The sequence below is a fragment of the Mesoplodon bidens genome, assembly GCF_964165515.1.
Source record: "Mesoplodon bidens genome assembly, chromosome: 5".
Classification (NCBI taxonomy): domain Eukaryota; kingdom Metazoa; phylum Chordata; class Mammalia; order Artiodactyla; family Ziphiidae; genus Mesoplodon; species Mesoplodon bidens.
In genome coordinates this window covers 128,970,099-129,042,187 of record NC_138161.1, presented here as the reverse complement: position 1 = coordinate 129,042,187, position 72,089 = coordinate 128,970,099, and the positions used below count along the sequence as shown (strand labels likewise).

General features: G+C 38.5%; 1 protein-coding gene across 1 annotated transcript; it reads left to right on the top strand.

Annotated features, from left to right (window-relative positions):
• Positions 1-36,538: 36,538 nt before the first annotated feature.
• Positions 36,539-63,062, top strand: SUCNR1 (succinate receptor 1; the record flags this gene model as incomplete). Its single annotated transcript, XM_081235208.1, is given in 3 exon segments — positions 36,539-36,613; positions 36,617-36,655; positions 62,121-63,062. Coding segments are annotated over 3 exon segments (1,056 nt in total).
• Between the last annotated feature and the right edge of the window lie 9,027 nt (positions 63,063-72,089).

The window sequence follows — 72,089 nt, the reverse complement described above, 5'->3', positions numbered from 1 at the left end:
CACAACAAGAGAAGCCACCGCAATGAGAAGCCCGTGCACCGCAACAAAGAATAGCCCCACCTCACCGCAACTAGAGAAAGCCCACGTACAGCAACGAAGACCCAACGCAGCCAAAAATAGATAAATAAATAAATAAATTTTTTTAAAAAGTAAACTTCAGATTACATCATAAATAGTAAACCAATATCACCTTTCATGAATGTAATGAACATAAAATACAAATAAATACTATCTGAATACTCTTGCCTGTCAATGCTCTGAGCCTGACACCTCATAGCGCCCCCTGTAAAAAGGGCAGTAGTAAGTGTTAAAGAATTGTTTAAAAACTTAATATTCTTTAAAATATCAAAATCAGGCTTTCTTCTTGATGTATTCCCAAAGGTTGAAAAGGGACTGAATCTTTCTCAGTATGTGAGCAGATGTCATGGTAACCCGTACAATCATGTGGTGTCTTGCCATCAGTAAGAGGACCATACTTGGGAAACAAAGGGTGAGAACGGAGTGTAAGGCCAAGAATGGTGATAGTTCAGACCCTTCATACAGAAAAATGTGAATTTCATATCAAGCTCCGAGATGACTCAGCTTAGACCATTAGGCCTCCCAAGATTGGTGTGGAGTGTATTCAGTACTTACTGCATGAGGCACAACAGATCTGATCCTCCAAAGACTCTGTGCTCTGCACCTGTCCTTATCATTCCTTTTTCCTGATATGCTGTTGTCTCACCGTGTTCGCTCCAAGTCAATTGGCTGTTAATGTACACAAGCTATTAGACTCAGAGCAACTTAAGGATATAAGTTAAACACAAAATTTGGCAAAACTGTGCAGTTTGGAATTTCCTGTTGTTTCCAAGTTTACTAAAATCTAACAGGAATAGCCTGAAGTCAGATCCATGTTCAGTTTGCTTGTTTTATCTTGTTTTATCAATCATTGAGTGTTTAAGATCCATTTTTTGTTTGCCTCCAAAGTCTACCACTGATCAATATATAATTCCATTTCCAGAAACAAATGATAAAACTTGATAAAATAAGTTATGCCCAAAGTCTCTGGTCACTTAACACCACTTGGCTGAAGGTCATCCATTTCATTTTCCAAGGCTCAATTCAAAATTGTATCCTCTTCCTTTAATTCTCCAATAAGAACTTTACTTACTTATTTGCAGTGACAATTTCATCCTCCTTTTCCTTGGTAGTAGTTCACCCAGTTTTCATTTCTGTATTCCTCTCTGGTGCCATCACAGGGTTTTGTACTTAAAAACTAAATAAATACTTCCTGAATCAGTTCATGGAATGAGAAAATATGAAGTGATTATATTCAAACAAGTCTATATTACAGTCTTCACAAATAATATGTCGATTTTGTTTTTTTCTTTGTTTTTTTTTTTGTTTTTTTTGTGGTGCGCAGGCCTCTGCCTGTTGTGGCTTCTCCCGTTGAGGAGCACAGGCTCTGGAAGCGCAGGCCCAGTGGCCATGGCTCACGGGCCCAGCCACTCTGCGGCATGTGGGATCTTCTCGGACTGGGGCACGAACCCATGTCCCCTGCATCGGCAGGCGGACTCAACCACTGCGCCACCAGGGAAGCCCAATATGTCGAATTTTATGAAGAGAATATCCATTGTTTTTTGCATAACAATATACTAACTCTGTAATAAAAATGAGCTCTGAAAATACGATATTTAAGAGGTTAAGTTTGTATTTTAAAATCCAATGTGCAGAATTTTTACATAGGTAACAGAGTTGTGTATACAAAGGTTCTCCCCTTGCTGTTAAGAAGAATGGAAAAAGTCATAATTTTATCCTTATTTCATTTAATAGAATATATATCTGCCCTCAGATAATTTATTTCACCAAATATTTTATTTTTTATAAATTGAAACTGCCATAACTATGTCATATAATTGCAACTTGTATTCAGATGTAGAGTCTAAAGCTTTTAGAGTTGTTTCATAAAAGCAGAATTAACAAACTTTTTAAAAAATGTTTTTTTGGGGGCCTAGCTATAATTTATTACTGAATAAGATATAAATCAAAGTTAATCATTCTCCATATCTTTATCATTTTAAAAACATGTCTGAAATGGTGGATTATTTCCTCATTGGAATTTTAATCAATACAGATGTTCTATCTTATAATTTATTTATTTATTCAGCAAATATTTAATCTGCTCTTATGTGTCAGGCACTTCAAGTATATAATAATTAATTTTTGTTCATTCTTTTTTTTTTAAACCATTGAATTGTACTCTTTCTTTCTTTCATCCTTTCTTTTTGGCCACGCTGAAACAGGAGGGAAGGAGGCAGGGCACAACCTTTGAAAGAATGACATAGCCCGAGGACATGACATAAACTGGTTAGAACCAAATGGGTCCAAGATGGCGAACAAGTCAAATTCCACTAGATCTTGAGCCTCAGTATACGCTCACTGTAACACATCAGCAAGCTAAATGACACACCCACAGGCACCATGACAGTTCCAAGACAGACCATAAGGATCAAAAAGTAGGCAGTGGCCCAATTCCTGGAAATCCCCATCCCTTCCTAAAATAGCTGGAATACTCTTCCCACTCATGAGCCTGTGAAATTACCCACCACTATAAAAACTGACAACCCCATACCCTGGTGCTTTCTCACCTCTGAGATGGCCCACACTCTGTCTGTGGAGTGTGTTTCTCTCTAAATAAATCCACTTCTTACCTAGCACTTTGTGTCTCACTGAATTCTTTCTGCAATGAGACATCAAGAACTGAGCTTCATTAAGTCCTGAAAGCAGGTGTGTGATCTCAGTTGGAAGATTGTGGGTTTTGGCTGGGTTCGAGTACCAGCCTCATGGGTTCGAGTCCCAGCCTCATGGTTTCAAGTCCCAATCTGGGTTTTGGCCCAGTTTGAGTCCTGGCACATGGGTCCAAGTCCTAATCTGAGGTGCACGGTTTCAGCACCACATGGCTTGCAGGATCTTAGTTCCCCCACCAGGGATCGAACCCGTGGCCCTGCAGTGGAAGCATGGAGTCCTAACCACTGGACCACCAGGAATTCCCTAATTCTTATCCGTTCTGTTTAGTTGGGGCTCCATTGGTTTAAAGTAAAAGAAACACACTCGGGCTTCCCTGGTGGCGCAGTGGTTGAGAGTCCGCCTGCCGATGCAGGGGACATGGGTTCATGCACCGGTCCGGGAAGATCCCACATGCCGTGGAGTGGCTGGGCCCGTGAGCCATGGCTGCTGAGCCTGCGCGTCCGGAGCCTGTGCTCCACAACGGGAGAAGCCACAACAATGAGAGGCCCGCGTACCGCAAAAAAAAAAAAAAAAGAAAAGAAACACACTCAAGCCTGCTAAATAATAGAGCAGTAAGTGGAGAAGAAATGGGGGAGAGAAAGTACAAAGAATGTCTCATAGAAAGCCAAGGGCAAGAAATGTACAGAGCAAGAAATCATGGAAATATGAAGGTAACAGCAACTGGGGACACAGTCTCTCTCTCTCTCCCAGAGAGGGTTCCTCTTCTTGTTCTGGACTGATTTAAAATTGAATGAATGACATTCATTAACGGCCTTAACTTCATAGAAAATCTTGATATATGTGTTGGCTTCTGCTCTTGAGGCTGCCTCATTTTCTGATTGTTGTGCTTACTTTTGAAACCAGGCCATTTAAACCAAAGGTCAAACCACAAACAGCTGCCCCTTAACAAAACTTCAGAATAAGGACTTACTTGCTCAGCAGGTGAGCAGAATTTCTTAAGTGTGTGAGTGGGCTTTTTCACACATTGCCCTCCAAAAGTTTATGATTTTGTTGAGGTAGATAGCACATTATCCAAAGCCTTCTTTGCATGTTCAGAGGTAGAACCTAATTTTACTTACTACTTTTTTTCTTTTTTTCAAATAATATGTTGACTTAATATATTTTTTCCTAAGTCACTTTCCAAGTGAAATTTTTAACAGGTTAGAAACTAAATTCTATTTTCTAAGATATTTTTCAGTACTTAATTTTTTTAAATTTCAAACTATTCCCTAAGATTTAATTTCAGCTTTATCTATCTATCTTCATAATACACTAGTGCTAATATTTTCCTTTCAGTTTTGCTCTTGTCAAAACTGGGAAGAAACTCTTTTGCAAGGAGCCCGCGAGGGGGGTTGGCGCGCGATAAACGGGAGAAGCACTGGTTTGAGAAAAGCATGGGTCGCAAGTACACATTGGGACCCTGCCATTAATGGAGGGGAAAAGCGGGGAGACGCCAGCAGATTCCATCCTGTAAGCTGGTAGGAAGCCTGAAGGCTTGATGGGATTCCAGTGTGATAGGAGGCAAGGACATGCTTCAGGACCCCGGAGGAAGATGGCGGAAGAGTAAGACGCGGAGATCACCTTCCTCCCCACAGATACATCAGAAATTCATCTACACGTGGAACAACTCCTACAGAACACCTACTGAACGCTGACAGAAGACCTCAGACCCCCCAAAAGGCAAGAAGCTCCCCACATACCTGGGTAGGGCAAAAGAAAAAAAGAATAAACAGAGACAATAGGATAGGGACGGGACCTGCACCAGTGGGAGGGAGCCGTGAAGGGGGGAAGGTTTCTACACACTACAAGCCCCTTCGCGGGCGGAGACTGCAGGTGGCGGAGGGGGAAAGCTTCGGAGTAGCGGAGGAGAGCACAGCAACAGGGGTGCGGAGGGCAAAGCGGAGAGATTCTGGCACAGAGGACCGGTGCCCTCAGGCACACACCAGCCCGAGAGGCTTGTCTGCTCGGCCGCCGTGGCGGGCGGGGCTGGGAGCTGAGGCTCGGGTATCGGCTTTCAGTCGGAGCGCAGGGAGAGGACTGGGGCTGGCGGCAGGAAGAGAGCCTGAAGGGGTTAGTGCACCACGGCTAGCCCGGAGGGAGTCCGGGGAAAGGGTCTGGAGCTGCTGAAGAGGCAAGAGACTTTTTTCCCTTTTGTTTCCTGGTGCGCGAGGAGAGGGCATTAAGAGGGCTGCTTGGGGAAGCGCCGGAGACAGGCACGAGCCGCGGGTAAGGCACGGACCTCGGAGACGGGCGTGGGCCGCCGCCGCCGCCGCCGCCCGCCGCCGCGGCCCGCCGCCGCCGCCGCCGCGGGGCCTGTGTGCGAGCACGGGTCACTGTCCGCCCCGCCTTCCGGGGGGCCTGTGCACCCCGCCACTGCCGGGGTCCCCGAGACCCGGGGACGGCTTTCCCGGGAAAGCGCACGGAGCGCCACGGGCTGCTGCAACGTCACGCCGGCCTCTGCCGCCGCAGGCCCGCCCCACACTGCGCGCCCCTCCCTCCCCTCTGCCTGAGTGAGCCAGAGCCCCCGAATCAGCGGCTCCTTTAAACCCGTCCTGTCTGAGCGAAGAACGGACGCCCTCCGGCGACCTACGCGCAGAGGCGGGGCCAGGTCCAAGGCTGAGACCCGGGAGCTGTGAGAGCAGAGGCAGGGAAATCTCTCTGTGCAGCCTCGGAGGCAGCGGATTAAAGCTCCACGGTCCATTTGATGTGCCCTGCGTCTGTGGAGTGCATGAATGGACAGCGAATCATCCCAAATTGAGGAAGTGGACTTTGAGGACAAGATTTAAGACTTTCCCCCCTTTTCCTCTTTTTACAACGAATTATTCCAAATTAAGGAGGTGGACTTAGAGCAAGATTTCAGACTTCTCGCCCTTTTCCTCTTTTTACAACGAATTATCCCAAATTGAGGAGGTGGACTTGGAGAGCAAGATTTTTGATTTTTCCCCCTGCTCTCTTTTTGTGAATGTGTATGTGTAATCTTCTGTGTAAGATTCTCTCTGTATAGCTTTGCTTCCACCATATGTCTCAGGGTTCTATCGGTCCGGTTTTTTTTTTTTTTTTCAATAATTACTTTCTAATTTTAATAACGCTACTATATTTCATACTTTATTCTATTTTACTTTACCTGCTCTTTCTTTTTTTCCTACTCTCCCTTCCTCCCTCCCTCCCTCCGCTCCTCCTTTCCTTCTTTCTTTTTCTTTCCTCCCTCCCACCCTTCTTCTTTCCACTTTCTTTTTCTTTCCTTCCTCCCTCCCTCCTGTCTTTCTTCCTTTCCTTCCTCCCTCCCTCCCTCCTTTCTTTCCTTCTTTCTTTCCATCCTTCCTCCCTCCCTCCCTCCTTTCTTTCTTCCTTCCTTCCTTCCTTCCTTTCTTCCCTTCTTCCTTTCTTTCCCTCTCTCTTTCTTTCTTCTACTAATTCTTTCTTTCTACTTTTTCTCCCTGTTACTCTGAGCCGGGTGGATGAAAGGCTCTTGGTGCTGCAGCCAGGAGCCAGTGCTGTGCCTCTGAAGTGGGAGAGCCAACTTCAGGACACGGGTCCACAAGAGACCTCCCAGCTCCACATAATATCAAGCAGCGAAAATCTCCCAGAGATCTCCATCCCAACACCAGCACCCAGCTTCAGTCAACGACCAGCAAGCTACAGTGCAGGTCACCCTATGCCAAGCAACTAGCAAGGCAGGAACACAACCCCACCCATTAGCAGAGAGGCTACCTAAAAACATAATAAGGCCATAGGCACCCCAAAACACACCACCAGACGTGGACCTGTCCACCAGAAAGACAAGATCGAGCCTCAACCACCAGAGCACAGGAATTAGTCCCCCCCACCAGGAAGCCTACACAACCTACTGAAACAACCTTAGCCACTGGGGTCAGACACCAAAAACAACGGGAACTACGAATCTGCAGCCGGCAAAAAGGAGACCCCAAACACAGTAACATAAGCAAAATGAGAAGGCAGAAAAACACACAGCAGGTGAAGGAGCAAGATAAACACCTACCAGACCTAACAAATGAAGAGGTAATAGGCAGTCTACCTGAAAAAGAATTCAGAATAATGATAGTAAAGCTGATCCAAGATTCTATTTCCATGATCCATAATCTTGGAAATAGAATAGACAACATGCAAGAAACAGTTAACAAGGACCTAGAAGAACTAAAGATGAATCAAGCATCGATTAAAAACACAATAAATGAAATGAAAAATACTCTAGATGGGATCAATAGCAGAATAACTGAGGCAGAAGAACGGATAAGTGAGGTGGAAGATAAAATAGTGGAAATAACTGATGCAGAGCAAAATAAAGAAAAAAGAATGAAAAGAACAGAGGAGAGTCTCAGAGATCTCTGGGACAACGTTAAACGCACCAACATTCGAATTATAGGGGTTCCAGAAGAAGAAGAGAAAAAGAAAGGGACTGAGAAAATATTTGAAGAGATTATAGTTGAAAACTTCCCTAATTTGGGAAAGGAAATAGTTAATCAAGTCCAGGAGGCACAGAGAGTCCCATACAGAATAAATCCAAGGAGAAATACACCAAGACACATATTAATCAAACTGTCAAAAATTAAACACAAAGAAATCATATTAAAAGCAGCAAGGCAAAAACAACAAATAACACACAAGGGAATCCCCATAAGGTTAACAGCTGATCTCTCAGCAGAAACCCTACAAGCCAGAAGGGAGTGGCAGGACATAATTAAAGTGATGAAGGAGAGAAACCTGCAACCTAGATTACTGTACCCAGCAAGGATCTCATTCAGATTTGATGGAGAAATTAAAACCTTTACAGACAAGCAAAAGCTGAGAGAGTTCAGCACCACCAAACCAGCTTTACAACAAATGCTAAAGGAACTTCTCTAGGCAAGAAACACAACAGAAGGAATATACCTACAATAACGAACCCAAAGCAATTAAGGAAATGGGAATAGGAACATACATATCAATAATTACCTTAAATGTAAATGGACTAAATGCTCCCACCAAAAGACACAGAGTGGCTGAATGGATACAAAAACAAGACCCATATATATGCTGTCTACAAGAGACCCACTTCAGACCTAGAGACACATACAGATTGAAAGTAAAGGGATGGAAAAAGATATTCCATGCAAATGGAAATCAAAAGAAAGCTGGAGTAGCAATTCTTATATCAGACAAAATAGACTTTAAAATAAAGACTATTAGAAGAGACAAGGAAGGACACTACATAACGATAAAGGGATCGATCCAAGAAGAAGATATAACAATTGTAAATATTTATGCACCCAACATAGGAGCACCTCAATACATAAGGCAAATACTAACAGCCATAAAAGGGGAAATCGACAGTAACACACTCATAGTAGGGGACTTTAACACCCCACTTTCACCAATGGACAGATCATCCAAAATGAAAATAAATAAGGAAACACAAGCTTTAAATGATACATTAAACGAGATGGACTTAGTTGATATTTATAGGACATTCCATCCAAAAACAACAGAATACACATTTTTCTCAAGTGCTCATGGAACATTCTCCAGGATAGATCATATCTTGGGTCACAAATCAAGCCTCGGTAATTTTAAGAAAATTGAAATTGTATCAAGTATCTTCTCCGACCACAATGCTATGAGACTAGACATCAATTACAGGAAAAGATGTGTAAAAAATACAAACACATGGAGGCTAAACAATACACTACTCAATAACGAAGTGATCACTGAAGAAATCAAAGAGGAAATAAAAAAATACCTAGAAACAAATGACAATGGAGACACGACGACCCAAAACCTATGGGACGCAGCAAAAGCAGTTCTAAGGGGGAAGTTTATAGCAATACAATCCCACCTTAAGAAACAGGAAGCATTTCGAGTAAACAACCTGACCCTGCACCTAAAGCAATTAGAGAAAGAAGAACAAAAATACCCCAAAGCTAGCAGAAGGAAAGAAATCATAAAGATCAGATCAGAAATAAATGAAAAAGAAATGAAGGAAACGATAGCAAAGATCAACCAAACTAAAAGCTGGTTCTTTGAGAAGATAAACAAAATTGACAAACCATTAGCCAGACTCATCAAGAAAAAAAGGGAGAAGACTCAAATCAATAGAATTAGAAATGAAAAAGGAGAAGTAACAACTGACACTGCAGAAATACAAAAGATTATGAGAGATTACTATAAGCAACTCTATTCCAATAAAATGGACAACCTGGAAGAAATGGACACATTCTTAGAAATGCACAACCTGCCAAGACTGACTCAGGAAGAAATAGAAAATATGAATAGACCAATCACAAGCACTGAAATTGAAACTGTGATTAAAAATCTTCCAACAAACAAAAGCCCAGGACCAGATGGCTTCACAGGTGAATTCTATCAAACATTTAGAGAAGAGCTAACACCTATCCTTCTCAAACTCTTCCAAAATATAGCAGAGGGAGGAACACTCCCAAACTCATTCTACGAGGCCGACATCACCTTGATACCAAAACCAGGCAAGGATGTCACAAAGAAAGAAAACTACAGGCCAATATCACTGATGAACATAGATGCAAAAATCCTCAACAAAATACTAGCAAACAGAATCCAAGAGCACATTAAAAGGATCATACACCATGATCAAGTGGGGTTTATCCCAGGAATGCAAGGATTCTTCAATATACGCAAATCAATCAATGTAATACACCATATTAACAAGTTGAAGGAGAAAAACCATATGATCATCTCAATAGATGCAGAGAAAGCTTTCGACAAAATTCAACACCCATTTATGATAAAAACCCTGCAGAAAGTAGGTATAGAGGGATCTTTCCTCAACATAATAAAGGCCATATATGACAAACCCACAGCCAACATTGTCCTCAATGGTGAAAAACTGAAACCATTTCCACTAAGATCAGGAACAAGACAAGGCTGCCCACTCTCACCACTCTTATTCAACATAGTTTTGGAAGTTTTAGCCACAGCAATCAGAGAAGAAAAGGAAATAAAAGGAATCCAAATTGGAAAAGAAGAAGTAAAGCTGTCACTGTTTGCAGATGACATGATACTATACATAGAGAATCCTAAAGATGCTACCGAAAAACTACTAGAGCTAATCAATGAATTTGGTAAAGTAGCAGGATATAAAATTAATGTACAGAAATCTCTGGCATTCCTGTACACTAATGATGAAAAATCTGAAAATGAAATCAAGAAAACACTCCCATTTACCATCGCAACAAAAAGAATAAAATATCTAGGAATAAACCTACCTAAGGAGACAAAAGACCTGTATGCAGAAAACTATAAGACACTGATGAAAGAAATTAAAGATGATACAAATAGATGGAGAGATATACCATGCTCCTGGATTGGAAGAATCAATATTGTGAAAATGACTCTACTACCGAAAGCAATCTACAGATTCAATGCAATCCCTATCAAACTACCAATGGCATTTTTCACAGAACTAGAACAAAAAATTTCAAAATTTGTTTGGAAAAACAAAAGGCCCCGAATAGCTAAAGCAATCTTGAGAACGAAAAACGGAGCTGGAGGAATCAGGCTCCCTGACTTCAGACTATACTACAAAGCTACAGTAATTAAGACAGTCTGGTACTGGCATAAAAACAGAAAGATAGATCAGTGGATCAGGATAGAAAGCCCAGAGATAAACCCACGCACATATGGTCAACTTATCTTTGATAAAGGAGGCAGGAATGTACAGTGGAGAAAGGACAGCCTCTTCAATAAGTGGTGCTGGGAAAACTGGACAGGGACATGTAAAAGTTTGAGATTAGATCATTCCCTAGCACCACACACAAAAATAAGCTCAAAATGGATTAAAGACTTAAATGTAAGGCCAGAAACTATCAAACTCTTAGAGGAAATCATAGGTAGAACACTCTATGACATAAATCACAGCAAGATCCTTTTGGACCCACCTCCTAGAGAAATGGAAATAAAAACAAAGATAAACAAATGGGACCTAATGAAACTTCAAAGCTTTTGCACAGCAAAGGAAACCATAAAGAAGACCAAAAGACAACCCTCAGAATGGGAGAAAATATTTGCAAATGAAGCAACTGACAAAGGATTAATCTCCAAAATTTATAAGCAGCTCATGCAGCTCAATAGCAAAAAAACAGACAACCCAATCCAAAAATGGGCAGAAGACTTAAATAGGCATTTCTCCAAAGAAGATATACAGACTGCCAACAAACACATGAAAGAATGCTCAACATCATTAATCATTAGAGAAATGCAAATCAAAACTACAATGAGATATCATCTCACACCAGTCAGAATGGCCATCATCAAGGAATCTAGAAACAATAAATGCTGGAGAGGGTGTGGAGAAAAGGGAACACTCTTGCACTGCTGGTGGGAATGTGAATTGGTACAGCCACTATGGAGAACGGTATGGAGGTTCCTTAAAAAACTACAAATAGAACTACCATATGACCCAGCAATCCCACTACTGGGCATATACCCTGAGAAAACCATAATTCAAAAAGAGACATGTACCAAAATGTTCATTGCAGCTCTATTCACAATAGCCCGGAGCTGGAAACAACCTAAGTGTCCATCATCGGATGAATGGATAAAGAAGATGTGGCACATATATACAATGGAATATTACTCAGCCATAAAAAGAAACGAAACTGAGCTATTTGTAATGAGGTGGATAGACCTAGAGTCTGTCATACAGAGTGAAGTTAGTCAGAAAGAGAAAGACAAATACCGTATGCTAACACATATATACGGAATTTAAAAAAAAAATGTCATGAAGAACCTAGGGGCAAAACGGGAATGAAGACGCAGACCTACTTGAGAATGGACTTGAGGATATGGGGAGGGGGAAGGGTGGGCTGTGACAAGGCGAAAGAGAGGCATGGACGTGTATACACTACCAAACGTAAGGTAGATAGATAGTGGGAAGCAGCCGCAGAGCACAGGGAGATCAGCTCGGTGCTTTGTGACCGCCTGGAGGGGTGGGATGGGGAGGGTGGGAGGGAGGGAGATGCATGAGGGAAGGGATGTGGGAACAGATGTATATGTATGACTGATTCACTTTGTTATAAAGCAGAAACTAATTTAAAAAATAAATAAATAAACTTAAAAAAAAAAAAAAAAAACTGGGAAGAAAAACCATATTTTTAAGTTCTTGATATAAGAAACCAGACAATAAACCATGCTTTTTATATTTTAAGAAATATCAGTAGCATAAAAATTATTCATCACTAGAAAATTTTGAAAAATTCCATGTAGTTTAGTTTTGAAGTTATTTCCTTTTTCCTCATTAATTCCTTTTTTATTGTTCCTGTCATAGTCTCTATTTGATATTATCAGAGATATTTGATATCATTTTTGCCATTTTGTATTTTTAAGTATAAAAGTTTTCCATTTCCAGTTGGAAATTTTAAAAATTTGTATTATTGAAATATAATATATTATTTCAGCTGAGAATGTATAAACAACCCTTCTCTATTAATGACAAATCATATCTTGTCTTCATTAATTAGGCTATACCTTGTCTATTTGAAAATTCAAATAACTTCATTTCCTTTGCTTTCAATTTTGTCTAGTTTTGCTCTTTTAATATATTTCCTCTTTCTGGGTTTCTTTAGTGGGAGACTGAGTGGTAGTAGTTACATTGTATATGCTTTACAAATATAGACATTTAGGTCAATACATTACCCCTTAAGGAAGAGCAGGAGACAAGGCATACCTTCTGTGAAATGGTATGTTTTTATTTTTATCTTTTCGTCCTTTCTTTTTCAACATTTAATGTAAAAATTTTCACATGTACAGGAAAGGTGAAAAAATTTTATAGTGAATACTTATATATCCACCCCTAGGTTTGACAACAAATATCTCATTACATCTGCTTCAATAGCTCACTATTCATCTATCCATTCTCTATCAACTCCATCAATCCAATTTTTTTTTAATGCATGTCAAAGTTGCAGATGTCAGTACATTCCACCCCTAAACATTTTAGCATACATTTCACTAACCAGAGTACAGTAGTTATTTTTGTTTTTGCTTTCTTTGAGATATATATATATAATATATATATATATATATATATTATATATATATAATGAAATGCACAAATCTTAAAAATATTATCCACTGAGTCCTGACAAATGTGTATACCTACACAAATCCTAACAGGATAGAGAGCATTGCTAGCACCCCTCAAAAAGTTTCCTTATGCTCCTTCTTCAGTGATTCCTATCCTATAGCCACAGATGTAAACTTTGTTATGATTTTTTTTCCACAGTAGACTTGTATTTGTGGTTGTAAGAAATCTTCTAACATGCCTTACTTTTTATCATTTACGTTTTATCAATCAAAACATTATTTGATAACATGCTAAAAAATTTCAGTTATAAGAACAATGTTACAGTATCTTATTGTCTAAAAGTATTTCAACTGTATTATGACATCTGATTTGACACTCTAGCAACCTTATTTTACATATTAAGAATCTCAGGCTGTTAGAGGTGAAAAACCCACTTCAGTGCAGTAAAGACTCAGTCCCAGATTTACAAACTCCAGAGCCAATGCTTTTTCCCATTATTTAATAATGTGTGGTTGTTCTGATTTCATTGTACTGTGGAATGAGAATACACAGATTGGCCATAAAGTCTGGAAACATAGATAATGTTCAATTGTTGTAAACAGAATGAAACTACTTATTTTGTCTCTGGAATATGCTAAAAATGAAGTTTTATTCAGTGAAAATGGGAGACACATCATATGAGGTAGCACATCACAGATGCACCTGTATGGTTTAGGGAAATGCTTTGCGTTCACTATAATTTTGCACAGCATCTTGAACTCTGTATTGCTAATAATAACAACACATTGAACGTACCATGTGATGTCACTGAACACTGCAATGCGATATCAATAATGTTTTATGTATCTTTGCATTTGTTTCCAAATTTCATAGAAACTCTGTAGCATTTAGAATTCTGCCTATTAAGAGTATACAAAAGGAAACATTTCTTGCTAGAATATGAATAATGTTTACTAACGATTTTAATGAATGAAAAGAAAATGATTGTGCTTTATTAGCATCAAGCTGTTTTCCTGTGTTGGTCCATTCAATTTATTAAATGATCAGAGTAATATTTTGATCTATTGTTTACATGACCTTCAGTATTCTGGAAGTGGAATGCTAAACAAACTATTATATTTCTATTTTTCTGTCTTTTAGTTATCTCATTGTATACTTGATTTCTATGGTGTTTAAAACAAAACTATAGTATCAAATTGTAAAGTTATAATTTTACCATTTTCACCATTTTTATGTTGAGGGGGGTTGGGTTGCACTCCAAAGGCCTGCAAGCCCTGTACTTACCCAGCCTTGAGATGGAAGAAAGAGCTTGGAGTCAGTGGCAGAGGCATCAATGGTTTAGTAGATAGTGGGATCTTACATGTCTGAAGCAAGGTCCATGGAGTGACACCCTACTTTGTGCAGCAGGTGGATAGGTGGGCAGGATATGGCAGCAGTCTTCACTACGGGGGCAAGGGGAGGAGAGGTTACTAGTTATAGGGGGAATTGATGTCAGGTTGGCTCATCAGCTACCAGGGAAACCAGCAGAGGAGCACAACCATCACTGCCCCTTTGATAAGCTATCATGGTGGAGATGTTCTGAGCTAAAGATTAGAACAATTACTAGTTGGGGCTGGAAGCAAGTATGTAGGCGTTTACTGATTAGGCTCCATGATGAAGAGGGAAGGTCAGTCAGGTTGAGTAGGGTGTAGGTGAAGCAGGGACTGATCGAGCAAGGTGATGTACTGAGAGCAAGAGAACAGCAATTGTGAATGACCTGATCATACCGGGAGAAAAGAAATTTTCCTCTACACTTATTGGTTCTTCTGGCTGGTCTACGAATTAAATTGACATGAGACAGATAACAGGTGAAAATCAAACAAAAGTTTAATAACACGTATTCACGGGAGATACCCAGAAACACTGAGTCATTAGCCAAACTGTCCAAAGCCCTTACCTTAAATACTATCCTCAGCTACAGACAAAAGAGGATGTTGAGGGTGGAGAGAGTCAGTTATGGGAGGTTACCAAGAAAAGCACAGTAAACAAGGAGGATTGTGATGCAGATTGACATCCTTGCCTTCTCCGTTGATAAGAATTTCTAGATTTTGTCATCTTTCTCTTCCAGATACAGAGAGGGAGACACCCTTACAAATGGAGATTTCCTTTACAAATGTAAATTTTTCTTACAAAAGAGAAACCCCTGTTTGGTTTTTCAGAGCCCTTCCCATGTCTGCTGTTTCTCAGAAAAGAAAGTAGAAAAAACAACTTAAAACAATCAATATGCCAGAGAGAAGTACTTTAGCATGGGAAATTCGGCTCCTGTATATCATAAACTCCATTGTATCATTCAATCTATTCCTTATCAGTTCTCATAAATTAAATTACTATACTGAATTGTTCTATAACCACAGAAATTTAAGCTTATTAAATAATATGTGTGTGTCCTTTGGTTTCTGGTGTGTATCTTTAAGAGTTTTTAAATGAACTTTATTAAATATTTTATAAGATTAATCAATTCATAATTTGTATTATTCTTTATTTTTCTGAAAGTTTGGCTTTGAGGTAGGCTTTATGATCTTTAATGTTACCTTTCTGAAATTGAATGATTCCTTCTTCAGATTATAGACCAAATATGGTATTAAGGAGAAATTCTAAATGCAGTGAATGAGAATATAATTTCAATATAAAATTTTTTATTTATTTAGGTCTAGAAAAATAAAAATTAGGGTGAAAATAAATGCTAAATTTATCCTAAAAGTAAATTTAGTAAACTGATTTTCATTCAAACAGGATTTGGATGAGGTGACAAACTTTCCCTAAGAATCTGTGTTGTTTCTCCTTAAACAGAGTATTGAACAAATACAATTCCTCTGCCTGCTCATGAAACACCACTAAAATGAGATGAGGGAATTGCATCATGTAAATTCATAAGAAAAAGATCACAGAAATGGAGAAAACAGAGCTCTATAAATTTTTGGAAGATAAAAAGAGTTGAAAAAGCTGAAGTAGGGAATTCCCTGGCAGTCTAGGGGTTAGGACTCTACTCTTTCACTGCTGAGGGCACGGGTTTGATCCCTGGTTGGGAAACTAGGATCCTGCACGCTGCACAGTGCAGCCAAAAAGAAAAGAAAAAAGAAAAAGCTGAAGTAGTGATGCCAAAAACTTGACCTCTGTACACTGGTGCCAAATTGAATCTCAGAGACAGGGTTTTGGGTAAAGTAGAAAAGAATAGCTTTATTGCTTTGCCAGGCAAAGGGGGACACAGTGAGCTAATGGCCTCAAAACTATGTGTCCCCGGGGCTTCCCTGGTGGCGCAGTGGTTGAGAGTCCGCCTGCCAATGCAGGGGACGCGGGTTCGTGCCCCGGTCCGGGAAGATCCCACATGCCGCGGAGCGGCTGGGCCCATGAGCCATGGCCGCTGAGCCTGTGCGTCCAGAGCCTGTGCTTCGCAACGGGAGAGGCCACAACAGTGAGAGGCCCACGTACCACAAAAACAAAAAACAAAAAACAAACTATGTGTCCCAACCCAGGGGGATTTGGTGAGGAGTTTTACAGCAATGGTTCAATGGTGGGGTTGCTGATAAGGATCAGGGTGTATGCAAGGCCTGTACTCCTTTAATCTGGCCTCAGGTGGTTCTCGAAGTTATCAAACTGTGACTGTCTCTGAGATGAAGAACGCTTTATCAAGTAGTTAACACCTTCCTTTTGGTGGGGCTTTTTACTTCTGTAGAAGTGCTCAGATATACTGTTATGTGTATACCTTGAGGTGGAACCAGAACCCTACCCCAAGGCTTCCCTATTGTTTCTTGACGGCTCCTCCCTTGTCTCTGCATCCCCTCCCTTCCCTGATTAACAACTGCTTGAACCTGCCATTTGGAACTCAGGGAAGGTCATAGAGGCTGAAGTCTAAATAAGAAATGGAGGACACAGAAAGTTTTCCATGCCTAGGAGCCCCACAGGGTCCTGCTGGGTTTCAGTAGCAGATCTCATGAGAAGCAAGCTGATTCTGGCCATAGAAAATGAGGTAAGCTTGGAGTTTGAGACACAAGGTGTTTTGAAAGTCAGTGGTTAGATGAGGGATTAAAACATAGAGAAATTCTCCAAAGTGTTAATGCTAGGCTCCAATTCCTCTCCATTTATCCTCTCTTATATCACTGCAATCTGTGTTTTACCTCATAACTACACCAAAATACTCTTGGAAACATCACCAATGACTCCACACTGCTAAATGTAATAGTTAATTCTCAATCAACCATATTTTCTCATCTTATCAGCATATGTCCCTTGGAACTCCTAATGAATATATCCAAGAGTTTAATACTAAAACTTAGAGAAAAAAGGAAAATACTTTAATAAATATGAAACAGAAAAAGAAACATGATTCAATCAGTGTAATAGAGCTTCCTTTTATTTCAGGTGATATTTATTGACGATAGAGAGAGCATATAATTATCTTCTCTCTCTGAGGGGTCTCTAGAACTTCAACAATGGGAATAATAAAGTAACTTTATACAGCAAAATGTGTTATATGCTCTAACAAAGTTATTAAAAAATGATAAGGGAAAGCTGAATTTTCAATTGGCTAGAGGGAAGGAAGTTTAAAAGCACAGTACAAAATAGTGGTCAATAAGGCAAAGTACATTTTCTCTATAAAATAAATAACAGATCATAAATCAAGGTCCTGTAATGTTGAAGGGAAAACATTTTGTGTATACAATCCCAACTGTCTCTGTAAACATATTGCTGTAAAATCAGTCAGAAAGTGGGACATTATAAAATGGTTTATAGATTTCCGTATAAGTCTAAGAATTAACATCAAGTAAATCATAGCTTTGGCTATCAATGTCATAAGAACAAATATGCAACAATTAGATGCTTATTATTCAGGTGAAGTTAGCAGGAACCCTACTCTAGTTACACAATTTATACTCTTTGCCACCACACACTCAATTACACAAACATATGCATGAAGACTTGGGGCACACAATTATCATAAACAATTATTTGTAAAGAATTGACTGTTCTATTCTAAATATTTAGGCAAAGATGGCAATGTTTAATCAAATCTGAAATAGGGACCAAGTTGGATAAAGAAAAAAAACAAACTGAAATAATAAAAATAATATTATAGAAATAATAATATAATAGATTCAATTCCCTGCCCCAATCTGAAATTCCTTTAAATGATGGGAAAGAGTAATAAACTGTGCCTTTCTCTTCATATTTTATTTTTAGGCAGAAGTACTCATGAGTTTGCTTAACTAAGGTTAGATTGTATTTAAAGTTGTCCTTTCAATAATTCACAAAGTGGAGATCCAAGCATTGAACCGAGCCAGGCATTCCGGGTACCAGGATGGTAAGGAATTCTGGCCGGAAAAAGAAATGGAGGCAGGAAATGATACAGACATAAGCACCAAGTAGTCATAATTTTATCACCGTCCAACTTGTTTCCTTGCAGTTGATTAAGGTAGGAATTAATCAGTAACTTGCCCAATATAAGGTTAACATTAGAAGTAAAATAACTGCAACAAGTTCAAGTTTTCCTGACTCTCTTGTTTACAAGTACTCCAGTCTCCTGTCAGGCTAGGCAAGGGACTACTTACTGCAGCGATATTTCTAGAGTCAGAGTGCTAGGATTAAAAACTCCGTTCTGCCTGTTGCTATGCAGGTCACTTTGAGTAAGTTGGTTAATTGCTCTAAATGTTTGTTTCCTCACCTATAAAATCTGGGTACTGTTTTAAATTTGTACTTTTTTTTTGAAATTGAAATGAAATAGTATATATAAAGTTCCAGTAAGTGAATGGCATTAATGTCATAAAATCAGAGAATCATCAGCCTTCAAGAGCTGATTGGATATGTGGAGATAAGGAAGAAAAATCAATCGTGTCTTCCATCCTTTTTGATTGGATAACTAGATTGGATAACTAGATGAACCATTCATGAAGATAGGGATACAAAGAAGATGAGTATGGTGTGGATATAGATTAGGAAGGATGTGAAGAAGAGAAAGATGATTCTAGTTTTAGGCATGTTATGATTAAGATGCCTGTTTATAAGAGGTGCTTTTCACTGCCTACTCCATCCATATCCCTTTCTAAAGAAAACTACATTCAACATGTACCACTTGACCCCATGCCTTGCCTATTCCTTACTTATGACCCCAGCTGAAGAAGGTGAACTTAGGAAGTTAGACCTCTCATTCAAAAATTGGGAAAGAGGTCATTAGGTTAAGGAAGTTGTGCTGAAGGAATATGCAGCCTTAGTGGCTAAGATGACCGTTTGAAGCCATAGAGAAAGAGAAGATGATGGGGTAAATAATGAGAGATAATAGATGATAGTGATGATAGATAGATAGATGATAGATAGATGACATATGGACAGATAGATATAGGTAAATAGAGAGAAGAGCAGATAGACAGATTAGCTTCCATTTATTAATTGCTGACTTCTAAATTTCCAGGTTCTTAATGAGGCCTAACTGTACTTATGTTTGTATCCTTATTTGTGAGTACATACTTAAAATAAGCCTCCTTTGCAACCACATATGCACTGACTAGGATACTGTGGGTGAAACCATATACCTAGTTAGTGTTTTCTGTTTTCTGTAATCCCCAAAGGACTCTAAAACGGTCATTAAACTACGGACATGGTCAGTAAAAAATCACAGACATCTTATATTAGCAAGCTTAGCGTGATGACATTGCAGAAAAGTTCATATCACAATCATGCACTATGAACTCAAATATATATGCTCTTCATTTCAGAGTTGGCCTGACATGAAAGGCCATGATTATTTCATGGATTATGAAATTATATGTCATTTAATCTAATCCTCCTCCCAAAAACCAAGAAAATGCATCAATAAGCAGCCATTTTTGCTTCTCTGCTGCAAGCCCTTCTAACATAATGTCATATAAAATTTAATAAAGATATATATATATATAATATATCAAGGGATATAAAATGTAGTATACTAAGAAACCAAGAGTCACAAAATAATTTTACATTTTTCAACATTCCATATTTAGTATTCCACATGTCAATTAGTCTCTGAGGAAAGGTGGAAGATGTGAAGCTTCCTATTAAGAGTTCTGGGTTAGGACTCTGTGCTTCCACTGCGGCGGGGCACAGGTTTGATCCCATACCTCTGTGGTTCCTGGGTGGTAACTGATAGTTTCAAATTCATTATTAAGTAAGTTTTTAAGGCAGGGGCTTTATTTTATTATCTATCTCTACCTCAGGACAAATGGCAGAGTACTTAGCCATAACAGGGATAATTTAAACATCATTAATTTATTTATTACCAAATATATATATGGAAAGTGGCACCTTTCTATTTATGGAAGGTTGTGGATAATATGCTGTAATTTATTATAGAAAAGTTAATTTGTTTTTAAAATCATACTTGCCAATCAAAATACAAGTATCCTACAATATACATCATTGGTTCACAGATTCAAACAAGCTATTCCATTGCGTGCTATTCCATTCCATTACATGGAATTCAGATTCAAGAAGGTAATGGGAGCCCCAGAGTTCATGGTCATGGAAAGAGAATATCATTGAGTTGTGACTTATGGGAATTTAAAGATATAAGGGGTCAGGGAACCGGCTCTCATAGGTCATGAGGACATAGCAACTATGAAACACAAGAAAGTAAACTTTGTGGAAGAAAAAAATATAGAGAACATAAAAAAGCAAGTAACTAAAAGATATTTGAAACAGTCATGCAAAATTTCAACTATTGACGAGTAATATTACTATGTGAATGCTAGTATTAAGAAAACAGATGCTCTGCCAGTAACAATAAAATGTTGCCCATTCAAAATTATAGTCCTCAATGGGTCTTTATCATGCATTTTCAGGAGCTGCAAGTTTTAGCCGGTAAATATCGCATCTCAGGGATTTTTAAATCTCAGAGGAAAATACAGGTCCAAAAAGAAACATTGTAATTAAGTCCATTCTGTTTCGTATAATTACCTCTAATCCAGAATTTGGAAAGCTCTATGCCCATGGGGCTCCTTTCTCAAGACTTGACCTCTGGTACATGGGAACTATGCAACAACCTCTGTGAGTAGATACTGTTTTAGAGAAATATTAGTTAGCTATTTTGAAATATCTTGTTGACTTATTATTTGTATGCAAGTTCTTCAGTTATACAACTAAATATGACCTAATGTCATTTTTGTAAGGGAAAAGGCCATTGAGAGGTGGAGTGGGAATGTGATTCATGTTCTTAACATCTGTCACCACAGGACCAGCCTGAGCCATCTTGGGGGTAGGAAGAGTCATTCATTGGGATTAGAAAATTCCAAGCATTTATCCCCTTTACTTATCAAAGAATGTCTGCAACAGAGGACGTAGGAAGGTGGAATTGCTCTAGTCTAGGAACATTTTTGGAATTAAGCATGGACTTAATTTCTCCTTTCAAGACAAAGAGTACCAATTCCTCAACACTCATATCTCTTGGTGCTGATAAGGTCCCCATCATTCTGACTCCCTGAGATTGTACCAGGTTAGGTTCCTAGATATACAGGGACAAAAAGGATTTTTATGGGACATTTCTTTCTCTCTTAGATGGTCAGTTTTGTAAGAACAGCAGTGTAACATCCTTCTTCTAGTTTATTTTGGTCAATCCTACATGGAAGTTATAAAGCATTTATTGCCAAAGTTAAGACAACTCCTTTTATATTTCATTTCTTTCTCTTTATGATACTTGCACAATCTGAAATGAGATATATTGGCAGAAATTTAAGAACACAACACAAATTTAACTGGCAGAAATTTAAGAACACAACCATATAAATGATAGTCAATACAATAAACACCATCAAGAGAATATTTTATTTGCTATTATGATTGCGTCTAACAGCAATGTGTAACGTTAAACTAAACTAAGACAGGTGCAAATCTAGATGTACAAAATTTTCCCTCTGAGGATTATGCAGCAATTATTTATTTTTATTTTTATTTTATTTTTTTGCGGTATGTGGGCCTCTCACTGTTGTGGCCTCTCCCGTTGCGGAGCACAGGCTCTGGATGCACAGGCTCAGCGGCCATGGCTCACGGGCCCAGCCGCTCCGCGGCATGTGGGATCCTCCCAGACCGGGGCACGAACCCGTGTCCCCTGCATTGGCAGGCGGACTCTCAACAACTGCGCCACCAGGGAATCCCCCAATAAATTATTTTTTAAAATTTAACTGGTGTACATTTACAGCATGCATACATATTTGGTTCTAAAAATCCTGTGATACATGGACAATGAAAGAAATTTAATGTCATTTCATTCTATGAAAGAAATTATTGTTTTACTGACACAAATCTACATGTTAGAAAAACAAATTGTGAAAATTTCAAGCACTACATGTTGGATTCTAAATCAGTCAGCATGCTAATACTCTGAATTAATTTAAGTTGAAACTGATACCCTATGAGTCTTGAATAAGATTATAAAGACCATACAAATCACTGAAACATTAATTCACTTACTATTTAGAAGCTCACATTTTGCAGACAGTATTTGAAGCAGTTTATAATAATTTCCAGATATAATAAAACCATTAAAACTAGAGTAAAACGTCCAGCTAATATATAAACTATAGTCAAACTCACAACCAGGAATTTTCTAGGAGCCCAGGACAATACGGAAATATGAAATGGCAGAAAAATATTTTTTAAATTCTCAGTTGGTACCACATTTTAAGAGGACATTATCATATGATAGAATCAGCTAATTATATTTAAATAAGAGCTGCTATATTCAAGACAAGACACAGCAAGAGTGATATCTTTAATTGGTAGGGATGTCCTGGAGCACTCCATTAAAAAATATTCTGAGGTTAAGTTTGGGCACAGCAGAAACAACAGAGTGACTGATGTCTACCGTGGACTCAAGCATGCGGACAGGTAGCCCTTATTATTTGCCATTCATAACTCAGTCCACCAATTTGCTTCATTTTTTTGAGAAAATCAAGGCTCAGATAATGATGTAAATTTTTCAAGGTCACATATTAAATATTTAACTTTGCACACCAACAAAAGAGGAGATTATGGAAAATCTAGAGATTTAACAGAGTATTATAGAAATTCTATTGTTTAAGAATTCAAACAATAACAAGTATCATTGTAGACTAGCTGAAGACAAAAAAGGAAAGCTTCATATGGGATGAGACTTTGTTTAAAATTTTAACCGGATTTGTGTGTAAAAATGTCACAATTTCCTTATACTTATTTATCCCTTATTTCCCATATGGCCCTGAACATAGTAGGTGATCAATACATGTTTGTTGAATTAATTAGTGAAGTAATGAAATATTAGCGTATAAGTTATGAGGACAGAAACAAAATTAGGAGAGAAGAGAAATATCAGGTACTGTTTTGTGAAGAGCTTTTCTAATCTCTGCTAATTTTCCTCCTGTCATGATGCTTGGTATTTAACATTCAAGAACCTAGTGTTATTGGAAATATTTATTTCATTTTCATATTCTAATCTCTGCTACAAATTACCATTTCACCATTTCCAGTTCCTGATAGCTATATGTGGAGGCCTTTAAAAGATGTTGAGTGAAGGAGAAAGAATGACAGAATACAGGAAATGGGCCATTTTTATTCAAAACATTTGCTTGGACTTTGGGGATTAAGGTCCTATCAGTGGCAAAACAATTTGATGCAGCTGGTGCACTTCATTATGGTCACAGTGTACAGACATGCAGAATTTTGTTTAGAGTGAATGGTCTTTTGGCATAAGCTTTTGTGTTTTGCAGTCCTTTGGCAGTGAGAAGTTTCTGGCCAGCTCACATTTGTCATATCCCTCCCCTGACCGTGGAGACATCATGGAGGGTCAAATGGCTGGACCCTCTTTCTCAAGATTGTTGTTATTTTTCTTGCCTTCTTTTCTGTTAATTAAAATAAATAATGTTAGGCGCCAGTCCAGGGATGGATCAAATAGTGGTTTTATCCTCTTCCAGCAGGAAACAATGTGCATATATGGCTCTCAGGGAAGTTTCCCTAGTACTCTCTCCTCCCCAGCATGGAGCCTGGCATCTCCACTGTGCACAGAACATCTCTTATTGTTCCTGAAATCAGCCTTCCAATCCATGTGCATCCCTCTTAACCACTCTGAGCCTTTTGTCCTTGTGCTTAGGCTGAGGGAGCTCTATGCAATGATTTCTAAGCATTTCTCCAGATCTGACAACCCACGCTAGGAGTTTTGACCAGCAACAATTCTTTTAAATAATACAAGTGATGTTGGGCTTTAAAGTTAGGTTGGGAATTTCCCTGGCAGTCCAGTGGTTAGGACTCGGCACTTTCACTGCCAGGGCCAGGTTTGATCCTTGGTCAGGGAACTAAGACCCTGCAAGCCACACGCAGAGGCCAAAAAAAAAAAAATTTAGGTTAACATGAAAAAAAAAAGCTACTTATAGACACATAAATGATACATAGAGGGTAGAAGGATATTTTAAAAGGCAATATTTGTAATGTAAAAGGTTTCTTAACCTTTTACATTGTTTAATTGTAATTGTCAAAATTGCTATAATCTGAAATTTTTTCATTTAGTATGTTACAAATATTGACCTAATAGTGAAGTCAAATTTTATTAGTTTTGCAGTGTAATAAGCCAGCATAAAACACACTTTAAAATTAATAATTGCATCAGTGAATATGTCATAGAGACAAAGAAGCTAATACAAGAGAATCATATCACTAAGTGTTTTATTAGTGGAGACAAGTAATTTTTAAAATTTAATTCATAACACAATCACAGAGCACTTAGCTCTCTTAATGAACATACTTCTCATTCTCCAGGGAATTTTAAAAATCTCTCAATTCAATTACAAAATGCTCAGTGAGATTCAATCATACTGATTTCTTGTTCTATATTCCAAGGGTAAATAATATATTAGAACAAGCAAGAGGTGCAAGATGGGGAGTGGTTAATTAGCATCCAATTCAAAGTGCTTATAGGTACATCAAAACAATGAACTAGCTGTTTTTTGTTTTGTTTTGTTTTCATAAATAATGCAAAATATTCCAAGAATCAAGCAAATTTGTACAAAATACAATAAATGTGACTGGAAAAGACTGAGTAGTTGTATAGCCAATTAGCTGAATAAATTATTTCAATATTTCAGGCAAGCTCTCCTTTTTTAATCAGAAAGTCTGTGCCTTGGTCAGTGATAGTTAAGAATGAAAATTGTCTCCAGAATTTTACATAAATGTTTGAATTTCATATCAGGAAAACAAGACAACATTATTTCTGTAGGGAGACACTGGTGATTAATGCTTACCATATATCAAAAAAAATTCTTAACTGTTGGAATTTGAGTATAAGCTGAAAAATAAAAAGTGAGTTTCTTGTGTTTCTAGACTATTACTAGTTCAAAACACTTAGAATCTTTTCAGCTATAGCCAGATATTTTAACAAGTAACATATTTAATTCAGCAGAAAACAATTATTTTGTGTTATGCTCAGAAAAAGTAAACACAACACATTTTATTCAGTGGGATAAGAAACAAAGAAGCAGCAATGTTGGACAAAATCACATTATTCATGTGACACTTACACGACAAGGATTTTTATATTAAGTAGAAACAAATTGCTTTGCCTCAGCTGGAATGCCCATCCTGGATGGACTACTTTCCATCGTAAAGTAAATTTGGTCAATAGAAAGTTTGTTTGAATTTTAGAATCTGGAAGAGTTTAGAGACAATCTACATATACCCTCTATTATGTTTTCTGTTTTTCTGTTCTCTTAATTTCTCTTTTCCTATCCAAACCCATTCTTTGACTGTTGTACACCTGAAACTGACACAACATTGTAAATCAACTATACTCCAATAAAAATTAAAACAAAACAGAGCAACAACAACAAAAAAACCCCCATTGTATGAATAGAGAAATAGCCTTTGGTAAATCCACCTAGCACAGCAACACCAAAATAATGACCCCTCTTTGGGGTCATAATGTTATTATTATTACCTATAAAGGTTTGGTAGAATTTCCTTGAATTGAATTAATTGTCCTCCTCTTTCCCTGCCTGTGATTTCTTGATGATCAGTGTGACCTTTAGACAAGCTTGTTTTCCACTCAGATTTGTTCACACTGTTAAAAGAAATGTCTTATAAACATGACTAGGGCTATTGCTAGTAGAACCGTCCCATAAACACCTTACTTATTTTTTTAAATTTTTATTAATAAATTTATTTATTTATTTTTGGCTGCACAGGGTCTTATTTGCTGCCCGTGGGCAGCGAGTGGGGGCTACTCTTCGTTGCGGTGCACGGGCTTCTCATTGCAGTGGCTTCTCTTGTTGAGGAGCACTGGCTCTAGGTACGCGGGCTCAGCAGTTTTTGCACGCGGGTTCCAGAGCGCAGCTGCAGTAGTTGTGGCGCATGGGCTTAGTTACTCCACGGCATGTGGGATCTTCCCAGACCAGGGCTTGAACCCATGTCTCCTGCACTGGCAGGCGGATTCTTAACCACTGCGCCACCAGGGAAGCCCAACACCTTATTTATTTTAAATGTGTCTAGTTGTCTGATTTCTTATGCAAAATGTTCTATTCTCTTTAGTTGTCAGATTTAAAAGCTTAAATTTGATAACCAATAAATCTGAAAATTAGTAATTAAATTTATTGTTAGTTTTAAACTTATTTTTATTAGGTTAAAACACATGAAATTGCCATATATAAAGTAAAAATTACCCAATGTCAGTCACTTTATGTTTTGACCTGATATTTTCTCCTTTGCCATGAGAGGGACAGAATAAGAGTCAAAGGCTTGGGTTCAGGAATCAAACAGACAAGCCTTCAAATTATAGTCCAGTCATTTACTAGCTGTGTGATTGTGGACAATTATTTAATCTTTATTTGGCCTCAGTCTCTTCATCAGAAAATTAGGGATATAATCTTATGCAGTGCATTAAATTCTTTATTTTTTTTGAATTTTTGAGTTATTTTATTTTTTATACAGCAGGTTTTTATTAGTTATCTATTTTATACATATTAGTGTATATATGTCAACCCCAATCTCCCAATTCATCACACCACTACCACCCCTGTCACTTTACCCCCTTGATGTCCATACGTTAGTTCTCTACATCGCTGTCTCTATTTCTGCCTTGCAAACCAGTTCATCTGTACCATTTTTCTGGGTTCCATATATATGTGTTAATATATGATATCTGTTTTTCTCTTTCTGACATACTTGACCCTGTATGACAGTCTCTAGATCCATCCACGTCTCTACAAATGACCCAATTTCATTCCCTTTTATGGCTGAATAATATTCCATTGTATATATGTACCACATCTTCTTTATCCATTCCTCTGTCGATGGGCATTTAGGTTGCTTCCATGACCTGGCTATTGTAAATAGTGCTGCAATGAACATTGGGGTGCATGTGTCTTTTTGAATTATGGTTTTCTCTGGGTATATACCCAGTAGTGGTGTTGCTGGGTCATATGGTAATTCTATTTTTGGTTTTTTAAGGAACCTTCACACTGTTCTCCCTAGTGGCCATGTCCGTTTACATTCCCACCAACAGTGCAAGAGGATTCCCTTTTCTCCGCACCCTCTCCAGCATTTGTTTGTAGGTTTTCTGATGATGCCCATTCTAACTGGTGTGAGGTAATACCTCATTGTAGTTTTGATATGCACTTCTCTAATAATTAGTGATGTTGAGCAGCTTTACATGTGCATCTTGGGCATCTGTATGCCTTCTGTGGAGAAATGTCTATTTACATCTTCTGCCCATTTTCTGATTGGGCTGTATTTTTTTTGTATATTGAGCTGCATGACCTGTTTATATATTTTGGAGATTAATCCTTTGTCCGTTGATTGATTTGCAAATATTTTCTGCCATTCTGAGGGTTGTCTTTTTGTCTTGTTTGTAGTTTCCTTTGCTTTGCAAAAGCTTTTAAGTTTCATTAGGTCCCATTTGTTTATTTTTGTTTTTATTTCCATTACTCTAGGAGGTGGATCAAAAAAGATCTTGCTGTGATTTATATCAAAGAGTGTCCTTCCCATGTTTTCCTCTAAGAGTTTTATAGTGTCCGGTCTTACATTTAGGTCTCTAATCCATTTTGAGTTTATTTTTGTGTATGGTGTTATGGAGTGTTGTAATTTCATTCTTTTACATGTAGCTGTCCAGTTTTCCCAGCACCACTTATTGAAGAGGCTGTCTTTTCGCCATTGTATATTCTTGCCTCCTTTATCAAAAATAAGGTGACCATATGTGCGTGGGTTTATCTCTGGGCTTTCTATCCTGTTCCATTGATCTATATTTCTGTTTTTGTGCCAGTACCATATTGTCTTTTTATTTATTTATTTATTTATTTATTTATTTATTTATTTTTGGCTGTGTTGGGTCTTCATTTCTGTGCGAGGGCTTTCTCTAGTTATGGCAAGTGGGGGCCACTCTTCATCACAGCGCACGGGCCTCTCACTGTTGTGGCCTCTCTTGTTGTGGAGCACAGGCTCCGGATGCACAGGCTCAGCGGCCATGGCTTACTAGGCCCAGCCGCTCCGTGGCATGTGGGATCCTCCCAGACCAGGGCTCAAACCCGTGTCCCCTGCATTAGCAGGCAGATTCTCAACCACTGCGCCACCAGGGAAGCCCACCATATTCTCTTGATTACTGTAGCTTTGTAGTATAGTATGAAGTCAGGGAGTCTGATTCCTCCATCTCTGTTTTTTTCCCTCAAGACTGCTTTGGCTATTTGGGGTCTTTTGTGCCTCCAAACAAATTTTAAGATTTATTTTTCTAGTTCTGTAAAAAATGTCACTGGTGATTTGATAGGGATTGCATGGAATCTGTAGATTGTTTTGGGTAGTATAGTCATTTTCAAAATATTGATTCTTCCAATCCAAGAACATTGTATATCTCTTCATCTGTTTGTGTCACCTCTGATTTCTTTCATCAGTGTCTTACAGTTTTGTGCATAAAGGTCTTTTACCTCCTTAGGTAGGTTTATTCCAAGGTATTTTATTCTTTTTGTTGCAATGGTGCATGGGATTGTTTCCTTAAATTCTCTTTCTGATCTTTCATTGTTAGTGTATGGGAATGCAAGAGATTTCTGTGCATTAATTCTGTATCCTGCAACTTTACCAAATCCATTGATTAGCTCTAGTAGTTTTCTGGTGGCATCTTTAGGACTCTCTATGTATAGTATCATGTCATCTGTGAACAGTGACAGCTTTACTTCTTCTTTTCCAATTTGTATTCCCTTTATTCCTTTTTCTTCTCTGATTGCCATGGCTCAGACTTCCAAAACTTTGTTGAATAATAGTGGTGAGAGTGTACATCCTTGTCTTGTTCCTGATCTTAGAGGAAATGCTTTCAGTTTTTCACCATTGAGAGTGATCTTTGCTGTTGGTTTTCTGTATATGACCTTTATTATGTTGAGGTAGGTTCCCTCTATGCCCACATTCTGGAGAGTTTTTCTCATAAATGGGAGTTGAATTTTGTCAAAAGCTTTTTCTGCATCTATTGAGATGATCATACTGTTTATATACTTCAATTTGTTAATATGGTGTATCACATTGACTGATTTGCATATACTGAAGAATCCTTGCATCCCTGGGATAAATCCCACTTGATCATGGTGTATGATCCTTTTAATGTGTTGTTGGATTCAGTTTGCTAGTATTCTGTTGAGGATTTTTGTATCTATGTTCATCGGTGATATTGGTCTGTAATTTTCTTTTTTTGTAGTATCTTTGTCTGGTTTGCTATCAGGGTGATGGTGGCCTCATAGGATGAGTTTGGGAGTGTTCCTTCCTCTGCAATTTTTTGGAAGAGTTTGAGAAGGATGGGTGTTAGCTCTTCTCTAAATGTTTGGTAGAATTCACCTGTGAAGCCATCTGGTCCTGGACTTTTGGTTGTCAGAAGATTTGTAATCACAGTTTCAATTTCAGTGCTTGTGACTGGTCTGTTCATATTTTCTATTTCTTCCTGGTTCAGTCTTGGAAGGTTATGCCTTTCTAAGAATTTGTGCATTTCTTCCAGGTTGTCCATTTTATTGGCATAGAGTTGCTTGTAGTAGTCTGATATGATGCTTTGTATTTCTGCAGTGTCCATTGTAACTTCTCCTTTTTCATTTCTAATTTTATTGATTTGAGTCCTCTCCCTCTTTTTCTTGATGAGTCTGACTAAAGGTTTATCAATTTTGTTTATCTTCTCAAAGAACCAGCTTTTAGTTTTATTAATTGTTGCTATTGTTTCCTTCATTTCTTTTTCATTTATTTCTGGTCTGATCTTTAGGATTTCTTTCCTTTTGTGCACTTTGGGTTTTTTTTTTTTTTTTGGCTGTTTTCTTCTTTCTCTAATTGCTTTAGGTGTAAGTTTAGGTTGCTTATTTGAGATATTTCTTGTTTCTTGAGGTAGGATTGTATTGCTATAAACTTCCCTCTTAGAACTGCTTTTGCTGAATCCCATAGGTTTTGGCTCGTCTTGTTTTCATTGCCATTTGTCTCTAGGTATTCTTTGATTTCTTCAGTGATCTCCTGGTTATTTAGTAACGTATTGTTTAACCTCCATAAGTTTGTGTTTTTTACATTATTTTCCCTGTAATTGATTTCTAATCTGATAGCATTGTGCTTGGAAAAGATGCTTGATATGATTTCAATTTTCTTAAATTTACCAAGGCTTGATTTGTGACCCAAGATGTAATCTGTCCTGGAGAATGTTCTGTGCACACTTGAGACAAAAGTTTAATCTGCTGTTTTTGGATGGAATGTCCTATAAATATCAATTAAGTCTATCTGGTCTATTGTGTCATTTAAAGCTTGTGTTTCCTTATTAATTCTCTGTCTGGATGATCTGTCCATTGGCTTTAAGTGAGAGTTAAAGTCCCCCACTATTATTGTGTTATTGTTGATTTCCTCTTTTATAGCTGTGAGCATTTGCCTTATGTATTGAGGTGCTCCTATGTTGGGTGCATATATATTTATAATTGTTATATCTTCTTCTTGGACTGATCCCTTGATCATTATGTAGTGTCCTTCCTTGTCTCTTATAACATTCTTTATTTTAAGGTCTATTTTATGTGATATAAGTATTGCTACTCCAGCTTTCTTTTGATTTCCATTTGCATGGAATATCTTTTTCCATCCCCTCACTTTCAGTCTGTATGTGTCCCTAGGTCTGAAGTGGGTCTCTTGTAGACAGCATATATATGGGTCTTGTTTTTGTATCCATTCAACAAGCCTGTGCCTTTTGGTTGGAGCATTTAATCCATTCACGTTGAAGGTCATTATTGATATGTATGTTCCTATTACCATTTTCTTAATTGTTATGGGTTTGTTTTTCTAGGTCCTTTTCTTCTCTTGCGTTTCCCACTTAGAGAAGTTCCTTTAGCATTTGTTGTAGAGCTGGTTTGGTGATGCTGAATTCTCTTAGCTTTTGCTTCTCTGTAAAGTTTTTGATTTCTCCATTGAATCTGAATGAGATCCTTGCAGGGTGATGTAATCTTGGTTGTAGGTTCTTCCCTTTCATCACTTTAAATATATCGTGCCACTTCCTTCTGGCATGTAGTGTTTCTTCTGAGAAATCAGCTGTTAACTTTATGGGAGTTCCCTTGTATGTTATTTGTCGTTTTTCCCTTGTTGCTTTCAATAATTTTGCTTTGTCTTTAATTTTTGTCAGTTTGATTACTGTGTGTCTTGGCATGTTTCTCCTTGAGTTTATCCTGCCTGGCACTCTCTGCTCTTCCTGGACTTGGGTGGCTATTTCCTTTCCCATGTTAAGGAAGTTTTCGACTATTATCTCTTCAAATATTTTCTCGGGTCCTTTCTCTCTCTCTTCTCCTTCTGGAACCCCTATAATGAGAACGTTGTTACATTTAATGTTGTCCCAGAGGTCTCTTAAGCTATCTTCATTTCTTTTCATTCTTTTTCTTTATTCTGTTCCATGGCATTGAATTCCACCATTCTGTCTTCCAGGTCACTTATCCCTTCTTCTGCCTCAGTTATTCTGCTACTGATTCCTTCTAGTGTATTTTTCATTTCAGTTATTGTATTGTTCATCTCTGTTTGTTTGTTGTTTAATTCTTCTAGGTGTTTGTTCTTTAATTCTTCTAGGTCTTTGTTAAACGTTTCTTGCATCTTGTGGATCTTTGCCTCCATTCTTTTTCTGAGGTCCTGGATTATCTTCACTATCATTATTCTGAATTCTTTTTCTGGAAGTTTGCCTATCTCCACTTCATTTAGTTGTTTTTCTGGGGTTTTATCTTGTTCCTTCATCTGGTACAAAGTCTTCTGCCTTTTCATTTTGTCTATCTTTCTGTGAATGTGGTTTTCTTTCCACAGGCTGCTGGACCGTAGTTCTTCTTGCTTCTATTCTCTGCCCTCTGGGGGATGAGTCTATCTAAGAGGCTTGTGTAAGCTTCCTGATGGGAGGGACTGCTGGTGGGTAGAGCTGAGTTTTGCTTTGGTGGGCAGAGCTCAGTAAAAGTCTAATCCGCTTGTCTGCTGCTGCGTGGGGCTGGGTTCCTTCCCTGTTGGTTGTTTGGCCTGAGACAACCCAGCACTGGAGCCTACCTGGCTCTTTGGTGGGGCTAATGGCACACTCTGGGAGGGCTCACGCCAAGGAGTACTTCCTAAAACTTCTGCTACCAGTGTCCTTGTCCCCATTGTGAGCCACAGCCACCCCCTGCCTCTGCAAGAGACCCTCCAACAGTAGCAGGTTCTTGTGGCTCAGTCTCCTATGGGGTCACTGCTCCTTCCCCTGGGTCCCGATGTGCACACTACTTTGTGTGTGCCCTCCAAGAGTGGATTCTCTGTTTCCCCCAGTCCTGTTGAAGTCCTGCAATCAAATCCTGCTAGACTTCAAAGTCTGATTCTCTAGGAATTCCTCCTCCCATTGCTGGACTCTCCAGCTTGGGAAGCCTGACGTGGGGCTCAGAACCTTCACTCCAGTGGGTGGACTTCTGTGGTTTAATTGTTCTTCAATTTCTGAGTCACCCACCCAGCTGTTATGGGAATTGATTTTATTGTGATTGCACCCCTCCTACCGTCTCATTGTGGCTTCTCCTTTGTCTTTGGATGTGGAGTCTCTTTTTGGTTAGTTCCAGTGTCTTCCTGTCGATGATTATTCAGCAGTTAGTTGTGATTCTGGTCCTCTCTCAAGAGGGAGTGAGCGCACGTCCTTCTACTCTGCCATGTTGATCCAATATCCGCTGCATTAAATTCTTTTGTATATTAAAGGAATTAATAAGCACAGTGTTGTTACAAAGTGAGTGCTCAAAAAACGTTAGTGAAAGTTATTAACATTGGATTAAATTAATATTTTGATTGTCTTTCCCACTGTTTTCTTTTTCCTATTGAATTTCCTGATTGGTGCCCCTGGTTTATATATACTGCTCTTGCATTCATAGCTCATTGCATTTTCATATATTATCTCATTTGATATTATGAATATTATGAGGTTTATGGGGTAGGAATTATTATCCCCCTTTTCCAAACAAGGAAACTAAGTTTTGTTATCTTTTCACAGAGCACACAGTGAGTAAAAGGCAAAACCACATGAGAATTCACTAATCTTTTTTCACCAAGCTTCCTTTTATAAGGTCATTTGGAATGGATATTCCTGGGCAGCAAATATTCTAACATTGATGGCATTGATTTGACATGATCATTCTGAGGAAGTCTTCTCATTTATTACAAACATCTCTAATAGCCAACATTTATTTAGCACTTAGTATATACCCCATACTATATATGTATAAACTACGTGCTTCTACTATATACATAACAACTCCATGAGACTGGCACTCTTATAGTCCCTGATTTACCGATAAGAAAACTGAGAGCTAGTTAGTGGTGAAGCCAAGGTCTGAAAGGAGGAAGTTTGTTTCCAGGGCCTGTGCTCTTAACCAGTACACTGTATTACCTCTTAGTAAATTATACTGCAAACTTACTGCTTTCAAAGTTTCATTTCTCCTCAACCAGTAAATTTCAACATGTCACATTGTTTCTAAAACAAAACAAAACAAGACCAAAACCAAAAAAAAAAAAGAAAAACCCAAAACACTGTCCCCACTGAAATTTTGAGTGCTGAATAGAAATATTTCCTAGGATGTTTGTACTCTCACAGGCAAGACTGCTACATAATTTGCAGAGTCCAGTGCAAAATAAAATTAGAGGACCCTATCTTAAAAAGTTATTAAGAATTCCAATTAGAATGTGACAGTAGAGCATTAAATCAAGTATGTGGTCCTGTGGAGCATGAGACCCTGTGTGACTAAAAGGTAGTACGCCCATGACATGGGCCCAAGCAGGGCCCATCACCCTGTACCTGGCCTTGGCCCAGCACATCTATCCTATTTTAGGCTCCAATAAAGCCTCGTAATGGAACAGAAGCACTGGAGACCTCTTATTGAGTCTGTCTCAGAATTACTCTAGTTTTTCCAGTGAGAGCACCCTGAGGCAATGGGCCATTGGTGAAGTAAGACTTGGGAGGGAAGCAAGGCTACCAGATCTGTTGTGAGAAAGGAGAAGCAGAGACCAGATTTCATCTTAGCAGTCCAGAGTGAGATAGTGATCAGGATGTGGGGAGAAGAAAGAGGAAGTTCTAGGGAACTCCCACTATCCCACAAAGAGGGAATCACCCTTGCCTCCCATCAGAATGGTGGCAGAAACCTGTAAAATATATCCATTTATCTTGGTCATTTGGATGGGGGTCCATGTTAATTTGTTTAAAATTAGTAAGCCTGGCCCTGGCCATTAAAATGCTTTGCTTTTTGCACTTTTAAAATTGTAGACAAGAAATAGTTTTTAGTCTTCCTTCTAAAGGTAGAAAAGAGTTGCATTTCTGAAAAATAGTTGTCATTAATTTTTTAAAAATAAATTTATTTATTTATTTTTGGCTGCATTGGGACTTTGTTGCTGAGTGCGGGCTTTTTCTAGTTGTGGCGAGCAGGGGTTACCCTTTGTTGTGGTGCACAAGCTTCTCATTGTGGTGGCTTCTTTTGTTGCAGAGCATGGGCTCTAGGTGCACAAGCTTCAGTAGTTGTGGCACGTGGGTTCAGTAGTTGTGGCTCAAGGGCTCTAGAGCTCAGGCTCAGTAGTTGTGGTGCACGGGCTTAATTGCTCCACGGGCATGTGGGATCTTCCCAGACAAGGGCCCGAACCTGTGTCCCCTGCATTGGCAGGTGGATTCTTAACCACTGCGCCACCAGGGAAGTCCCAGTTGTCTTTAATTTTTGATCTTTGATTCAATCTGTGGTGTGCATCAAAAGTATTGTCATTCTATATTGGAGGCAATCAAGAATTAGAGCAGGTTTAGGGCTTCCCTGGTGGCGCAGTTGTTGAGAGTCCGCCTGCCGATGCAGGGGACACGGGTTCGTGCCCCGGTCCAGGAAGATCCCACATGCCACGGAGCGGCTGGGCCCGTGAGCCGTGGCTGCTGAGCCTGCATGTCCGGAGCCTGTGCTCCGCAACAGGAGAGCCCACAGCAGTGAGAGGCCCGCGTACCACAGAAAAAAAAAAAAAAAAAGAATTAGAGCAGGTTTGAATCAAAATACATAGGTTTAGCTCAGGTCCCTCTCCTCTGTGATCTTGAGAAAGTTAATTAACCTCTCTGAGCCTCAGTGTTTTTTAATCTGTAAAGTGAGAAAATTTTAGAAATAATAAACAAGCTCAGAGGATCTTTATAAGTATTCAATACATAAAGGTGCTTAGTGCAATACCTGGCACATCACAAGAATTCAGCAAATTATAGAGACATTATTTCATATAAATATGCATATATGAGTATATTTGTATTTCATGTATGTATATACTTTTAAGTATATAATATAGGTAAATAAATACATATGTGTGTATACTTATAAAATATATTTTTTAGGTTTCTGAGTTTTGAGTTCTTGTATATCAGAGAAGGGGAATACTTGGCTAGGAGGACTGGCTGCAATAGTTTCTTTTGGGGCTTCTGTCTGTCACTGCCAATTGAACATTCAACTTTTATGGCATTCAAATTAAATTACTACTGCCTGCACAATTAGGAACTTTTTCAGCATCATCCTTATGCTTCAAATCAAGCAGACTGAGTGTTTACTTGAGTATAAATCTAATATAATCCTCAGAAAAAGCCAGGTGTGTTTCCTGTTTGAAATGGTGGTTATGTGTTTCCAGGTGTTATGCAGAGCATTGATTGGGACCCATGAATTTCCTTCTATTGAGGTTATCTTACTTAACTGTCACCTCTCTCCCTAATCCCTAGCTACCTGATGTATTTTTTATGTGTCTCTTGTTTTTAATCACTGAAAATAAAATGGGAAATACCTGAAGCTCTAGTATCCCTTTTGATAGTACACTGACAGCATATATCCAGCTTAGCCTCCAAAATTTCAGTTTTATAGTTCCCTAAAATTTGTTGAAAACAGCTGTTTAGTTATTATATGCCCAATACAGAATTCACCAAAATTTGTGAATTTGAAAAATGAAGAAAAAACAGAAGCAATTGTAAACCCAACATAAACAGTGCTTTACCTTTTCTTATTATTTAAATATGCAAATAAACATGGAAATAATGAGTGCTTCTCTGTTGTTTTGCTAGTGAATGGAATAATTTTGACAGCAGTCTTTTAAAAACCTATATGTGAAATGTGTTTTCCATGAAATGAGTCATTTGTTTTGTGTCTGAACTTCTCAGGAAGTTCGCTTACATGAACATCTGACTTGGAGGCATGACTGAAGAAATTTCTCCTGGACTTTTGAATTATTAATCTTGGCTGCATGATATGCAAATCAGACTGCACTAACTATGGCCAGCAGCACAGCGCTGGGTCAGAAGCTGTGTCAAGTGGCTGGTAAAGAATTTCTGTCAAGGGATCACAGCCTTCTGACACAATGGTAAGCTCTAATGCAACTCATGTTGTCAGGTATATAAAGTAATGCTAGACCTTCCATTAGTTAAGGGTTTCTTTTAAAAGTGGCCTGTGAACAATTAAGGTTTTAAGTAATGTTTAAATGAACTGTCTGAACTGTCATTTGTAAGTACATGTAGAACTGCAAAAGAAAGGAAGTCATAGTTGTTTCCTCATTTATTTTTTCCCAAATTTTGTCTTGTTTTAATTGCCAAATACTAAATGTATTTTATTATTATTTTAATAAAATAATTTATTTTATTAATTTTATTTTATTAATAAACACTAAATTTATTATACTAAATTTAACACTAAATTTATTTTATTTTATTGCCAAATACTAAATTTATTTTATTAAGTACTAAATTTATTTTATAATTTATTTTATAAATTTTATTAAATTTATTTTATTTACTAATGTCTTGGTAACTGATATTTCAACAAAAAGAGTAATTGGATTTACTTAAATATATATAACTACTTATAGAATGTAATTTAAAGTTTCTAAATCAGATGAAAGAATCTAGTCTATAATATTTGCATGTTCAGAAAATAATGTGTTAAGAGGAAATTTTAAGGCATTCCAGAAATGAAATTTAGCATTTATGTTTGTAAAACTTACATTATTCAAGAATATATATAGTTCACCAAGGACAAAAAGAAAATTGCAGAAACTATTGCTATTGCACCTTTCAGAACTTTTAATAATTGGTGAAGTACTTTTAAAGAACTTCATAAACACACAAGTTGATACCATACTATCACTTTTTAATATCTTGATTTCTGGTGTAATTTTTGGAATATATAAAAATATATTAAAAATGAAGTCATCAATATTAAATGATTGTATATTTTCAGTGTAAATATTTTCATTCAGTTTATCAATGAAAAATTAATTTGTTTATAAATTACTCATGTTGCTATATAAACTTGTCTTGTAGTTAAGAATTAAAACTTTATAAATGTTCTTTGTTTAATTGTGATGATTATAAGAAAAAGCAGTTGAAAAGCTAACAGACTATCAAACATATTTTTAAATTTAAGTTTTAAAAATGTTCATTTTTAAAAGGCTGAATACAACTAAAGTGAAAGAAACATTATTCCCAAATTAAAAATGATAACTGCTGATCTGCTTATGTAAGAAAATTGAATGTTATTTATAGTTTAATACCTCTAACAGGTTTGGATATATTTTTTATAAGTATAATTAAAGATTTCACTTTAATTGCCAATATCTAAAGGAAAAACTGTTAAAAATAATTAAACCAAATCAGCTATAACCTATTTATTATGATTTATATTTCCTAAAACTTAAAAATATAACCACTACAAAGCAGGAGAGAAATATTAATTTTTCATGAGAGAAGTTTCTCTTCAATAGGAATTTTGCTTAAAGGACTAGCTTACTTCATCAATTTGTAGAATTGTGATGGCCACACTAAAAACACATGCAGCTACAAATATCATCCAATTTGAAATCTAAAAACTGTGGGTCCTGGTGAGGTTAAATTGGTTTGCAAATATTAGACAACCTTACCTTTATAAAACCACAAATTACTAATACTGGACTTAGAAAAATTATTTTAAGAATGAAATAAATGTATCAAAAAAGCACATTATAAAACATCATAAAGAGTATAATATCATTTTTGTAAAGATAAATTCAAGTATATATCAAAGTGTAGGAGGGTATCCAAATATTAGGAATGGTTGGTTATAGAAATTTTTGATTTTTTTTTTTTTTTTTTTGCCTATCTGCCTTTTCTGAGTGAGTGTTACATAATAACAGGTGTTTTTAAAAGTTATTCTTTAAAAAAAGAATGAAGCAACCACTCTAAGCAGAACAATGGTTAGTCATTCACTTCCCTTATTCTAGTGGTATTCTTTATCCCTGCTACCTCCCTTAATCTCTTAATCCCAGTGGATGACTCAAAAGCAGAAGAATTCTCTGTGGCATCAATATGGCCCCTACCTGCCCGAGTGGTAGCTATTGGTAATCTGGCTTCTAGTTATACAAGTCTTCATGGATGTATTTTTCTTCCATGGCAGACAAAACTTTATGCTACACATAAGCTACTGACATAAGTCAGTACCTTTAAGAACTAACTAGGCAGAAAGATAAGAATTATGACTAGAAAAGGAGGAAATACAAAAATAAAACAAATAAGTTTCTTGTCATAATGAGACTTCCTATTGTCTTAATATTCATTTGAGTGTGTGCATCAGAGTTTTGAGTATTCCCAGAATAGAGTTGCCTAGAACTGAGCCTTGAGAAACTCCAATATTTGCAACGTGGGCAAAGAAGGATTAGACCATAAAAGAGTCTACAAAGAGAGGAAGGAGGACAAGGAGATTGCCATGTCATAGAAGGCAAGGAAGGGAGAACTTCCAGAAATTGTGGAATGGGAAGTTGCTGGGAATAGAGTAAAAAATAATATTGAAAAATTACCATGAGCTAGAAACTAAAGCCTATTATTATTTTTTAAAAGACCATTGACCTTCGGCTGTATTCCTAAGAATTTTTAATTTTTAATATTATACATGCTGATCTGCAGAAAAAAAAATAGGAAGTCCAGATAAACCAAAAGGAGAAAGGACACAATAAAAATTATCTGGAATCTCTTTACTAGGGATAAAAGTATTAATACTTTGGTACATGACCTAAGCTTTCTAAGGTTTATTAATTTCAGATGTAAATTTCTAATTTTTTTGTTAATTTTAATTTAAAAAACTGATCTTAGAAGATATATATATATCAAATTTTACCTTCTACAACAATATGTCTAAATCACAGCTATCACTACTCCAGTTGCCAGTTTTGAATATTTGTCATACTATATGCAGCATCATCTTTTATAGGGAAATAGAGCAAGGAGCTTAATTTGGTGGACTTACTACTTATCTGACCTTGGAGGAAATATTTATAAACATGTTTTGTAAACAGTCAAGTGTTTATATTCCTCTTTCCACTGAGCAAGAACTTACAGACCATCTACTTACCTGGTAGTCACTGTACCAGGTGTAAAAGGTAAACTGTGAGTAAGATAAAGTTGTGAGAAATGCTAAGAGCAAGATAAGTACACAATGCGGTGGGGAGGGGGTGCTAATTAGACTAGGGAGTCAGAGATCCTATCTTGGAAACCCACACTTAAACTGAGGTCTGAAAGAATTGTAGATGTAAGACAGAGTATGTGATGGAGCAAGGATCATAGGGGGAAAATGTCAGAGAAAAATTCAATGAACTGAACATTAGGAAAGTTGTCTGTGCATTCAAAGAGCAGGAAGAAAGATGAGAAAGGAGGAGAATAATACCAGGTGAGGCTGGAGTGGAGTCCAGGAGCCAAACCATGCAGGCCTTGAAGTCTCATTAAAAATTTTGGACTTTATTCCTTAGACAGTAAAGAATTATTGAAACGTTTTGGTTGAGTAGAGTAATATGATTGGAATTTTGATTATAGATTTTTTTTAAGATTGTTTAGCTATCATGTTGAAGGTAGATTAAAAGGGGGTCAGAGAAGATGTGAGGAGACCATGGAAGGATATGGTATAGTCCAAGATGATAGTAGCCTGGATTAGAATGGTGATGAAGGAGATGGAGCAATAGTGGTGAATTTGAGAAATATCCAGACATTATAGTCAATGAGACATAGATAGTTTAGTTGTTATTGGAGGTGAGCAACAGATGACTTCAAGGATGTTGCTCGGATGTCTGAGGTGACCACCTGGGTAAATTCACTGAGTTAGGTGGAGGTACAGCAAGACTGAGAAGGAAGTTGGAGAGCTTATATAGGATTTCTGGAGGTAGAGGTACCTCTGAGAGATCAGTCCGTGGTAATAAGTATAAACCACTAGAGCTTATAAGACAGGTCCGTGCTGGGATAAACGTTGAGAGGTTGATATGTGGATGGTCATTAAAGATAGAAAGTGGATGAGATCATCCGGGCAGAGCCTAGATAAAGAAAGAGTTCAATACTGATCCTTGAGGAACTTAACGTTTAATGCTTAACACAAAAAGGCTTAGATCACAAAAGAGCCTGCAAAGAACAACCAGGGAGAAAGGAGGAAAACTAGGAGACTGTCAAGTCAGAGAAGGCAAAGGAAGAGAGTGCTTCCAGAAGTTATGGTATGAAAAACAGGTGAGAAGTCAAGTAAGAAGATGACTGAAAAATGAGCTTTAGATGGAGCAACAGGGAGGCTATTTTGGTGGAATGATGGATCAGGAGCCAAATTGGAGTATGTTGAAAAGGGAACAGGGTGTCAGGATGTCAAAACAATTAGGGAAAGACAGCTATTTTTGTTGCTCAAGGTATGACAAGGAGAGAAACATGTGAAACCAGGGAGAGTTGTTGATGTCTTATCTATGCCTTGTTTATTTTATTTTTTCTTTTTTAAACTTAACTTTTATATTGGAGTATAGCTGATTTACAATGTTGTGTTAGTTTCAGGTGTATAGCAAAGTGGTTCAGATATACATATACAGATATCCATTCTTTTTCAGATTCTTTTCCCATATAGGTTATTAGAGAATATTGAGTAGAATTCCCTGTGCTATACAGTAGGTCCTTGTTGGTTATCTATTTTATATATAGTAGTGTGTATATGTTCATCCCAAACTCCTAATTTATCCCTCCCCCCCCACCTTTCCCCTTTGGTAATCATTAATGTATTTTTGAAGCCTGTGAGTCTGTTTCTGTTTTGTAAATAAGTTCATTTGTGTCAAATTTTGATTCCACATATAAGTGATATATGATATTTGTCTTTCTCTGTCTGGCTTACTTCACTTAGTATGATAAAGATGCATTCTTATTAACTATTAAACTATTAACTTATTAAAGTCCACATTAGAGATATACATTAGAGATCACTCTTTGTGTTGTACATTCTCTGGGTTTGGATGATGCATAATGACAAGTATCCACCATTCCAGCATCATACAAAATAGTTTCACTGCCCTAAAAATCCTGTCTGCTCCACCTAATCATCCTTCCCTCCCTCCCCCCAAACCCCTGGTAACCCCTGATCATTTTATTATCCTTATAGTTTTGCGTTTTTCAGAATGTCATAGAGTTGGAATCACAGAATGTAGCCTTTTCAGATTGGCTTCTTTCTCATGGTAGTATGCATTTAAGGTTCCTTCACATCTTTTCATGGCTTGCTAGCTCATTTCTTTTCAGCACTGAATGATATTCCATTGTCTGGATGAACCACCGTTTATTTATCCATTCACTTGCCAAGGGACATCTTGATTGCCTCCAAGTTTTGGCATTTGGGAATAAACCTTCCATAAACATTTGTGTGTGTATTTTTTGTGGGCCTAAGTTTTCAAATCCTTTAGGTAAACACCAGGGAACGTGATTGCTGGATGTTACGGCAAGAGTATGTTTAGTTTTGTATGAAACTGCCAAACTATCCCTGAAAGTGACGGCACCATTTTGCATCCCCACCAGCAAAGAATAAGAGCTCCTGTCGTTGCCCCATATCCTCACAGATATTTGGTGGTTAGTGTTTTGGATTTTAGCTACTCTAACAGGTGTGCAGTAGTTTCTCACTGTTGTTTTAATTTGCAACTCCCTAAGAACATATGATGTGGAGCATATTTGCATATGCTTATCTTCCATCTGTATCTCTTTTTTGGTGAGGTGTCTGATCAGATCTTTCGTCCATTTTAAAAATTGGGGTGTTTTTTCTTATTGCTGCGTGTTAAGAGGTCTTTGTATATCTTAGATACCCATCCTTTATCGGTTATGCACTTTGCAAATATCTTCTCCCAGTCTGTGGCTTGTCTTTTCATTCTCTTAATCAAATATACATTTTGAGTAGTGATACCATGTAGGGAGTAAGTTCATAGGTTTCAAAGTGGCTACATTTAGGTGATGAAGAAGTTTTCCCTAATTCTCAGTATGGCTCGTTTGGATCAGAAACCTTTATATTTGGGTGTTTGGGTGTGCTTGCTAAAAACTGCGTCTTACTTTGTGCCTGTGAGCCCTCGTGCTGACCAGGAGGGCCGTGCTGGCTGAGGACTGTATTCCTGGCAATATGCAGGCTCATTTCTAGAAATTCCTTGTGGCCACCACATGGCCTCTGACTGAGGTCTCTCCCCACTAATCCATTCTGCTACCAGCTGCCAGACTAATCTTAAAATACCGCTTTCATCACCACCTAGTGGTTCCCTGTTGCCTGTCTCAGCAAGTCTAAACAATTGGCTTCACTTCTTATGGTCTTTTTATTTATTTATATACTTATTTATTTATTAACATCTTTATTGGAGTATAATTGCTTTACAATGGTGTGTTAGTTTCTGCTTTATAACAACAAGAATAAGCTGTACATATACATATATCCCCATAAACCCTCCCTCTTGCGTCTCCCTCCCACCCTCCCTATCCCACCCCAGGTGGTCACAAAGCACTGAGCTGATCTCCCTGTGCCATGCAGCTGCTTCCCACTAGCTATCTATTTTACATTTGGTAGTGTATATATGTCCATGCCACTCTTTCACTTCGTCCCAGCTTACCCTTCCCCCTCCCCCTCCCCATGTCCTCAAGTCCATTCTCTGTGTCTGCGTCTTTATTCCTGTCCTGCCCCTAGGTTGTTCAGAACCTTTTTTTTTTTTTTTTTTTTAGATACCATATATATGTATTAGCATATGGTATTTGTTTTTCTCTTTCTGACTTACTTCATGCTGTATGAGACTCTCTAGGTCCATCCACCTCACTACAAATAACTCAATTTCATTTCATTCTATGGGAGAGTAATATTCCATTGTATATATGTGTCACATCTTCTTTATCCATTTATCTGTCAATGGACACTCAGGTTGCTTCCATGTCTTGGCTATTGTAAATAGAGCTGCAATGAACATTGTGGTACATGACTCTTTTTGAATTATGGTTTTCTCAGTGTATATACCCAGTAGTGGGAGTGCTGGGTCATATGGCAGTTCTATTTTTACTTTTTCAAGGAACCTCCATACTGTTCTCCATAGTGGCTGTATCAATTTACCTTCCCACCAACAATGCAAAAGGGTTCACTTTTCTCCACACCCTCTCCAGCACTTATTGTTGATAGGGTTTTTAATGATGCCCATTCTGACTCGTGTGAGGTGATACCTCATTGTAGTTTTGATTTGCATTTCTCTAATGATTAGTGATGTTGAGCATTCTTTCATGGGTTTGTTGGCAATCTGTATATCTTCTTTGGAGAAATGTCTATTTAGGTCTTCTGCCCATTTTTGGATTGGGTTGTTTGTTTCTTTGATATTGAGCTGCATGAGCTGCTTGTAAATTTTGGAGATTAATCCTTTGTCAGTTGTTTCATTTGCAAATATTTTCTCCCATTCTAAGGGTTTTCTTTTTGTCTTGTTCATGGTTCCCTTTGCTGTGCAAAAGTTTTTAAGTTTCATTAGGTCCCATTTATTTATTTTTGTTTTATTTCCATTTCTCTAGGAGGTGGGTCAAAAAGGATCTTGCTGTGATTTATGTCATAGAGTGTTCTGCCTATGTTTTACTCTAAGAGTTTTATAGTGTCTGGCTTTACATTTAGGTCTTTAATCTATTTTGAGTTTATTTTTATGTATGGTGTTAGGGAGTGTTGTAATTTCATTCTTTTACATATAGCTGTCCAGTTTCCCCAGCACCACTTATTGAAGAGGCTGTCTTTTCTCCACTGTATATTCTCACCTCCTATCAAAAATAAGGTGACCATATGTGCATGGGTTTATCTCTGGGCTTTCTATCCTGTTCCATTGATCTATATTTCTGTTTTTGTGCCAGTACTGTACTGTCTTAATTACTGTAGCTTTGTAGTATAGTCTGAAGTCAGGGAGCCTGATTCCTCCAGCTCCATTTTTCTTTCTCAAGATTGGTTTGGCTATTCGGGGCCTTTTGTGTTTCCATACAAATTGTGAAATTTTTTGCTCTAGTTCTGTGAAAAATGGCATTGGAAGTTTGATAGGGATTGCACTGAATGCGTAGATTGCTTTGGGTAGTATAGGCATTTTCACAGTGTTGATTCTTCCAATCCAGGAACATGGTATATCTCTCCATCTGTTTGTATCATTTTTAATTTCTTTCATCAGTTTCTCATAGTTTTCTGCATAGAGGTCTTTTGTCTCCTTAGGTAAACATTCCTAGGTATTTTATTCTTTTTGTTGCAATGGTAGATGGGAGTCTTTCCTTAATTTCTCTTTCAGATTTTTCATCATTAGTGTATAGGAATGCAAGAGATTTCTCTGCATTAATTTTGTATCCTGCTACTCTACCAAATTCATTGATTAGCTCTAGGAGTTTTCTGGTAGCATCTCTAGGATTCTCTATGTATAGTATCATGTCATCTGCAAACAGTGACAGCTTTACTTCTTTTCTGATTTGGATTCATTTTATTTCAGTTTCTTCTCTGATTGATATGGCTAAAAGTTCCAAAACTATATTGAATAATAGTGGTGAGAGTGGGCAACCTTGTCTTGTTCCTGATCTTAGTGGAAATGGTGTCAGTTCTTCCCACTGAGAATGATGTTGGCTGTGGCTTTGTCATATATGCCCTTTATTATTTTGAGGTAAGTTCCCTCTATGCCTACTTTCTGGAGGGTTTTTATCATAAATGGTGTTGAATTTTGTTGAAAGCTTTTTCTGCATCTATTGAGATGATCATATGGTTTTTCTCCTTCAATTTATTAATATGGTTATCACATTGATTGATTTGCCTATATTGAAGAATCCTTGCATTCGTGGGGTAAACCCCACTTGATCATGGTGTATGATCCTTTTAATGTGCTGTTGGATTCTGTTTGCTAGTATTTGGTTGAGGATTTTTGCATCTATGTTCATCAGTGATATTGGCCTGTAGTTTTCTCTCTTTGTGACATCTTTGTCTGGTTTTGGTATCAGGGTGATGATGGTCTCGTAGAATGAGTTTGGGAGTGTTCCTCCCTCTACTATATTTTGGAAGAGTTTGAGAAGGATAGGTGTTAGCTCTTCTCTAAATGTTTGATAGAATTTGCTTGTGAAGCCACCTGGTCCTGGGCTTTTTTTTGTTGGAAGATTTTTAGTCACAGTCACAATTTCAGGGCTTGTGATTGGTCTGTTTATATTTTCTATTTCTTTCTGCTTCAGTCTCAGATGGTTGTGCTTTTCTAAGAATTTGTCCATGTCTTCCAGGTCGTCAATTGTATTGACATATAGTTGCTTGTAGTAATCTCTCATGATCCTTTGTATTTCTGCAGTGTCAGTTTTTACTTCTCCTTTTCATTTCTTATTTTATTGATTTGAGTCTTCTCCCTTTTTTTCTTGATGAGTCTGGCTAAAGGTTTATCAATTTTGTTTATCTTCTCAAAGAACCAGCTTTTAGTTTTATTAATCATTGCTATTTTTTCCTTCATTTCTTTTTCATTTATTTCTGATGTGATCTTTATGATTTCTTTCCTTCTGTTAACTTTGGGGTTTTTTTGTTCTTCTTTCTCTAATTGCTTTAGGTGTAAAGTTAGGTTGTTTATTTGAGATGTTTCTGGTTTCTTGAGGTGGGATTGTACTGCTATAAACTTCCCTCTTAGAACTTCTTTTGCTGCATCCCATAGGTTTCAGGTTGTCCTGTTTTCACTGTCATTTGTTTCTAGGTATTTTTTGATTTCTCCAGTGATCTCTTGGTTGTTAAGTAGTGTACTGTTTACCCTCCATGTATTTGTATGTTGTACAGATTTTTTCCTGTAATTGAAATCTAGTCTCATAGCGTTGTGGTCGGAAAAGATACTTGATATGATTTCAATTTTCTTAAATTTACCAAGGCTTGATTTGTGACCCAAGATATGATCTATCCTGGAAAATGGTCCATGAACACTTGAGAAGAAAGTGTATTCTGTCGTTTCAGATGGAATGTTCTATAAATATCAATTAACTCCACCTCGTTTAATATATCATTTAAAGCTTGTGTTTCCATATTTCTTTTCACTTTGGATGATCTGTCCATTGGTGAAAGTGGAGTGTTAAAGTCGCCTACTATGATTGTGTTACTGTCGATTTCCCCTTTTATGGCTGTTAGCATTTGCCTTATGTATTGAGGTGCTCTGATTGAGTGCATAAATATTTACAATTGTTATATCTTCTTCTTGGATTGATTCCTTGATCATTACATAGTGTCCTTCTCTGTCTCTTGTAATAGTTTTTATTTTAAAGTCTATTTATCCTGATATGAGAATTGCTACTCCAGCTTTCTTTTGATGTCCATTTGCATGGAATATCTTTTAAAAGCCTTTCACTTTCAGTCTGTATGTGTCCCTAGGTCTGAAGTGGGTCTCTTTTAGACAGCATATATATGGGTCTAGGTTTTGTATCAATTCAGCCAGTCTATGTCTTTTGGTTGTAGAACTTAATCCATTTACATTTAGGTAATTATCGATATGTATGTTCCAATTACCATTTTCTGAATTGTTTTGGGTTTGTTATTGCAGGTCTTTTCCTTCTCTTGTGTTTCCTGCCTAGAGAAGTTCCTTTAGCATTTGTTGTGACGCTGGTTTGGTGGTGCTGAATTCTCTAAGCTTTTACTTGTCTGTAAAGCTTTTAATTTCTCCATCAAGTCTGTATGAGATCCTTGCTGGGTAGAGTAATCTTGGTTGTAGGTTTTTCCATCTCATCACTTTAAATGTGTCCTGCCACTCCCTTCTGGCTTGCAGAGTTTCTGCTGAAAGATCAGCTGTTAACCTTATGGGGCTTCCCTTGTATGTTACCTGTTGTTTTTCCCTTGCTGCTTTTAATATTTTTTCTTTGTATTTAACTTTTGATAGCTTGATTAATATGTGTCTTGGAGTGTTTCTCCTTGGATTTATCCTGTATGAGACTCTCTGTGCTTCCTGGACTTATTTCCTTTCCCATACTAGGGAAGTTTTCAACTATAATCTCTTCAAATATTTTCTCAGTCCCTTTCTTTTTCTCCTCTTCTTCTGGGACCCCTATAATTTGAATGTTGGTGCATTTAATGTTGTTCCAGAGGTCTCTGAGAGTGTCCTCAATTCTTGTCATTCTTTTTTCTTTATTCTGCTCTGTGGTAGTTATTCCCACTATTTTATCTTCCAGGTCACTTATCCGTTCTTCTGCCTCAGTTTTTCTCCTATTGGTTCCTTCTAGAGAATTTTTTATTTCATTTTTTGTGTTGTCCATTGTTGTTTGTTTGCTCTTTAGTTCTTCTAAGTCCTTGTTAAATGTTTCTTGTATTTTCTCCATTCTATTTCCAAGATTTTAGATAATCTTTTCTATCATTACTCTGAATTCTGTTTCAGGTAGACTGCCTATTTCCTCTTCCTTTGTTTGGTCTGGTCGGTTTTTACCTTGCTCCTTCATCTGCTGTGTGTTTCTCTGTCTTCTCATTTTGCTTAATTTACTGCATTTGGGGTCTCCTTTTTGCAGGGTGCAAGTTCATAGTTCCCATTGTTTTTGGTGCCTGCCCCCAGTGGCTAAGTTTGGTTCAGTGGGTTGTGTAGGCTTCCTGGTGGAAGGGACTGGTGCCTGTGTTTTGGTAGGTGGGGCTGGACCTTTTCTTTCTGGTGGGCAGGACCACATCCTGTGGTGTGTTTTGGGGTGTCTGTGACCTTATTATGATTTTAGACAGCCTCTCTGCTAATGGGTGGTGTTGTGTTCCTGTCTTGCTAATTGTTTGGCATAGGGTGTCCAGCCCTGTAGCTTGCTGGTTGTTGAGTTGAGCTGGGTCTCAGCATTGAAATGGAGATCTGTGGGAGAGCCTTTGCCGTTTGATATTATGTGGAGCCAGGAGGTGTCTGGTGGACCAATGTCTCAGCTCTCCCACCTCAGAGGCACATTCGTCACAACTGGCCGGAGCACCAAGACCCTGTCCTCCACATGGCTCAGAAGTAAAGAGAGAACAAAATAAAGAAAGAAAAATAAAATAAAATAAAGTTATTAAAATAAAAAATAATTATTAAAAATTAAAAAGTTAAAAAGTAATAAAAAAAAGAAAGATAGATATAAGAGAGCACCAAACCAAAAAACAAATCCAGCAATGATAACAAGTGCTAAAAACTATACTAAAAAAACAAAAAAAATCCCCCCCAAACAGACAGACAGAACCCTAGGACAAATGGTAAAAGCAAAGCTATACAGACAAAATCACACAAAGAACCATAAAATACACACTCACAAAAAGAGAAAAAGGAAAAAAAATATATATGTTTGCTCCCAAATTCCACCACCTCAATTTGGGATGATTCGTTGTCTATTCAGGCATTCCACAGATGCAGGGTACATCAAGTTGATTGTGGACATTTAATCCGCTACTCCTGCTGCTCCTGAGAGAGATTTCCCTTTCTCTTCTTTGCTCCCACAGCTCCCAGGGTTCAGCTTTAGATTTGGTCCCGCCTCTGCATGTAGGTCGCCGGAGGGCGTCTGTTCTTCGCTCAGACAGGACGGGGTTAAAGGAGCAGCTGCTTCGGGGGCTCTGGCTCACTCAGGCCGGGGGGAGGGAGGGGTACAGATGTGGGGCGAGCCTGCGGCGGCAGAGGCCGGCGTGACTTTGCAGCAGCCTGAGGCGTGCCGTGCGTTCTCCCGGGGAAGTTGTCCCTGGATCACGGGACCCTGGCAGTGGCGCGCTGCACAGGCTCCCCAGAGGGGAGGTGTGGACCTGTGCTCGGACACAGGGTTCCTGGTGGCGGCAGCAGCAGCCTTAACATCTCATGCCTGTCTCTGGGGTCCGCGCTGATAGCTGCCGCTCGCACCTTTCTCTGGAACTTGTTTATGTGGTGCTGTGAATCCCCTTTCCTCGCTCACCCCAAAACAATGGTCTCTTGCCTCTTCGGCAGCTCCAGACCTTTTCCCGGACTCCCTCCCGGCTAGCCGTGGTGCACTGGCCCCCTTCAGGCTGTGTTCACGCCGCCAACCCCAGTCCTCTCCCTGCGCTCAGACCAAAGCCCGAGCCTCAGCTCCCAGTCCCCGCCCGCCCCGGCGGGTGAGCAGACAAGCCTCTCGGGCTGGTGAGTGCTGGTCGGCACCGATCCTCTGTGCGGGAATCTCTCCGCTTTTCCCTCCGTACCCCTGTCGCTGTGCTCTCCTCCGTGGCTCCGAAGCTTCCCCCCTCCGCCACCCGCAGTCTCCGCCCGTGAAGGGCCTTCCTAGTGTGTGGAAACCTTTCCTCCTTCACAGCTCCCTCCCACTGGTGCAGGTCCCGTCCCTATTCTTTTGTTTGTTTGTTTGTTTGTTTGTTTTTTTGTGTTTTTATTTTGCGGTACGCGGGCCTCTCACTGTTGTGGCCTCTCCCATTGCGGAGCACAGGCTCTGGACGCGCAGGCTCAGCAGCCATGGCTCACGGGCCCAGTGGGATCCTCCCGGACCGGGGCACGAACCCATGTTCCCTGCATCAGCAGGCGGACTCTCAACTACTGCGCCACCAGGGAAGCCCCCGTCCCTATTCTTTTGTCTCTGTTTTTTCTGTTTTCTTTTGCCCTACCCAGGTACGTGGGGAGTTTCTTGCCTTTTGGGAGGTCTGAGGTCTTCTGCCAGCATTCGGTAGGTGTTCTGTAGGAGATGTATTTCTGATATATTTATGGGGAGGAAGGTGATCACCACGTCTTACTCTTCCACCATCTTGAAGGTCTCCTATGTCTTGTTTTTAAGACTGACAAGATGAGAGTGTCTAAATGCTGATCAAAAGGATGCAGTTGAGGTGGAGAAGCTGAAGAGACAGTAAAGAGACAAGATGGATAACGTGTAGGAATCTTGAGAATTTGGGAATGAGTTGGATCTGGAGCAAGCCCAGAGGAATAGATATTGTCTGTTGTCACAGGAAGGAAGGAGGAGAGGACAGTAACGGAGGAAGGAACCAGAGAGTGGACACCCAGTGGACGGGCTCTGTCTCAGGGATTTGTAGGCAAAACTCATCCATGATGAGGACAGAGGTTTAAACAAATTGGAAAGGTATGACAATGAAAAATGTAATAAGTCGCAGGCAATGTGAGAGAGCAGTAGAATCACATAACCTCAAACACAGAGTGAAACCAATTTGCTTGGTTCTTCAGCATCGTTCAATGTGTCTGCTGCCTGACGAAGTTCCAATCTAGCTTCTTCTAGTGTTGGACTTTGTGGCAGGTTGCCATGGGAAGCCTTGAGGAGAGGCGCAGAGGAATTCAGGATGTTTTTTTTTTTTTTTTTTTTTAAGTTTATTTATTTATTTTTTAAATTAGTTTCTGCTTTATAACAAAGTGAATCAGTCATACATATACATCTGTTCCCACATCCCTTCCCTCATGCATCTCCCTCCCTCCCACCCTCCCCATCCCACCCCTCCAGGCGGTCACAAAGCACCGAGCTGATCTCCCTGTGCTCTGCGGCTGCTTCCCACCATCTATCTACCTTACGTTTGGTAGTGTATACACGTCCATGCCTCTCTTTCGCCTTGTCACAGCCCACCCTTCCCCCTCCCCATATCCTCAAGTCCATTCTCAAGTAGGTCTGCGTCTTCATTCCCGTTTTGCCCCTAGGTTCTTCATGACATTTTTTTTTTTAAATTCCGTATATATGTGTTAGCATACGGTATTTGTCTTTCTCTTTCTGACTAACTTCACTCTGTATGACAGACTCTAGGTCTATCCACCTCATTACAAATAGCTCAGTTTCGTTTCTTTTTATGGCTGAGTAATATTCCATTGTATATATGTGCCACATCTTCTTTATCCATTCATCCGATGATGGACACTTAGGTTGTTTCCAGCTCCGGGCTATTGTGAATAGAGCTGCAATGAACATTTTGGTACATGTCTCTTTTGGAATTATGGTTTTCTCAGGGTATATGCCCAGTAGTGGGATTGCTGGGTCATATGGTAGTTCTATTTGTAGTTTTTTAAGGAACCTCCATACCGTTCTCCATAGTGGCTGTACCAATTCACATTCCCACCAGCAGTGCAAGAGTGTTCCCTTTTCTCCACACCCTCTCCAGCATTTATTGTTTCTAGATTTCTCTTTTTTTTTTTTAATTAGTTTCTGCTTTATAACAAAGTGAATCAGTCATACATATACATCTGTTCCCACATCCCTTCCCTCATGCATCTCCCTCCCTCCCACCCTCCCCATCCCACCCCTCCAGGCGGTCACAAAGCACCGAGCTGATCTCCCTGTGCTCTGCGGCTGCTTCCCACTATCTATCTACCTTACGTTTGGTAGTGTATATATGTCCATGCCTCTCTTTCGCTTTGTCACAGCTTACCCTTCCCCCTCCCCATATCCTCAAGTCCATTCTCAAGTAGGTCTGTGTCTTTATTCTCGTTTTGCCCCTAGGTTCTTCATGACATTTTTTTTTTAAATTCCGTATATATGTGTTAGCATACGGTATTTGTCTTTCTCTTTCTGACTAACTTCACTCTGTATGACAGACTCTAGGTCTATCCACCTCATTACAAATAGCTCAGTTTCGTTTCTTTTTATGGCTGAGTAATATTCCATTGTATATATGTGCCACATCTTCTTTATCCATTCATCCGATGATGGACACTTAGGTTGTTTCCAGCTCCGGGCTATTGTGAATAGAGCTGCAATGAACATTTTGGTACATGTCTCTTTTGGAATTATGGTTTTCTCAGGGTATATGCCCAGTAGTGGGATTGCTGGGTCATATGGTAGTTCTATTTGTAGTTTTTTAAGGAACCTCCATACCGTTCTCCATAGTGGCTGTACCAATTCACATTCCCACCAGCAGTGCAAGAGTGTTCCCTTTTCTCCACACCCTCTCCAGCATTTATTGTTTCTAGATTCCTTGATGATGGCCATTCTGACTGGTGTGAGATGATATCTCATTGTAGTTTTGATTTGCATTTCTCTAATGATTAATGATGTTGAGCATTCTTTCATGTGTTTGTTGGCAGTCTGTATATCTTCTTTGGAGAAATGCCTATTTAAGTCTTCTGCCCATTTTTGGATTGGGTTGTCTGTTTTTTTGCTATTGAGCTGCATGAGCTGTTTATAAATTTTGGAGATTAATCCTTTGTCAGTTGCTTCATTTGCAAATATTTTCTCCCATTCTGAGGGTTGTCTTTTGGTCTTCTTTATGGTTTCCTTTGCTGTGCAAAAGCTTTGAAGTTTCATTAGGTCCCATTTGTTTATCTTTGTTTTTATTTCCATTTCTCTAGGAGGTGGGTCCAAAAGGATCTTGCTGTGATTTATGTCATAGAGTGTTCTACCTATGTTTTCCTCTAAGAGTTTGATAGTTTCTGGCCTTACATTTAAGTCTTTAATCCATTTTGAGCTTATTTTTGTGTATGGTGCTAGGGAATGATCTAATCTCAAACTTTTACATGTCCCTGTCCAGTTTTCCCAGCACCACTTATTGAAGAGGCTGTCCTTTCTCCACTGTACATTCCTGCCTCCTTTATCAAAGATAAGTTGGCCATATGTGCGTGGGTTTATCTCTGGGCTTTCTATCCTGATCCACTGATCTATCTTTCTGTTTTTATGCCAGTACCAGACTGTCTTAATTACTGTAGCTTTGTAGTATAGTCTGAAGTCAGGGAGCCTGATTCCTCCAGCTCCGTTTTTCGTTCTCAAGATTGCTTTAGCTATTCGGGGCCTTTTGTTTTTCCAAACAAATTTTGAAATTTTTTCTTCTAGTTCTGTGAAAAATGCCATTGGTAGTTTGATAGGGATTGCATTGAATCTGTAGATTGCTTTCGGTAGTAGAGTCATTTTCACAATATTGATTCTTCCAATCCAGGAGCATGGTATATCTCTCCATCTATTTGTATCATCTTTAATTTCTTTCATCAGTGTCTTATAGTTTTCTGCATACAGGTCTTTTGTCTCCTTAGGTAGGTTTATTCCTAGATATTTTATTCTTTTTGTTGCGATGGTAAATGGGAGTGTTTTCTTGATTTCATTTTCAGATTTTTCATCATTAGTGTACAGGAATGCCAGAGATTTCTGTACATTAATTTTATATCCTGCTACTTTACCAAATTCATTGATTAGCTCTAGTAGTTTTTCGGTAGCATCTTTAGGATTCTCTATGTATAGTATCATGTCATCTGCAAACAGTGACAGCTTTACTTCTTCTTTTCCAATTTGGATTCCTTTTATTTCCTTTTCTTCTCTGATTGCTGTGGCTAAAACTTCCAAAACTATGTTGAATAAGAGTGGTGAGAGTGGGCAGCCTTGTCTTGTTCCTGATCTTAGTTGAAATGGTTTCAGTTTTTCACCATTGAGGACAATGTTGGCTGTGGGTTTGTCATATATGGCCTTTATTATTTTGAGGAAAGATCCCTCTATACCTACTTTCTGCAGGGTTTTTATCATAAATGGGTGTTGAATTTTGTCGAAAGCTTTCTCTGCATCTATTGAGATGATCATATGGTTTTTCTCCTTCAACTTGTTAATATGGTGTATTACATTGATTGATTTGCGTATATTGAAGAATCCTTGCATTCCTGGGATAAACCCCACTTGATCATGGTGTATGATCCTTTTAATGTGCTCTTGGATTCTGTTTGCTAGTATTTTGTTGAGGATTTTTGCATCTATGTTCATCAGTGATATTAGCCTGTAGTTTTCTTTCTTTGTGACATCCTTGCCTGGTTTTGGTATCAAGGTGATGTCGGCCTCGTAGAATGAGTTTGGGAGTGTTCCTCCCTCTGCTATATTTTGGAAGAATTTGAGAAGGATAGGTGTTAGCTCTTCTCTAAATGTTTGATAGAATTCACCTGTGAAGCCATCTGGTCCTGGGCTTTTGTTTGATGGAAGATTTTTAATCACAGTTTCAATTTCAGTGCTTGTGATTGGTCTATTCATATTTTCTATTTCTTCCTGAGTCAGTCTTGGCAGGTTGTGCATTTCTAAGAATGTGTCCATTTCTTCCAGGTTGTCCATTTTATTGGAATAGAGTTGCTTATAGTAATCTCTCATAATCTTTTGTATTTCTGCAGTGTCAGTTGTTACTTCTCCTTTTTCATTTCTAATTCTATTGATTTGAGTCTTCTCCCTTTTTTTCTTGATGAGTCTGGCTAATGGTTTGTCAATTTTGTTTATCTTCTCAAAGAACCAGCTTTTAGTTTGGTTGATCTTTGCTATCGTTTCCTTCATTTCCTTTTCATTTATTTCTGATCTGATCTTTATGATTTCTTTCCTTCTGCTAGCTTTGGGGTTTTTTTGTTCTTCTTTCTCTAATTGCTTTAGGTGCAGGGTCAGGTTGTTTACTCGAAATGCTTCCTGTTTCTTAAGGTGGGATTGTATTGCTATAAACTTCCCCCTTAGAACTGCTTTTGCTGCGTCCCATAGGTTTTGGGTCGTCGTGTCTCCATTGTCATTTGTTTCTAGGTATTTTTAAATTTCCTCTTTGATTTCTTCAGTGATCACTTCGTTATTGAGTAGTGTATTGTTTAGCCTCCATGTGTTTGTATTTTTTACAGATCTTTTCCTGTAATTGATGTCTAGTCTCATAGCATTGTGGTCGGAGAAGATACTTGATACAATTTCAATTTTCTTAAAATTACCGAGGCTTGATTTGTGACCCAAGATATGATCTATCCTGGAGAATGTTCCATGAGCACTTGAGAAAAATATGTATTCTGTTGTTTTTGGATGGAATGTCCTATAAATATCAACTAAGTCCATCTCGTTTAATGTATCATTTAAAGCTTGTGTTTCCTTATTTATTTTCATTTTGGATGATCTGTCCATTGGTGAAAGTGGGGTGTTAAAGTCCCCTACTATGATTGTGTTACTGTCGATTTCCCCTTTTATGGCTGTTAGTATTTGCCTTATGTATTGAGGTGCTCCTATGTTGGGTGCATAAATATTTACAATTGTTATATCTTCTTCTTGGATCGATCCCTTTATCGTTATGTAGTGTCCTTCCTTGTCTCTTCTAATAGTCTTTATTTTAAAGTCTATTTTGTCTGATATAAGAATTGCTACTCCAGCTTTCTTTTGATTTCCATTTGCATGGAATATCTTTTTCCATCCCTTTACTTTCAATCTGTATGTGTCTCTAGGTCTGAAGTGGGTCTCTTGTAGACAGCATATATATGGGTCTTATTTTTGTATCCATTCAGCCACTCTGTGTCTTTTGGTGGGAGCATTTAGTCCATTTACATTTAAGGTAATTATTGATATGTATGTTCCTATTCCCATTTCCTTAATTGCTTTGGGTTCGTTATTGTAGGTATATTCCTTCTGTTGTGTTTCTTGCCTAGAGAAGTTCCTTTAGCATTTGTTGTAAAGCTGGTTTGGTGGTGCTGAACTCTCTCAGCTTTTGCTTGTCTGTAAAGGTTTTAATTTCTCCATCAAATCTGAATGAGATCCTTGCTGGGTAGAGTAATCTTGGTTGCAGGTTTCTCTCCTTCATCACTTTAATTATGTCCTGCCACTCCCTTCTGGCTTGTAGGGTTTCTGCTGAGAGATCAGCTGTTAACCTTATGGGGATTCCCTTGTGTGTTATTTGTTGTTTTTGCCTTGCTGCTTTTAATATGATTTCTTTGTGTTTAATTTTTGACAGTTTGATTAATATGTGTCTTGGTGTATTTCTCCTTGGATTTATTCTGTATGGGACTCTCTGTGCCTCCTGGACTTGATTAACTATTTCCTTTCCCAAATTAGGGAAGTTTTCAACTATAATCTCTTCAAATATTTTCTCAGTCCCTTTCTTTTTCTCTTCTTCTTCTGGAACCCCTATAATTCGAATGTTGGTGCGTTTAATGTTGTCCCAGAGATCTCTGAGACTCTCCTCTGTTCTTTTCATTCTTTTTTCTTTATTTTGCTCTGCATCAGTTATTTCCACTATTTTATCTTCCACCTCACTTATCCGTTCTTCTGCCTCAGTTATTCTGCTATTGATCCCATCTAGAGTATTTTTCATTTCATTTATTGTGTTTTTAATCGATGCTTGATTCATCTTTAGTTCTTCTAGGTCCTTGTTAACTGTTTCTTGCATGTTGTCTATTCTATTTCCAAGATTATGGATCATGGAAATAGAATCTTGGATCAGCTTTACTATCATTATTCTGAATTCTTTTTCAGGTAGACTGCCTATTACCTCTTCATTTGTTAGGTCTGGTAGGTGTTTATCTTGCTCCTTCACCTGCTGTGTGTTTTTCTGCCTTCTCGTTTTGCTTATGTTACTGTGTTTGGGGTCTCCTTTTTGCCGGCTGCAGATTCGTAGTTCCCGTTGTTTTTGGTGTCTGACCCCAGTGGCTAAGGTTGTTTCAGTAGGTTGTGTAGGCTTCCTGGTGGGGGGGACTAATTCCTGTGCTCTGGTGGTTGAGGCTCGATCTTGTCTTTCTGGTGGACAGGTCCACGTCTGGTGGTGTGTTTTGGGGTGCCTATGGCCTTATTATGTTTTTAGGTAGCCTCTCTGCTAATGGGTGGGGTTGTGTTCCTGCCTTGCTAGTTGCTTGGCATAGGGTGACCTGCACTGTAGCTTGCTGGTCGTTGACTGAAGCTGGGTGCTGGTGTTGGGATGGAGATCTCTGGGAGATTTTCGCTGCTTGATATTATGTGGAGCTGGGAGGTCTCTTGTGGACCCGTGTCCTGAAGTTGGCTCTCCCACTTCAGAGGCACAGCACTGGCTCCTGGCTGCAGCACCAAGAGCCTTTCATCCACCCGGCTCAGAGTAACAGGGAGAAAAAGTAGAAAGAAAGAATTAGTAGAAGAAAGAAAGAGAGAGGGAAAGAAAGGAAGAAGGGAAGAAAGGAAGGAAGGAAGGAAGGAAGAAAGAAAGAAAGGAGGGAGGGAGGAAGGATGGAAAGAAAGAAGGAAAGAAAGGAGGGAGGGAGGGAGGAAGGAAAGGAAGAAAGACAGGAGGGAGGGACGAAGGAAAGAAAAAGAAAGTGGAAAGAAGAAGGGTGGGAGGGAGGAAAGAAAAAGAAAGAAGGAAAGGAGGAGCGGAGGGAGGGAGGGAGGAAGGGAGAGTAGGAAAAAAAGAAAGAGCAGGTAAAGTAAAATAGAATAAAGTATGAAATATAGTAGCGTTATTAAAATTAGAAAGTAATTATTGAAAAAAACAAAAAAAAAAACCGGACCGATAGAACCCTGAGACATATGGTGGAAGCAAAGCTATACAGAGAGAATCTTACACAGAAGATTACACATACACATTCACAAAAAGAGAGCAGGGGGAAAAATCAAAAATCTTGCTCTCCAAGTCCACCTCCTCAATTTGGGATAATTCGTTGTAAAAAGAGGAAAAGGGCGAGAAGTCTGAAATCTTGCTCTCTAAGTCCACCTCCTTAATTTGGAATAATTCGTTGTAAAAAGAGGAAAAGGGGGGAAAGTCTTAAATCTTGTCCTCAAAGTCCACTTCCTCAATTTGGGATGATTCGCTGTCCATTCATGCACTCCACAGACGCAGGGCACATCAAGTGGACCGTGGAGCTTTAATCCGCTGCCTCCGAGGCTGCACAGAGAGATTTCCCTGCCTCTGCTCTCACAGCTCCCGGGTCTCAGCCTTGGACCTGGCCCCGCCTCTGCGCGTAGGTCGCCGGAGGGCGTCCGTTCTTCGCTCAGACAGGACGGGTTTAAAGGAGCCGCTGATTCGGGGGCTCTGGCTCACTCAGGCAGAGGGGAGGGAGGGGCGCGCAGTGTGGGGCGGGCCTGTGGCGGCAGAGGCCGGCGTGACGTTGCAGCAGCCCGTGGCGCTCCGTGCGCTTTCCCGGGAAAGCCGTCCCCGGGTCTCGGGGACCCCGGCAGTGGCGGGGTGCACAGGCCCCCCGGAAGGCGGGGCGGACAGTGACCCGCGCTCGCACACAGGCCCCGCGGCGGCGGGCGGCGGGCCGCGGCGGCGGGCGGCGGCCCACGCCCGTCTCCGAGGTCCGTGCCTTACCCGCGGCTCGTGCCTGTCTCCGGCGCTTCCCCAAGCAGCCCTCTTAATGCCCTCTCCTCGCGCACCAGGAAACAAAAGGGAAAAAAGTCTCTTGCCTCTTCAGCAGCTCCAGACCCTTTCCCCGGACTCCCTCCGGGCTAGCCGTGGTGCACTAACCCCTTCAGGCTCTCTTCCTGCCGCCAGCCCCAGTCCTCTCCCTGCGCTCCGACTGAAAGCCGATACCCGAGCCTCAGCTCCCAGCCCCGCCCGCCACGGCGGCCGAGCAGACAAGCCTCTCGGGCTGGTGTGTGCCTGAGGGCACCGGTCCTCTGTGCCAGAATCTCTCCGCTTTGCCCTCCGCACCCCTGTTGCTGTGCTCTCCTCCGCTACTCCGAAGCTTTCCCCCTCCGCCACCTGCAGTCTCCGCCCGCGAAGGGGCTTGTAGTGTGTAGAAACCTTCCCCCCTTCACGGCTCCCTCCCACTGGTGCAGGTCCCGTCCCTATCCTATTGTCTCTGTTTATTCTTTTTTTCTTTCTTTTGCCCTACCCAGGTATGTGGGGAGCTTCTTGCCTTTTGGGGGGTCTGAGGTCTTCTGTCAGCGTTCAGTAGGTGTTCTGTAGGAGTTGTTCCACGTGTAGATGAATTTCTGATGTATCTGTGGGGAGGAAGGTGATCTCCGCGTCTTACTCTTCCGCCATCTTCCTCCGGGGTCCTGAAGCATGTCCTTGCCTCCTATCACACTGGAATCCCATCAAGCCTTCAGGCTTCCTACCAGCTTACAGGATGGAATCTGCTGGCGTCTCCCCGCTTTTCCCCTCCATTAATGGCAGGGTCCCAATGTGTACTTGCGACCCATGCTTTTCTCAAACCAGTGCTTCTCCCGTTTAGCGCGCGCCAACCCCCCTCGCGGGCTCCTTGCAAAAGCAGGATGTTTTAAAGTAAGTGATTAAAAATAACATCAAAAGATTGCATTTATCATATCTACAATTCCATGAATTATTTTTGTAAATAAAACACTCTCAAAGTAGCAGCGATCTTGGGAACTCCCTAGCAGTCCAGTGGTTAGGACTGTAGGACTTGGTGCTTTTACCTCAGGGGAGCTCGGATCAATCCCTGGTTGAGGAAGTAAGATTCCAGAAGCCTCGTGGCACAGCCAAAAAAAAAAAAAAAAGTAGCAGTGATCTTCAACTGAAATAAAACACTTGAATTTGACAAAAATCAATAAAAGTTCTCCAGATGCCTTCATTACAGAAAATTCTGCTCAATGTTTGCATGTTTCCCAGAAGAGGCGGTTCAGATGCATTTGTTCTTATTTTGCTCTATTTACCAAAATACTATACTAAGAGAATCATTTGATTGCAACTAACACTCCAAGGCCTATTTGATAGGAAATTCTTAGAAAATTTTATTTTCAACCTTGCTTTTTTCTTACTAGAAATAAGTAGGATTTAATATTTCATAATGGCAATCCAGTACATTTTTAAGAAATTCAATTCTTTAAATAGTCTATCCAACCACAAATAATCTTGCCTCTTTAAAGAGAGAAAGTGGCAGGTGAGTAAGACTTTTGAAGTTTGAATGAATCAGATTGCTTATTTTCATGGCCCCTATTCAGAAGGGGCTATGATTGTGGTCTATTACTAAATGTATGACCTTTCAAGACTCAGTGACTTTGTGTATAAAGTGAAAGTAATAACAATCCCCAGTCCCTTATGTCACTGTATTAAATGAGATAATCCTTGGAAAGTGGTGAGCACAGTGTCTAGTACACTATAAGCTTTCAGTAAATAGTGGCCACTGGTATTATTATTACTAATATTTTCAGCTTCATATTTTAAATTTTTAAAATCATGTTTTAACACTGGAGTTGTACAGATTCTATTAAATGTTTTGTTTTGGGGTTTTTTTTTTGCGGTACACGGGCCTCTCACTGCTGCGGCCCCTCCCGTTGCGGAGCACAGGCTCGGGACGCGCAGGCCCAGTGGCCATGGCTCACGGCCCAGCCGCTCCGCGGCATGTGGGATCTTCCCGGACCGGGGCACGAACCCGCGTCCCCTGCATCGGCAGGCGGACTCCCAACCACTGCGCCACCAGGGAAGCCCTCTATTAAATGTTAAGAAAACTATTTTAAGCACTATATTTGTTGCTAGGTCTGCTATAACAAAATGTTTTGGACTGGGTGGCTTCAACAACAGAAACTTATTTTCTCACAGTTCTAGAGGCTAGAAATCCGAGATCAAGGTGTCAGCAGGTTTGGTTCCTCTTGAGGCCTCTCTCTTTGGTTTGCAGATGGCTGTCTTCTGACTATGTGCTCACATGGCCTTTCCTCTATGTGCATGCATCCCTGCCGTCTCTTTCTCATCATATATGGACACAAATATATATGATCTCATGTAACCTTAATTACTTCTTTTAAGGTCCAGCTCCAAATAGGGTTAAATTCTGAGGTACTGGGCTTTGGGACCTCACCATATGAATTTGTGGGGAGCACAATCCATCCCATAACAAGCATGCTGAAGTATGTAGTGAAAGATCACTGTGTGTGGTGCAATAGGCTGAAGGTCAAATTCTGGCTCTGGCATTTGGTGACCTGTGATTAGTAATTTAATTCTTCAACCCAGGTTGTTCTCATGTCTAGTAGGATGGAAGTGGGATTGAGTCAAATGGATTCTTCTGAAAATTAGAGATAATATTTGTGATGTGCTGGGCATATAACATGTCAATAAATATGTTGTCTCATTGCAAAAATTTTAAAAAACAGGTGTTGTGGGGCTTCCCTGGTGGCGCAGTGGTTGAGAGTCCGCCTGCCGATGCAGGGGACACAGGTTCGTGCCCCAGTCCGGGAGGATCCCACGTGCCACGGAGTGGCTGGGCCCGTGAGCCATGGCCGCTGAGCCTGCGTGTCCGGAGCCTGTGCCCTGCAATGGGAGAGGCCACAGCAGTGAGTGGCCTGTGTACCGCAAAAAACAAACAAACAAACAAACAAAAACTGGTGTCGTGTTTTATAAACTTAAAACAACAAGCATAATCCTTTGTCAATATGAAAACATAATCAAAGCTATTAAAATTGCAAGACTAGAGTTATAAGAATCCCTGTTTCCTCTTCTAGGTTATGGTTCAATTAAATTTAACTCAGAGGATTTGTTGAACAACTGTGATATGCTAGGGACCACAGTCAATCCTGAAGACACACATTGAATTTGACTCCTCACTTACTTCACTGCACTTTCTCTTGGCCTCCTTCTGTTTGTCAAGTCCTCTATGCATGTTTCCACGTCTGGGCCTTTGCATGTGCTTTTCTTTATGTTTGATACTCCTTATCATTACATGATATGCACTTATTTGATTATTTCCTGATTTTTCCCAAGAGAGTATAAATTATTTGAGATGAGGAGCTTTGTTTTACTCATGGCTGTTATCCCGTGTCTAGCACATAGTTCAAAGGAACTCAATAAATATTTGTTGAAATAATATATTAGTGATATATATGTACATGATTATGTTTGTATACATACGCACTCCTTACTAATGTAACCAACTCTCTGCAGTTCAACTTTTAAGTGTTATTGGATGATGATGTTGATGATGATGCTGATGATGATGGTGATGATATTCTGCAATTTTATCTTCAGTCGTAGTCTAGTGATTCCTCCTTATATTTTCTCTCTCTCTTCTTTAGGCATGGAATGCAACTTGTGAAAACTGGCAGGCAGTGGAGGCTGCTCTGGAAAAGTACTACCTTTCCATTTTTTACGGGTTTGAGTTTATTGTGGGAATCCTTGGGAATACTGCTGTTGTTTTTGGCTACCTCTTCTGCCTGAAGAACTGGAACAGCAGTAACATCTATCTCTTTAATCTCTCTATCTCTGACTTGGCTTTTTTGTGTACCCTCCCCATGCTGATGAGAAACTATGCCCAGGGAAAATGGACATATGGGGATGTGCTCTGCATAAGCAACCGATATGTACTTCATGCTAACCTCTACACCAGCATTCTTTTCCTCACTTTCATCAGCATCGATCGATACCTGCTCATGAAGTATCCGTTCCGGGAACACTTCCTGCAAAAGAAAAAGTTTGCTGTTTTAATCTCTTTGGCCATTTGGGGTTTAGTAACCTTAGAGCTCCTGCCCATACTTCCTTTTATAGCTTCTGAAGGCACCAACTGTACTGATTATGCAAGTTCTGGAGACCCCAATAACGTCTTCATTTACAGCATGTGTCTAACCTTCTTGGGGTTCCTCATTCCTCTTTTTGTGATGTGCTTCTTTTATTTCAAGATTGGTGTCTTCCTAAAGCACAGGAGCAGGCAGCTCTCTACTGCTTTGCCCCTTGAGAAGCCTCTCACCTTAGTCATCATGGCAGTTGTGATCTTCTCCGTGCTTTTTACTCCCTATCACATCATGCGAAACGTGAGGATTGCTTCACGCTGGGGGATCTGGAAGCAGACGCCATGCACTAAGGCCACCATCAACTCCTTGTACATTGTGACTCGGCCGCTGGCCTTTCTGAACAGTGTCATCAACCCTGTCTTCTATTTCTTTATGGGAGATCACTTCAGGGAGATGCTGATGAATAAGCTGAGCTACCTCTTCACGTCCCTTACCTCCTTCAGAAGATGAGCTCACGGACTAACATTTTCATTCAGGGAAAACTGAGGTGCTTGTATAACAGACTGTTTTACACAAGCAGCTGTAGGCCAGTTAGAGTTTGATTTAACTCACAGACGTAAATCAGAGAGGGTCACAGATTTGACCCTGTTTTATAGGCATGTTGGACCCAGGGTGTGTGAAAAGGAGAGGATGGGAAGTATTTATTTGTTTCTTGACCTAAGCACAGAAAGGAGTTGGACTAGCACTGTCTAATGTTTGAGCACATAAGTCCAAAATTCTAGGTGTTATAAGACCTTCTCAATCAGTGTAAAAGGAACAGAAGATAGATAAAGCAGCAAGTTATCTGTGTTTAATCACTGGTCAGATTGTTAAAAAAACAATTTTGTTGGCACCATTCTGTATGTTATTCATACAATCCTATAACTGTGTGAGAACCAAATAATAGAAGATTGGTCATATGCTATTAAATATTGTTGCTAGAAGTGCTCTTGAGCATATTTAGAGTAAACAGTAAAAACAATGAGCAGAAAGCAATATAATGAGTTCAAGGATGCCTATATTTCTTTATATTGATCATGAATTGGGGTCAAGTTGTAATTTTAAGCCCTTTTTATTGTATGGTTTTTAGTGAAAAGAATCCTATAAAATAGAAAGAGATGGTTTAATAAAGAGAGCAATATGAGATGGTTTAATAAAGAGAGAGACATATTTGAGCTTGGATCTCAGGAGACTTGGGTATAAATGATTTTATGAGAATGCGAGAGAGAGATACCAAGGATAACTGCAAAAATTCCAAAGTCATAGAACAAAGCACCTACCAGGAAACCGAAAACAAAAGTGAGTGCACTGTTTTTATAATGAGTGTGCCATCTGGCATCTTATGATCACAATTTGATTGTCAGTGCATGGAAATATATTAAGTTCATTAGCCTTCCTGATCTTGATTAAGTAGTAAACTTTAAAATACATTAATATCATAAAACCAGCAAGTAAGAGGAAATGAAATGGTAAGACCAAAATTTGTTGGGTTATTTTCCCTTTCAGAGGGGAAAAAAAATCACAGTTTTTCCACCTCCCCACACACATTTTTTTTTTTTTGTAAGCAATGGGATCATTTAGAAGGACAACTTTATCTTGAGAAAGTGACTCACATCTTCAATGAGACATTTTCATAGAACTTTACCTAAGACCATTGGAGGGAATGTTCTAAACAAAATGCACTATATGAACTTGCAGAATATATGGAACATTTATGTATATATCAATATAGATTATCTCAGGAGGGTTACTTAGACACCATTCCATGCCACAAAACAAATTTAGGGGAAAAAATGAGTGCTGCATTAGCTATCTGCAGTCAAAAAGTATCACATAATAAATCACTTATTGCATGTAATAAAATGTGTGCATGGCCACATCTTTTTCTTGAGGCCATTAGCTGTAATGTGAAGGATAAAATAAGCATTATGAGAGCAAAGACATAAAATTCCATTGTCCTTCCTGTTTTGAGATACTCTGGTAATATTATATTCTGACATTCCAAAACCTCAAAATATTCCCATTGAAATATTATAAAATCACATTACCCACAAAGGATTTGTTTTCCTACCTAACATTAAGCTTAAAATATTTTTTCATGCTTTGTCTTTATTATCCATATTTTTAAAATGTCAATGTAATTTTATAACTGCCTGATAGTTAACCTTCTGAATTTTTTCACCAGAAAAGGCTGCAGAAAGGGTCTTAGGAAAGAAATATTTGCTTACCTGCAAATATTAGCAGATAAGCTTAGCAACATATAATTTAATTGCAATTTGTATTTTATGCATTGGTTTTCATTTGTAAAGATGACATTCAATTTGCCTCACACCTATGCCAAGAAGTGGCAGGGGTAGGCTCTTTTTAATAGTACAGTGAAATATTTTGTGAAACTATAAGCTCTTACATATATCTTTTAACCAAAATGTTAAGTCATTTTATAGCACATGTATCTTTTTCTTTTTTTGCTCAAATCTGTCATGTGGTAACTTAATCCTTAACAGACTAAAGAGACCTGCACTGAAATTATAAGAGCCACTCCGTTTGCCTTTTGTACTAGGTGATTACAATCACAAAAAATAAATAATGGAAATCCTTTCTGCATTTGTGGTTTTCAAAGGAAATAATGTTGGATTTTTGTATCTTGTCTTTTATTGGCTCCCTAGTATCTTCAGAATCATGTCTAAACTACTTGGTCCAGCATTTTTCAATCTGGACCCACCTGTTCTTTGCGCATTCTCTCTCGTTGCTTTTGTTACAAATTGTACCCTCCAGCCAAAGATAGCTACTTCATTTCATTATATTTAGAACTTTCTTTACTGGGTATACCTGGATGCTCACCCTTGTTTTTTCATGCCCGTATATAAAAAAAATCTAAGCCTTTATTAAGAGCCATCTTATCTCTCACGTCATCTTAAAGCCTTACTTTTAGATCTTCTCCTCCCAAAATCTGGAAATAAATCTGCCTACCTCTAGGGCTTCAGACTACATTTGAGTACTGTTTTTATAAAACACATTATTTTTGGCCTTATATTATAGTTGTTCAGATTCAAGTCAACTCTTAGGTCTGCTAATGGAAAAACCATATCTAATTTTTTAATTTAATTTTTGTTGTCTTCATAGCACCCAACAAGGTACATTTTAAACGATTCTTCATTATGAATGAATATCTTATAGAACAAATTTGAATTCAGTGCTCCTTTCGAGGGTGCATATCAAGCTATTTTCTGTCATCACTACTTTTATAATGAATGCTATTTTATATGAAGGATAGAGTGTCTATACACCAATACATGTGCCAGCCACCATTGCCCTGTCCCTTATATTTTCCTCTATCGTTTTTAGCATAGTTTTAATGAATGCTTAAGATCTGTGCCTGCTAGTTCCAAATCTGGGTCATGTTGAAGTTGGTCTCCATTGATTGCTTTTTCTCTTTAAGTTCTTTAAGTATGGGTGACAATTTCCTGTTTCTTCCCATATAATAAATTTAACTATACTCTGAGCACTATGAATAACACCTTGTGGAGACTTTGGATTCTGTTATGTTCCATTGAAAAGTACTGATATTTTGTTTCATGGCTGAACTCAAACTCCAAACTCTGCAATCTCAGTTCAGTTATTTTGGCCAGCTTAGAAACTAAGCTGTTTAGAATCTACCCAGCACATCCATAATTCAGAGGTCAGCTAGAGACTTGAGCAGTTTATACACAAGATGTATATAGACTCTTCTGTAGGATCTTCCCCCACTTACTTTCCAGATGCTGAGTTCATTCTGAACTTGTCCTTTGCTTTCTCACGCCAGATAGACACAGCAGGTTTCTTTCTGGATTTTAACAACCTTGCATTGCCTTACAAGGACCTGCACCCACGCCACAAGCTGTTTAAAAAGAAAGTTCTTCACACACTTAACCTTGGAATATTATGCTATTTTGAAACTTGAGTGATATAATATCCATTGGTGACAGTGGTTGTTCCCAGATGCCAGATCTAAGTGGAAGTACTTACTCATCAGGAGCACAGTGGTTAGTCAGATCTCTTGGGTTCAGCAATCCAAGCAGGATGCCATGAAAAAGAATCTGCAACAGAAGAGGAGAAGGAAACATGAGCACATTTATGAGCATAAATGAGACATATTCCAGGGACCTTACAAAAATACATACCCGGGCAGGATTTTAGACATATTGAGTAGGTGGAGTACAATCAAGAAAAAGCATTATTATTTTATGATTCTATTTGCACTCCCAAATTGGTGGACCTGGAGAAAGTCTTGGCATACATATACAAATTTTCTACATATAGAGATAAATATATACATATTTAATACATATAACAGGAAAGTAAACTCATGACATCAATCACGCAATCACTTAGTTTCTATGAGACATTTTCTCATTAAACTTTGTTTATACCAGGAGACTGATGAGACTTAAACTGAGATGTGCCTTGGATGCTAAACACATTTAAAATAAAAATAAAAATCATATTATGTATTATGTAAACAGGTAGAATCATGTGGCAGCTTGCCACTTGTATAAAAAATACTTATTCAACAAATATTTCCAGTGTTTGCCAGAAATTTTGTCGTTGGTTAAGCTATGAATAACAAATATTTCTTGCCTTCAATTAGCTCCTGGTCTTATAAGGAAAACAGACACGCAAACAGACAGGAGTAAGTACAGGGCAAAAATAGAGATGTGCCCAAATTGCTAAAAGTGCATGGAATCATTCTGTCACAGTAGGTTGGGGAATGATTTGGAGGTGACACCAATCCTGCTGAGGGCTGCCATGTGGAGGGGGGTGGGTGTGGGGAGGGCAACAGAAGGGGGAGCTGAAGCATAAAGGCATATGCCTGGAAGGTAGACATTTGCAGGCAAATCCCATGAGGGATCAATTCTTTTCTAAGTGTGCATTTTTAGATGAGACGGTCAGTAGTGTCTTTCTGGAAGTAGAGAAACCATAGATGTATGCAAAGCTGTTCAGCTTGCAATGCAGTGTACATGGAACCATTCAAGAGTTCTCCAACTAGGACTTTTCCTAAAAGGGTTATTTTAGGGAGGCTTAAACAAAGACAGAACATAAAATTTACTAAACAGTTAAATCATTAATTTGACATACTTTGTCCTGCTCTCTTTCTTTCACTGCTCTACCAGCTCTGTCACTCTTACCCCAGCCTCCTCTTTCTTCAGTATTGGTCTTCTCAGCTCCCTCTTCTTTTTCACTCTTTCCCTCCAGAAAATTTCATTGATTTATGTCTTATCTCTGAGCTTAAATTGATTCCTGTGCCACCTCTACAGGGAAATTTGATTTTATCTTCAAATCTTATTTCAAGATTTTATAGATACCCTGTCAATAAAGAGATATATTTTAGAAATATTGATATCATATTAATTATCGCATCAAATAATTAAATCAATGAGATAGAGTGTCACACTTTATCTGTTTATAGCAATGTTTCTCAAGATACATAAAAAGAGGATTGAGATCAACATTATCTGCAAATCTCTCAAAATATATATTTTTTAATTTGTGAAAAATTTCATGCCCCTTCTGAGGTAAAGGAATCGCTTTGAATGTCTGTTCATTCTCAGAGAGCCTCCAGTGTGCAGCCTCAAAATGTTAATACAACAGTATAGAAATATCTACCCCAGTATCAATTATAGAAAGCAACCTCATTTTGTAACTATGGTTTCCTTTATAGAGATCACAGATAAAATATTCAGTATGCAACACACATCATTTTTTGATTTATCAGTCTAGGTGCAATTATCAGTAAAATTTATATTGCTTAGAAATAGTTTCTAATCTTTTTACTAATTATTGTTTATAATTACTTACAAAAAGGAGGAATTTTGTTTTGGCCTTGTAACTAACTACCCAGAGCTTTAGTACCCATTACTCTATTTCTGAGTCACATAGTTCAAAACAGTTATTGGGAAACCCCATGATTTAATTTAGACAGCGTTTAAATGTTTTAAAATATTGTTAAATCAGTCTGACACAAATAAATCAATAAAATAAAATAAATAAATAAAAGACCATACCCAGTACCACGGTTTACTAATATTTTCAAGGTTGTGGGCAGGCAAGGGGCATAAGCAAAGCAGGGAATGCTCTGGAACATTGAGAGCACCTCCCTAGGTCCTTCCTTCTCCCAATGGAAAAGCCCTCTGACCCAAAGTAATGGATGAGGTATCTAAGAAAGTTTGCAAGGCACTTTAGATTGCCATACATAGATGTTGTGTGTCCTAGATAGTTATAGCATATGTTACATTTCACAGGAAGCCATGCTTCATAAAGCCAGATTCTAGCTTTATTCATCAATATGTCAATCCTAAACTATGGGAATTCTGCTAAAAAAGATTCCATACATAAGCAGTCTCTTATGAATAGCATTAGTCTATTTTCCAGGAGGCCCAATCACCATGTTTACAAAATTAGACCAGGTCTTCGCTAGACTTTTTCTTTCCTAGGTGACTCTCCACTTACCAGAACAGGAGAGAATGAATCATAGGCATCTGTTTGAAATCTTTTCTTCCCAATCCCTGCTAGGTGATTTGAAAAGGAGTTGTGGAATGCCCTGACTGTTGTTTTCAAATTCGATTCCAGTACATTCCTGTTTAGTCAGTTACAGTTTGTAAATATCACCAAACCTGTGTTCAGTTATCAATAGTATAAACTTTTCATACTCAAATCACATATGGAATCAAGTAAGAGTCAAAAATCTATTTATTTTCAAACCAGCATTACTTAAATAATTTCTACTGCACAAAATACTTCTGAGTAAATATTTTAATTTGTTAGAACATTGCACTATTTTATGATTGCTTTTATTGTTGTTTAAGGACTTATGATACAGACTCAATGAATTGGGAAGAAATATCAGTGCTAAATGTTTGCCTATTAATTAAGAAAAGCACTATTCAGTTCTAAATGTTTGCCTAGTAATTAGGAAAAGCACTTAACATTTTTTTTTCATCTCTGTTTTTTCACGTTTGGAAGGTACAGTGAGCTTTTGTAGAGTAATGAAGATGAAGCTGATAAAAGGATACCTAAAGGGCTTATGTAAACTTCAAATATAAGTTATAAATATCTTGAAATCTAGATAAATAAAATGAAGAGCTAAATAACCTCAATAACATCATATCATTAAGCAAAAATGTGAAGTGTTAGGACGATCTTGGAAACAGAATAAAAGTTTGTAAATTTGGCAGTAATTTGGTTATGTAGAGTATGGGTAAGAAAAGAGGATTAGAACTTTATTTTTTATTGCATCCAGTAACTGTGATATGTTGAAAAGACAAATGATCATTCATTTTGCTGAATCACTGAGTAATCACTAAATAGGTGATTGTAGATATATCTTGTTTATAGAATTGAAATGGTTTTCTTGGGAAACATCAGTCATTTATATTTTTGGCATGTATTACTCAAAAGTTTTTCAGAAAGAACAAACATACTTGGTTTGTTACCTGGCCTTTCACAATTCAGAATTACTTCATTTTTAAGAAATCCTACTTCCCTAAGATGGTACTTAAAACTATTTATATACCTAAGAATGCTTAGCAAATATTTGTTCATGATTCTATGGTCTACAAATAATGACGAAAGACATCGAGTATTCATTTTTTAAGTATTCTGAAATTTTTAACTCTTTATGTTGGAATAAAAACAATAGTAAAATGAACTTCCAATGTTCCTGTCATGTAGCTACAATATTTATCAACTTATGGAAGACCCTGCTTTGTAAGTACCCTCACCTTTATCATATTGAAGTAAATGCCAGGCATCATATCATTTAATCTATAAATGTTAATATTTATCTCTAAAAGATAAAAACTTATTTTTAAAAGTTATAAGTATATCGTAGAATGGGTTACTGATCTCATGTTTTCACTTCTACTTTATTATAGAATTACCCATTTATGACCTTTACCATGTGGCTTTACAGTTCCACCTCTGTGGACAGAGTTTGTGTCTTTACCTGTAGATGTTGAACTTGGCCATGAAAATAGCTTGAAATGTTAGTGCTCATGACACCAGCAAAGACTGCATAGTGCTGTGTGATTAAGTCTGACCTCTGTGGTCCTGTCATCTGTCTTTAAAAGAACATGAGATCTAGGGAGACTGAGAAACTCATGGGACACATTTGAACACAAGCCCATAGCCTGAGGCAGAATTGTCCAGACAATGCACAAATACTGGGGAAAGAGAAAGAAATATGTGTTGAAATTTGAGATTTAGATGCAATTATTGCATCTAAAATTATTTAAAAGTATTTTTTTACTATCATTGAATATCAAATATCCAGTTTTAAAATTTCCAATTCTGTCAAAAAATGTGATATATATCATAAAGTGTATAATGTATACATATACACAATAAATATATAATGTGTATATGTGTGTGTATACACACATATATATACACACATGTATATATATATATAATATAGTGTATGTGTGTAAAACAAATTCTTTTTTACTTTTAAAATTAAAATTACACATTGTAATTGATTAATGTCTCTAAAATCTGTAGGCATCTTCTCTGTATCTTTTATTATAATTTATTTGTTGAATAAATTAGGTTGCTCATTCTGTAGATTTTCCTGTGGTCTGAATCTTGCCAACTACATCCTTGTGAATGCCATTTAACGTGTTTCTCTGATTACTGAGTTTCTTATAAATTGGATTTTGAATCTGGAGCCTTAATCACTTTGCTGCTCACTTTTTACTTGGATGCTTTTGCAAGACTACTTCATAAATGCTGTTTTGTTCTTTCATCAAGAGGTCTGGTTCTCTCTATACTGTGATGATAGAGGCCATTGATTATGAATGGATACATTCACTATTTCTTTGGAGAATTGAAATATGGTGATATCTAAGTCTAATATTCTTTCATTACTTATTAACTACAATACTTCTATAAAGAGGCGCATTACACATCTACTATATGGTTACCCAGGAGTAGCCAAATACATATAGAAGAGAAAGGATAAATGCTTGTTCTTTTCCTTTACCAGTTTTAAAAATAATAAGCTGGTTTCCTAGCATCCTCCAATATTGAGCTATAAGCTTTTTTTAAACTATTGTTAGGAACTTGTAGATTTAAACTATGTGATATGTTTAAATTTATTATAGTTATATCCTTGTTTACGGCCAAATTGTCCCTCATTTGGCCACTGAGAAATTCCTCAAGTGGGCTCCTGAGTACTTTTGGTATGATTTTTTTTTTTAAGATTTTTTATTTTTGACGTGGACCATTTTTTGGAAGTCTTTATTGAATTTGTTACCACATTGCTTCTGTTTTATGTTTTGATGTTTTGGCCGCGAGGCATGTGGGACCTTAGCTCCTCAACCGGGGATTGAACCCTCACTCCCTGCATTTGAAGGTGAAGTCCTAACCACTGGACCACCAGGGAAGTCCTGGTATGATTTTTTTATGTCTTTGATAGTTTCCTTGCTATTTGGTATGCCCATCTTGCACATTTCGTGCCACCAG